Source organism: Pleurodeles waltl, chromosome 2_1 (genome assembly GCF_031143425.1).
Source record: "Pleurodeles waltl isolate 20211129_DDA chromosome 2_1, aPleWal1.hap1.20221129, whole genome shotgun sequence".
Lineage (NCBI taxonomy): Eukaryota > Metazoa > Chordata > Amphibia > Caudata > Salamandridae > Pleurodeles > Pleurodeles waltl.
In genome coordinates this window covers 871,073,021-871,145,109 of record NC_090438.1, presented here as the reverse complement: position 1 = coordinate 871,145,109, position 72,089 = coordinate 871,073,021, and positions in this window count along the sequence as shown.

The following is a 72,089-nucleotide window of genomic DNA, read 5'->3' as shown; positions in this document are numbered from 1 at the left end:
TGGCGCCCGAAGCGTCTAACGCCATAGTATAAATATGGCGTTAGTTGGCGTTAGTTTAGCGTCGAATTTGCGTCGAAAAAAACGACGCAAATTCGGCGCAACCAGAGTATAAATACGGCCCTTAGTAACTTTGCACCTAACCTTCAGCTAGTGAAGGTTAGACATACAGGTGACTTAAGTGCAGTGAAAATGTCTGTGAAATAGTTTGTGTACGATTTCTCGCAAGCTGCAGTAGCTGTCCTGTGTAAGGTTTGTCTGAGCTCCCTATGGGTTGCAAAAGAAATGCTGCAGCCCATATGGATCTCCTGGAACCCCAATGTCCCAGGTAACTAGGTACCATATACCAGGGACTTATAAGGGGGGTCCAGTGTGCCAATTAAAATTGGTAAATGAAGTCACTGGCATACAGTGACAAATTTAAAAGCAGAGAGAGCATAAGCACTGAGGTTCTGATTAGCAGAGCTTCAGTGACACAGTTAAGCACTACACAGGCATACACATTAGGTCACAAACTATGAGAACTCGGTTCCTGGTTAGCAGGATCCCAGTGAGACAGGCAAAACACACTGACATATAGGTTTTTGTCAATGAGCACTGGGGTCCTGGCTAGCAGAATCCCAGTGACACAGTAAAAACACACTGACACACACTCACAAACAGGCCAAAAGTGGGGGTAACCATGCTAGAAAGAGGCTACTTTCCTACACCTATTTCATTTGTCTTTTGTCTGCATGTGCTCCGCCCTGCACAGTTATTCCCTGATTGACTAAACAGTGGGGTTTGTCCTGTGTCTGAATTGAACTTTGATCATTTGAACAGCCTTAAAGCTTATAAAAACTGAGCAACATTTGTTTTCCATTCATCAAGTTATCTTACTTATGTTCTGTATTGTTTTTGTTGAGTGCCTAGTTCTCCTAACCCCTTCGCTGCCAGGCCTTTTCCCCCTCCTGTGCCAGGCCTTTTTTTCCTTATTTGGAATAGTTCTTGCATAGGCCCTCATAACTTTTTGTCCACATAAGCTACCCATGCCACGTTTGTGTCCTTTTTTTCCCAACATCCTAGGGATTCTAGAGGTACCCAGACTTTGTGGGTTCCCCTGAAGGAGGCCAAGAAATTAGTCAAAATACAGTGAAAAATTTGTTTTTTTCAAACAAATGGGAAAAAGGGGCTGCAGAAGAAGGCTAGTGCTTTTTTCCCTGAAAATGGCATCAACAAAGGGTTTGCGGTGCTAAAATCACCAGCTTCCCAGCTTTCAGGAACAGGCAGACTTGAATCAGAAAACCCAATTTTTCCACACAATTTTGGCATTTTACTGGGACATACCCCATTTTTATGATTTTTTGTGCTTTCAGCCTCCTTCCAGTCAGTGACAGAAATGGGCATGAAACCAATGCTGGATCGCAGATACCTAAACATTTCTGAAAAGTAGACAGAATTCTGAATTCAGCAAGGGGTAATTTGTGTAGATCCTATAAGGGTTTCTTACAGAAAATAACAACTGAAATAAAAAAATATTGAAATTGAGGTAAAAAAAACAGCAATTTATCTCCACGTTTTACTATGTAACTTTTTCCTGTAATGTCAGAATTTTTAAAGCAATACACCGTTACGTCTGCTGGACTCTTCTGGTTGCGGGGATATATAGGGCTTGTAGGTTCATCAAGAACCCTAGGTACCCAGTGCCAATAAATGAGCTGCACCCTGCAGTGGATTTTCATTCTAAACCCGGTATACAGCAATTAATTTGCTGAAATATAAAGAATGAAAAATAGCTATCAAGAAAACCTTTGTATTTCCAAAATGGGCACAAGATAAGGTTTTGAGGAGCAGTGGTTATTTGCACATATCTGAATTCCGGGGTGCGCATACTAGCATGTGAATTACAAGGCATTTCTCAAATAGATGTCTTTTTTACACACTTTCTTATATTTGGAAGGAAAAAATGTAGGGAAAGGCAAGGGGCAATAACATTTGTTTTGCGATTCTATGTTCCCCCAAGTCTCCCGATAAAAATGGTACCTCACTTGTCTGGGTAGGCCTCACGCCTGCAACAGGAAATGCCCCAAAACACAACATGGACACATCACATTTTTCTACAGAAAACAGAGGTTTTTTTTGCAAAGTGACTAGCTGTAGATTTTGGACTCTATCTCAGCGGGCACCTAGGGAAACCTACAAAAACTGTGCATTTTTTAAAACTAGAGACCTAGGGGAATACAAGATGGCGTGACTTGTGGGGTTCTCATCATGTTCTGTTACCCAGAATCCTTTGCAAACCTCAAAAAGTGGCTAAAAAAACACTTTTTCCTCACATTTCGGTGACAGAAAGTTCTGGAATCTGAGAGGAGACACAAATGTCCTCCCACCCAGCGTTTCCCCAAGTCTCCCGATAAAAATGATACCTTACTTGTGTGGGTAGGCCTAGCGCCCACGACAGGAAATGCCCCAAAACACAAGGTGGACACATCACATTTTTCTACAGAAAACAGAGGTGTTATTTGCAAAGTGCCTACCTGTAGATTTTGGCCTCTAGCTCAGCTGGCACTTAGGGAAACCTACCAAACCTGTGCATTTATGAAAACTAGAGACATAGGGGAATCCAAGATGGGGTGACTTCTGGGGCACTCACCAGGTTCTGTTACCCAGAATCCTTTGCAAACCTCAAAAGTTGGCTAAAATAACATGTTTTCCTCACATTTCGGTGACAGAAAGTTCTGGAATCTGAGAGGAGCCACAAATTTCCTTACACCCAGCATTCCCCCAAGTCTCCCAATAAAAATGATACCTCACTTGTGTGGGTAGGCCTAGCACCCGTGATAGGAAAGGCCCTCAAAACACAACGTGGACACATCACATATTTCTACAGAAAACAGAGGTGTTTTTTGCAAAGTGCCTACCCGTAGATTTTAGCCTCTAGCTCAGCCGGCACCTAGGGAAACCTACCAAACCTGTGCATTTTGGAAAACTAGAGACCTACGGGAATCCAAGATGGGGTGACTTGAGGAGCTCTCACCAGGTTCTGTTACCCAGAATCCTTTGCAAACCTCAAAATGTGGCTAAAAAAACACGTTTTCCTCACATTTTGGTGACAGAAAGTTCTGGAATCTGAGAGGAGCCACAAATTTCCTTACACCCAGCATTCCCCCAAGTCTCCCAATAAAATTGATACCTCACTTGTGTGGGTAGGCCTAGCACCCGTGACAGGAAATGCCCCCAAAACACAACGTGGACACATCACATATTTCTACAGAAAACAGAGGTGTTTTTTGCAAAGTGCCTACCTGTAGATTTTAGCCTCTAGCTCAGCCGGCACCTAGGGAAACCTACCAAACCTGTGCATTTTTTAAAACTAGAGACCTAGGGGAATCCAAGATGGGGTGACTTGTGGGGCTCTCACCAGGTTCTGTTACTCAGAATCCTTTGCAAACCTCAAAATTTGGCTAAAAAAACAAGTTTTCCTCACATTTTGGTGACAGAAAGTTCTGGAATCTGAGAGGAGCCACACATTTCCTTACACCCAGCATTGCCCCAAGTCTCCCAATAAAAATGATACCTCACTTGTGTGGGTAGGCCTAGCACCCGTGACAGGAAAGGCCCCCAAAACACAATGTGGACACATCACATATTTCTACAGAAAACAGAGGTGTTTTTTGAAAAGTGCCTACCTGTAGATTTTAGCCTCTAGCTCAGCCGGCACCTAGGGAAACCTACAAACCTGTGCATTTTTGAAAACTAGAGACCTAGGGGAATCCAAGATGGGGTGACTTGTGGAGCTCTCACCAGGTTCTGTTACCCAGAATCCTTTGCAAACCTCAAATTTTGGCTAAAAAAACACGTTTTCCTCACATTTCGGTGACAAAAAATTCTGGAATCTGAGAGGAGCCATAAATTTCCTTCCACCCAGCTTTCCCCCAAGTCTCCCAATAAAAATGATACCTTACTTGTGTAGGTAGGCATAGCACCCGTGTTAGGAAATGGCCCAAAACACAACGTGGACATATCACATTTTTCTACAGAAAACAGAGGTGTTTTTTGGAAAGTGCCTACCTTTAGATTTTGGCCTCTAGCACAGCTGGGCACATAGGGAAACCTACCAAACCTGTTCATTTTTTTAAAACTAGAGACCTAGGGGACTCCAAGATGGTGTGACTTGTGGGGCCCTCACCAGGTTCTGTTACCCAGAATCCTTTGCAAACCTCAAAATTTGGCTAAAAAAACAAGTTTTCCTCACATTTCGGTGACAGAAAGTTCTGGAATCTGAGAGAAGCCACAAATTTCCTTACACCCAGCATTCCCCCAAGTCTCCCAATAAAAATGATACCTCACTTGTGTGGGTAGGCCTAGCACCCGTGACAGGAAATGCCCCAAAACACAACGTGAACACATCACATTTTTCTACAGAAAACAGAGGTGTTCTTTGGAAAGTGTCTACCTGTAGATTTTGGCCTCTAGCTCAGCCGGCACCTAGGGAAACCTACCAAACCTGTGCATTTTTGAAAACTAGATACCTGGGGGAATACAAGATGGGGTGATTTGTGGGGCTCTCACCAGGTTCTGTTACCCAGAATCCTTTGCAAACCTCAAAATTTGGCTAAAAAAACATGTTTTCCTCACATTTCGGTGACAAAAAGTTCTGGAATCTGAGAGGAGCCATAAATTTCCTTGCACCCAGCTTTCCCATAAGTCTCCCAATAAAAATGATTCCTTACTTGTGTAGGTAGGCCTAGCACCCGTGTTAGGAAATGCCCCACAACACAACGTGGACACATCACATTTTTCTACAGAAAACAGAGGTGTTTTTTGGAATATGCCTATCTGTAGATTTTGGCCTCTAGCTCAGCCGGCACCTAGGGAAACCTACCAAAACTGTTCATTTTTTAAAACTAGAGACCTAGGGGACTCCAAGATGGTGTGACTTGTGCGGCTCTCACCAGGTTCTGTTACACTGAACCGTTTGCAAACCTCAAAATTTGGCTAAAAGAACACGTTTTCCTCACATTTCGGTGACAGAAAGTTCTGGAATCTGAGAGAAGCCACAAATTTCCTTACACCCAGCATTCCCCCAAGTCTCCCAATAAAAATGATACCTCACTTGTGTGGGTAGGCCTAGCACAAGTGACAGGAAATGGCCCAAAACACAACGTGAACACATCACATTTTTCTACAGAAAACAGAGGTGTTTTTTGGAAAGTGCCTACCTGTAGATTTTGGCCTCTAGCTCAGCCAGCACCTACGGAAACCTACCAACCCTGTGCATTTTTTAAAACTCCTAGGGGAATCCAAGATGGGGTGACTTGTTGGGCTCTCACCAGGTTCTGTTACCCAGAATCCTTTTCAAACCTCAAAATTTGGCTAAATAAACACGTTTTCCTCAATGTTTGGTGACAGAAAGTTCTGGAATCTGAGAGGAGCCACAAATTTCCTTACACCCAGCATTCCCCCAAGTCTCCCAATAAAAATGATACCTCACTTGTGTGGGTAGGCCTAGCACCCGTGACAGGGAATGCCCCAAAACACAACGCAGACATATCACATATTTCTACAGAAAACAGAGGTGTTTTTTGCAAAGTGCCGACCTGTAGATTTTAGCCTCTAGCTCAGCTGGCACCTAGGGAAACCTACCAAACCTGTGCATTTATGAAAACTAGAGACCTAGGGGAATCCAAGATGGGGTGACTTGTTGGGCTCTCACCAGGTTCTGTTACCCAGAATTCTTTTGCAAACCTCAAAATTTGGCTAAAAAAACATGTTTTCCTCACATTTTGGTGACAGAAAGTTCTGGAATCTGAGAGGAGCCACAAATTTCCTTCTAACCAGCGTTCCCTCAAGTCTCCCGACAAAAAAGGTACCTCACTTGTGTGGGTAGGCCTAGCACCCACGACAGGAAATGCCCCAAAACACAAGGTGGACATATCACATTTTTCTACAGAAAACAGAAGTGTTATTTGCAAAGTGCCTACCTGTAGATTTTGGCCTCTTGCTCAGCCGGCACTTAGGGAAACCTACCAAACCTGTGCATTTTTTAAAACTAGAGATCTCGGAAAAAACCAAGATGGGGTGACTTGTGGGGCTCTCACCAGGTTCTGTTACCCAGAATCCTTTGCAAACCTCAAAATTTAGCTAAAAAAACACGTTTTCCTCACATTTCGGTGACAGAAAGTTCTGGAATCTGAGAGGAGCCACAAATTTCCTTACACCCAGCGTTCCCCCAAGTCTCCCAATAAAATTGATACCTCACTTGTGTGGGTAGGCCTAGCACCCGCGACAGGAAATTCCCCAAAACACAACGTGGACACATCACATTTTTCTACAGAAAACAGAGGTGTTTTTTGCAAAGTGCCTACCTGTAGATTTTGGCCGCAAGCTTAGCCGGCACCTAGGGAAACCTACCAAACCTGTGCATTTTTTAAAACTAAAGACCTAGGGGAATCCAAGATGGGGTGACTTGTGGGGCTCTCACCAGGTTCAATTACCCAAAATCCTTTGCAAACCTCAAAATTTGGCTAATAAAACAAGTTTCCCTCAGATTTCGGTGACAGAAAGTTCTGGAATCTGAGATGAGACACAAATTTCCTTCCACGCAGCTTTCCCCCAAGTCTCCCGATAAAAATGATACCTCACTTGTGTGAGTAGGCCTAGCGCCCGCGACAGGAAATGCCCCAAAACACAACATGGACACATCACATTTTTCTACAGAAAACAGAGGTGGTATTTGCAAAGTGCCTACCTGTAGGTTTTAGCCTGTAGCTCAGCTGGCACCTAGGGAAACCTACCAAACCTGTGCATTTTTTAAAACTATAGAGCTAGGGGAATCCAAGATGGGGTGACTTGTGGGGCTCTCACCAGTTTCTCTTACCCAGAATCCTTTGCAAACCTCAAAATTTGGCTAAAAAAACACGTTTTCCTCACATTTCGGTGACAGAAAGTTCTGGAATCTGAGAGGAGCCACAAATTTCCTTACACCCAGTGTTCCCCCAAGTCTCCCAATAAAAATGATACCTCACTTGTGTGGGTAGGCCTAGCACCCGCGACAGGAAATGCCCCAAAACACAACGTGGACACATCACATTTTTCTACAGAAAACAGAGGTGTTTTTTGAAAAGTGCCTACCTGTAGATTTTAGCCGCTAGCTCAGCCGGTACTTAAGGAAACCTACCAAACTTGTGCATTTATTAAAACTAGATACCTAGGGGAATCCAAGATGGGGTGACTTGTGGGGCTCTCACCAGGTTCTATTACCCAAAATCCTTTGCAAACCTCAAATTTTGGCTAAAAAAACACGTTTTCCTCACATTTCGGTGACAGAAAGTTCTGGAATCTGAGAGGAGCCATAAATTTCCTTCCACCCAGCTTTCCCCCAAGTCTCCCAATAAAAATGATACCTTACTTGTGTAGGTAGGCATAGCACCCGTGTTAGGAAATGGCCCAAAACACAACGTGGACATATCACATTTTTCTACAGAAAACAGAGGTGTTTTTTGGAAAGTGCCTACCTTTAGATTTTGGCCTCTAGCACAGCTGGCACCTTGGGAAACCTACAAAACCTGGGCATTTTTTAAAACTAGAGACCTAGGTGAATCAAAGATGGGGTGACTTGTGGGGCTCCCACCAGGTTCCGCTACCCAGAATCCTTTGCAAACGTCAAAATTCGGCTAACAAAACACGTTTTCCTCACATTTCGGTGACAGAAGGTTCTGGAGTCTGAGAGGAGCCACAAATTTCCTTACACCCAGCGTTCCCCCAAGTCTCCCAATAAAAATGGTACCTCACTTGTGTGGGTAGGCCTAGCACCCGCGTCAGGAAATGCCCCAAAACACAACGTGGACACATCACATTTTTCTACAGAAAACAGAGGTGTTTTTTGCAAAGTGCCTACCTGTAGATGTTGGCCTCTAGCTCAGCCGGCATCTAGGGAAACCTACCAAACCTGTGCATTTCTAAAAACTAGAGACCTAGGGGAATCCAAGTTGCGGTGACTTGTGGGGCTCTCACCAGGTTCTGTTACCCAGAATCCTTTCCAAACCTAAAAATTTGGCTAAAAAAACACTTTTTTCCTCACATTTCGGTGAAAGAAAGTTCTGGAAACTGAGAGCAGCCCCAAATGTCCTTACACCCAGCATTCCCCCAATTCTCCCGATAAAAATCATACCTCACTTGTGTGGGTGGGCCAGGTGCCTGCAACAGAAAAAGGCCACAAACTTGTAGAGATTATGGGGATAGCACAGCGAGTTGATAAGCACATATTCTTCTTTTATACATCTTTAGGCTGACTCTGCTTTGGGGACCCACACGAGTGAGGTGTCATTTTACTTGGGAGACTGAGGGGAACGCTGGGGAGTAGGAATTTTGTGCTGGAGCACTGATCGTACAAAGAAAAGTCAGGAAAATATGCTTTTTTAAGCAAATTTTGAGGTTTGCAGAGGAGTCTGGGTAAGAAAATGTTGGGGGATCCATGCAAGCCACACCTCCCTGGACTCCTTGGGGTGTCTAGTTTAAAAAAAAATTCTGGGTTTGGTAGGTTTCCCTAGATGAAGACCACACAAGGACCAAAAACAGAGGTGCCCCCTCCCCCCCAAAAACAGGTAGTTTTGTAATATATAATTTTGATGTGTCCACATACGTCTGTGATGTGCCAAACTCTAAAATTGTGAAAAGAAACGCACTTAGGTTATGTGAAAAAGACCCCTCACCCACCAACCAAGTTGGTGGGATGCTTCATCATCGGGGTCCCACCTGAGACACTTAGCGCGTCACAAGTGTGCTGCGACACCTGATTACAGGGGAGCAGGTTTTTTTATTTTTACCACACATACTGGTTGGATTTGGCATGAGGGTGAGTGATGGTTCAGTAGATCAAATTTTATTAACAAAAGTGAAATGCACTGTTAATAACTGAAAGGCCAGAAAACTGAACCAATGACTCGCAGCTCGGGAGCTGTAAAGTCACGGCAAGGCACCAACTGCTTTACAGTCCATTCACACACCTTTCATACATGACATGCACAAGACCATTCACGCCGCCAGCCACGGGCCCCGCACATTACAACACTCGCATCGACAGACAGCGCCAGTCAGGGGCCCATCACTTTCATACACCCACATGCCTGATACAGCAATCACACCAGCTGATGAGTGTGTGGACTGGCGTTTGGCTGGCACCACTAGCTAAGCGCCACCCAACCTTTACCACCAGCCAAGCGCCACCCCACGCACACCGCCAGCCAAGCGCTACCCCACGCACACCGCCAGCCAAGTATCACCCCACGCACAGCCCCAGCCAAGCACCACCCCACGCTCACCGCCAGCCAAGCGCCACCCTACGCACACCGCCAGCCAAGCGCCATCACTTTTTTTGTTTATAAACAACAAAGAAACCACTGACTAATTATAAAATAAGTAGAAAACTACAAACACAAAAGCTCTAACTAAATACATGACAGTAAGGCCAACCGTGAAACTGAACACATGAAAATATAAAATAGGCAGTTTACGCTCACTGTATTTCCCAAATGTTTTTCCTGGTGTGGTAACTTCTAAAACAGCCAGGCCACACAGCCCAGGCTTTGAAGGGCAATCGGGGCAGTACATCCAGCTCTCCCTCCGGATTGCTCTCCGGGCACATACTCTACATTTCTTTGTGGGCAAGTCTTTTTTGGGAGTGGGAGGAATGTGATCTGGAAAGTGCTTATCTTTCAATCTAGCCACATCCTTCACCACTTCTACTCTAGGAACTCTTGCCTGTTCCACCACAATAAGGCTCTCTATCACTGACTCCTGAAATTTAACAAATGTCATGCTTGACTCAGGTGAACAATCCTTGAACACAATAAAAGCATTAAAAGTTGCCAAATGAAATAAATGTAGGGCCAACTTTTTATACCACACGTAAGATTTACGGAGAGCAGTGTAAGGTTCCAACCTCTGATCTACTCTATCAACACCACCCATGTGCCTATTGTAGTCCAAAATGCATGCAGGTTTGCGCACTTCCGCAACCTGACCCCAAACAGTCACAGGGGAAGTACTCTCATCATGATTGGTAGATAGCATGTACACATCCCTCCTGTCTGAAAATTTCGGAGCTAGCAGCTCATTATTCCGCAAGGCACTGCACTGTCCCCTCTCAAGTTTTTTACAGACAAGCTCCCCTGGATAGCCTTTCCGGTTAGAACAGATTGTGCCACAAGCAACAGTGTCCACTCTAAACAACTCCTTGAACAACTGCACTCCAGTGTAGAAATTATATACGTACAATGGTGACCTTTGTTAAACAGTCGTCTACCAGGTTCCCACACAATTTTTTCGCTAACTCCAAAAGTGACCGGACAACCAGGAGGGTCAATACTGGAATCCCTACCAGTGTAGACCTGGACATCATACACATATCCTATACTACTCTCTGACAGCATATACAATTTAATTCCATACCATGCCCTCTTACTTGGGATGTACTGCTTAAAAACTAAACACCCCTTGAAAAGAACCAAAGACTCGTCCACACTTATCTCTTTGCCTGGAACATAGACCTCTGATAAAACCGATCTACAAAATGATCAAGGACAGGCCTAATCTTAAAAAGACGCTCACAATCATGGTGATCTCGTGTCAAGGCTAAAGCATTGTCTACAAAATGCAGCATACGAAGAAGAAGCAAATAGTGATTACGTTTCATAGTTGCAGGAAATATAGCCGTTGCCATCAAGGGACTAGTAGACCAATAAGAAGCCAGTGACGGCTTCCCGATCAACCCCATCAAACAAGGCAAACCTAAAAACTTTTTCATCTCTTCCAGATATGCGGGAACCCACTGAGTAGCTCTAGACTGAGGCCTAAGTCTGGCAGCGTTGTCCCTCAAATATTGCTCTGCATACAAATTAGTTTGCTCCACAATATCTTCCAAAAATACATCGTCCATAAACAAGTGAAAGAAATGGACAGGCAAAAAGTTTTCCAAATTGAGACTACACCCTGGGAGACCAGTAAATGCAGGTAACTGTGGCTGCTCCATGTTTGGGGCAATCCAGGTGTCAGGTCTTCTAATGGGAAACCCTTCAGCCCCAGGCTGCTGCACTCTTGGCACATCAATATCCTCCTCTAAAACAGGCCCTTCATCTGCACTGAGAGTAGCTTCCTCATCAGAAGAATACTCTCGTACAGAAAACTCATTTCCAGAATCTCTCACTTCCTCCTCTGCCTCAGATGCAGAGTCAGACTCATAATCATGGTCTGAAGACGACTCAAAGAGCATGCCAACAACCTGCTGAGCGGTCACTCTGTGGCTAGCCATGATCCTCACTAACAACAAATGGATTGCCAACAACAACTAGCACTAAAATAATTAATAAACAAAGTGTAGCTTTATCACAAAGAGTTATGTACTAAAAAACTATACCACTCACTTGCCTGAAAAAGCTACTCACCAGCAACTACTCTGCACAGCACCAGCAATCACCAATGATATCCCACTAAAAAGAAAAAAGCAAAAAGCAAATTAGACATATGACAACACAAATATCATTGTGCTCAAATCTAAGGACAATTTCACACACAATACTGCATTTAGTACACCACCTACAAACATGTCATTCATGCATGTCAACAATAATCCTTTGGAGTAAATTGTTTTCACTTACCTAAAACATGCAACTATGCAAACTGCAGGACAACTACTGCCAAAACCACAAGGATCCACAGCAAAGGAAGCAAAAGCTTTGAACTAGAACATAAAGAAGAAATAAACTGTTATGATCAAAAATACAAATACTTTGCCAGTTGACAAACACCCCGCCACCAAGAACATAGAAATGGTCCCTGGTGCCTAAGTGGCTTCTGCCCCACTAGGAGGCAGATGGGCATAAAAAGAAATAGGCTGATCTGCTCCCAAGTGGGGCAGAAATGGCCAACAGCTCTGTACCCTGTTTGGGGGGAGGGGGCGGCCCTTGCCAAAGGGGGGAATGGGGGTGCCCCAGTACAAAAAAAACAAAGGGAACCAAAAAAAAAAAGAAATCTGACATCTTGGTGCCTTCTGCCCCCCTTGGGGGCAGATGGGCCTAAAAAAAAATAGGCTGATCTGCCTCCAAGGTGGGCAGAAATGGCCATCACTAACGTGCCCCTTTTAGGGGGCGACCCTTGCCAAAGGTGTCGCCCCCACACACAAAACACACACACAGGATACCTGGTGCCTAAGTGGATTCTGCCCCCCTTGGGGGCAGATGGGCGTAAAAAAATTTGGCCTATCTGCCCCCAAAGGGGGCAGAAATGGCCAACAGCTCTGTGTCCCCTTTAGGGGGCGACCCATGCCAAAGGGGGCAAAAGAGGGCACCCCCAGCACTAAACAAAAAAAGGGGAACAAAAAAAAATCCCTGCCGCATTGGTGGTTTCTGCACTCCTTGGGGGCAGAGAGGCCTACAAAAATAGGCCCATCTGCCCCCAAGGTGGGCAGAGATGGCCAATACGAAATTTCCCCCCTTTGGGAGGGAGACCCTTGCCCAAGGGGCGCCCCCAAACACACAAAACACACACACATCACACAATCCCTGGCACCTACTGGGTATCGAACACCCCCCCCGGGGCCAGATCAGCCAGAAACATGGGCGATCTTGCCCGGGGGGGGGGGGGAACATATAAAAATTATTGCCCCCGGGGCAGCGACACTTTTATAAGGGGTCGCTGCCTAAAAACAAAGAAAATAAATTCCCTGGTGTCTAGTGGTTTTTGGACCGGCAAAAAAATCGACCGATCTGCCCCCGGGGGGCCGAAATAGGATAAAAAAATCGCCCCCAATGGGAGCGACTCCTAAAAAACATAACAAATATAAATTCCCTGGTGTCTAGTGGTTTTCGCCCCCCCGGGGGCAGATCGGACGAAAAATCAGCCGATCTGCCCAGGGGGAGCCAAATAGGAACAAAAAAAATAGCCCCCAATGGGAGCCACCCTTGCCCAAGGGGTCGCTCCCATAAAACATAACCAAAATAAATTCCCTGGTGTCTAGTGGTTTTTGGCCACCAGGGGGGGTGAAATAGGGAAAAAAAATAGCCCCCAATGGGAGCGACCCTTGCCCAAAGGGTCGCTCCCCTAAATCCCATTATAAAGAATCCCTGGTGCCTAGTGGGGATTTCTGCTCCACTATCGTGGGCCCCGCCAATGATCCTGGAGCAGGAATCCACCGAAAACCGGCACAGGGGGAAAGGAAAAACCCTTTCCTTTCCCCGTGTCTGTTTTTCCCCCAAGCCCCCAAAAAGGGAAGGACTCACCTGTTTGGAGTCCTCTTCCCTCGACACGCTGGAAGCAAATGGCTTCCAGCGCGTCCTCCGCAATACTTGATGACGTCGGCGCGCTGTGAGTGCGCTGACGTCATCAGATTGCAGAGGGGGGGTCAGGGGTGGAAGGGGAAGGGATTCCCCTTCCCTCCACGACCAGGGGGTGTGGGTGGGGGGCCCACGGGGAGCGCTCACGCTACCCCGTGGATCGGGTGCAGGACGAGGTGATCTCGTCCAAGACACTGGTTCCCCGATGCCTTGGACGAGATCACCTCGTCCGCGGCACAGTAGGGGTTAATGTTGTTCCACCTGAATTTAGTTTGATGCCTTGTTCAGCCCTTAGTGCTACTGTAGCTTTACAACTTTGTTTTCAGAATTGTCTACATTACTCTGAACTTAAGTTTGTAATAAACGCCTTAACTTTATTTCTGGCTAGACTTTTCTGTGTATGGCCACATTGGTCGTACTGTGGAATTTATTTGGTTTGTATTGAAAATTTGTTGTTTGGTTCTACCGCATTGTATGCAGGGTCCAAAGATCCATTGACTTTGATAAGCAATGAGTGTTGTGAAGGATGAAAATGCTCCTGCAGGGGATAAACAGCAAGAAAATTCAATGGTTGTGTGCCCCACCTCCACATCCACAAACATTACCTAGCAGTATGGAAACCGGGCTTGATGGTAAGTGAACAGCCCTGAGTGCATACAAATGAAAATACGGGGAATTCAACAAGAAGGTTAAGTAGAGAAAGGCCAATCCAACAGTATTCGGAAATTCACTTATGTTACCCTTAATATCATGTCTGTTATCTAACACACCACTGAACTGAAAAACACTCATGCCTGTTCAAGTACTAGGAGGGATCACTCTGCTGATCTCACTCCACTGACAAAAGGGTGGTGGTGGAGTTGATGAGTTTGAAGTGTAAAAGGCAGATTCAGCATTTGATACAGGCTGGCAAATCGAGTATAGTACATTGGATAATAGTGACATTTGTTATTTTTTATTATTACAATATAAGTGAGCATTTGATACAGGCTGGCAAATTGAGAATAGTACATTGGATAATAGTGACATTTGTTATTTTTATTATTACAATATAAGTGAGCTATGGCAGAAAGGGTGCATCTTACCAGAAGAGAGTACTGCATTGGGTAGAGTTCTGCGGAGTGTTCCAGTGACTCAGGGCCAGATGTATAAACCATTTTTGCACATCGCAAACAGCGAATTTCGCTGTTTGTGACGTGCAAAAAGCACATTGCGGTGCCCCATCCCTGTTTTGCAAGTCAGTAACCTGGTTACCAACTCGCAAAACGGGACTGCGAGTTGCAATTAGGTAGGGGTGTTCCCCTTCCTAATTGCGAGTCACAGCGCGATGCTGTATTGTTTTGTGACCGCGAACGCGATTGCAAAGCAATCGCAGTTACCACCACTGTCACACTGGTGGTAACCCATTCACAAAAGGGAAGGGGTCCCCATGGGACCCCTTCCCCTGTGTGAGTGGCATGAAAAAAAATATTTCAGAGCAGGCAGTGGTCCTATGGACCACTGCCTGCTCTGAAATAATGAAACTGAAACGTTTCATTTTTTAGTTTTGTAAAAGCAGTCACAGACATGGTGGTCTGCTGTCTCCAGCAGGCCACCATCCCAATGAGTGCCGCCACTCGCAAGGGGGTCACAAATTGCTACCCATCTCAATAATATTAATGAGGAGGGCCTTTGCTACATTCTGGATTGCGACTCGCAAATTGCGAGTCGGTCTGACTCGCAATTTGCATGTCGCAATACAGGTTTTTGCTACATCTGGCCCTTAGACTTTTATTTTGTAAGTACTTCTAAAAGTTGAGGAACGACTGCATGTGAAGAGCTGACACGTTCTTCTCTAGAATATGCATTTTTGCAGGGTGTGCTCAGAAACGTTTTCTGTATGTTGGTTTCTAGAAAAAATACCTTTTTGTAGAAATGGCTCCCTGTCAACCTCCCCTAGCTGCACGTTCACTGAAAGCAGGATGTCGGGACTCAAAAATAGTAGAATAGAAAAGGAACAGTGAGTGCACACCTCTCATGACCCAGCATGGTGAAAACACAACTAAAACATTAGACAAATACTGCATGTGGCGTGCTTAATAAAGAACGTCAACAGGAGCCGATATCTCCCTGAGTCTGTATACAATGCAATAGGCTTTCGGTTTATGCTGAATACATAGGTAGCTCCAACCCTTTGGCAATAATACACCATGATGACATCTTGATAGTCTAAGTAAGAACCACACCTGTTTATATATCAGTAACTAGTAATGCTCATGTAATAGTGAGAGAATGAGTATTGCAGGCCTGATAAACCGATGGACTACATCAGTGGGGTCCACAAACGTCTAAGGGTTAAGAACCGCTGAATTACACTGTCAGCTTTCTTGGATTCTTCACTAATTGCTTTTCTTCAATTGTTTTTCTAATTCTAGCAGTAAAATATTATTTTGATTGTCATCCAATCTTGTTGTTCAAATGTGGATAGAATATAATTTCCTTCTCGTTACTTCCCCTCCAGTATTCATTAGAAGACTGGCAGCGCTTAATCATTCAACAAGGGCTTTCAATATAGAACCCTTGGGCTATTTCTGACACCCTACCACTCAGTGCTATGTAGAGGTCGTGGAATTCTCCCCTGACCAGTCAACAGAACTCCTTGTCTCTTCCACAATACTGTATTGTTCGTCAGCTGTGTTTGAACTTTATTAATATCCATAGACACGTTGCCGTCAGTACGTACGAATGTTTGTGTGATACAAGACCCCGAGCCTATTTACTTACAGAGTACCTCTTATGAGTATGTCCAAAAATAAAAGAAACAATTGAAATCCCCATTATTCCTTCATAAAGCCAAAAATGAGGAGTCAGGTTGATTGTGCGGGAGACATGGCTTATTCAATGATGCATGCGAAAATCATACATTTGTGTCTCAAATTACCCTGCTTTCTAGCCCCAGTGTTGACAGCAGGACAGTAATACACAGTGCACGATTAATCATTAGACTGCCTGAAGTGATTATTGTTAGACAGGTCCTCAGTATAGCATTGTGACAAATATTAACCCTTTGCTGTGGGGCCTCCCGTGCTGAGCCATTTTTTGGCTATTTGGGCTAGTTCGCCCTTAGGCCCCTAAAACTTTCTGTTCACATAAGCTATCCATGCCAAATGTGTGTCGTTTTTTTTCAACATTCTTGGGATTGTAAAGGTACCAAGAGTTTGCGGGTTCACCTGTAGCAGAGCAAGAAATTCGTTTTTTAATGGGAAAAAAGTGCTGCAGAAGAAAGCATCTGTTTTTTCCTCTGCAAATGGCATCAACAAAGTGTTTTCAATGCTAAAAACCACATTTTTTAACAAAGGTTTGGCATTTTACTGGGACATACCCCACTTTTACTTTATTTTTTAACTTTCAGCCTCCTTCAAGTTAGTGACAGAAATAGGTATGAAACCAATGCCGGATCCCGGACAGCTAAACATTTCTGAAAAGTAGACAAAATTCTAAATTCAGCAAGGGGTCATTTGTGTAGATCCTTCAAGGTTTTCCTACAGCTAAAATAAAACAAATATTGAAATTAAGGTGAAAAAGAGCCATTTTCTTCTATAACTTTTTCCAGCTATGACAGATTTTTAAAAACAATATACTGTTACGTTTGCTGGTCTCTACTGGTTGCGTGGATATACAAGGCTTGTAGGTTCATAAAAAAACCCTAGGTACTCAGAGCCAATAAATGAGCTGCACCTTGAAATGGGTTTTCATTGTATACCGGGTATACAGCAATTCATTTGGCGATATACAAAGAGTCAAAAATAGGTATCAAGGAAACCTTTGCATTTCCAAAATGGGCACACAATAAGGTGTTGAGAAGCAGTTGTTATTTGCACATCTCTGAATTCCGGGGTCCTCATACCGGCATGTGAATTACAGGGCATTCTCTCAAATAGTCTTCTTTTTTACACAATGTCTTACGTTTGGAAGGAAAAAATGTAGAGAAAGACAAGGGGCAATAGCACTTATTCTTCTATTCTGTATTCCATCAAGTCTCCTGCTAAAAATGGAACTTCATTTGTGTGGGTAGGCTTAATGCCCGTGCCAGGAAATGCAACACTGACACATCACATTTTTACATTGAAATCTGACGTATTTCTAGGAAAGTGCCTAGCTGTGGATTTTGGCCTTCAGCTCAGCCGACATATAGGGAATCCTACCAAACCTGTGCATTTTTTAAAACTAGACACCTAGGCAAATTCAGAATGGGGTGACTTGTGGGGATCACACCTGCGTTTTTGGTCCTGTACTCGGCAGCCATCTCGGAAATCATTTCTGAAAATTAAACTCCTGAGGGAGTCCAGGGAGGTGTGACTTATGTGGATCCCCCAGTGTTTTCTTCCCCAGAATCCTCATCAAATCTCAAATTTAGCCAAAAAAATCACATTTTCCCCACATTTCTGAGGGAGATCAATGCACCGGTGGAAATTTCCTACCACCCATGTTCCCTTCAGTCTTCCGATAAAAATGAAACCTCACTTGTGTAGGTTGGCCAAGTGCCTGTGACAGGGAAGAGCCAAAAAACATGTTGAAATTGAGGGGGAACCAAAGCGGGTCTAAAAGAGCAGTTTAAAAAAAAAACGTTTTTGTTGGACTTTTTGCCTTACGCAGGGTCATCCCCAGTCTTTTTGACTCCTTCCTCCTGGTTTTTCTGACCTCTCGCTGTTGGCTCTAGGACTCTGAGCACTTTATCACTGCTGACCAGTGCTAAAGTGCAGGTGCTCTCCCATCTAAAGTTGGTATGATTGCCTTATACCTAATTGGCATATTTAATTTACTTGTAAGTCCCTTGTACAGTGGTATCTCTATACCCAGGGCCTGTAAATTAAATACCACTAGTGGGCCTGCAGCGCTGCTTGTGCCACCCACTGAAGTAGACTTTCAAACCTGTCTCAGGCTTGCTAGCGCAGTGCCTGTGTGCGCCGTTTTCTGCCACAGGGACCTGGCATCTAAACTTACCTGCCAGGCCCAGAACTCTCCTTTTACTACATGTAAGTCACCCCTAAGGTACTCCCTAGCTAGCCCTATGGGCAGGGTGCCTTGTATGTAGAAAGACAGGACATGTGCCATATTGCATGGCCTGTCCTAGTAGTGACAAACAGCCTAACTTGGTGTCTCACTGCTGTGAGTGCTGCCTTCTCATAAGATTGCATTAGAAATGCCCTGCCTTATGTGTAAGGGGTTTTTTCTGATTTCTGAGGGGTAGCGTAGGCATGTTTGGTATGGTTGTGATGGTGATAATAAATGCTGCTTACTGGTGTGGGTGTATTTTTTATTACTATCACAGAAATGCCAGTTCTGGAAAGTGCGCATTTATCTGTGCTTATGACTCTAGTGTTTTGCAGCTTGACTCCAATCCACGTCTGAGCAGAGTGACAGTTGGGGCTTTGTGCATACTTTTCAGACAGCCTGTACACAGGGAGGGTGGAGGTGTCACAGAGGTGCATCTGTATACTGAATAGTCTTCCTGGGCTGAGAGAAGGGAGAGGCGGGGCACACCTGCATTTGTAAAGACTGTGCCCTGGCCTCACACAATAGGGTCGTTAACCCCCCACTGATGTTTGGAGCCTGTGCTGAAAGGAGAGAGGGGGCACTCCCAGAACCAGTTGTAACTGGCTGGAACCTCCTCTCCCTACCATTATAAAACACTTAAAGAACTGACTATAAGTACAGGGGAATTTTCCCCACAATTTGGAGACTCTTGGAATCATCTTGGAACTGGACACCAAAGGCTGAAAGGACTCACCAGGAACCGCCATGGACTGCTGCTGCTGACCTGTGACCTGCCTGGTCACTGTGAAGGACTTGCCACTTGCTGCCTTTCCCTTGTGCTGGCCTGTAGCTGGGACCTCCACCTGAGGACCTTGTCTTAAGATTGTGCTCCCCAGGGGCAGGGTGCTGTGGCCCCTGACCCCTGCTTCCATTTCTTCACGAGGGATGCTTCTCCGTGGTTGCTGTTGCCATAGCGCTGTTTGCAGCGCGCTTATGGACCTTGGGAGCTCGTAGGCTCCTTGCTGCATTGTGGCCCTTTAAATAAGATCACCGCAGCGTCCCAGGAAGCTGGAAGAACACTCGCGCACCACATCGGGTGCAAGCGAGTGTCTGCTCGGGCCCCAGGAGGGGTCCGATCTTCTTGTGACTTCATGGCAGGACCAGGGGAAGGCGCGGGGAGTGCCCCCTTCCCCCTGGCTTCTGCGTTAGGAGCAGGACACTCCTTTTCTGCTGTTAGGTAAAACGGGCATTATTGTGGGCCCCCCCTTGGTGGAAGGGCCAGTGGAGGCCCGGGGGGGCCCCCAGAGATCACGGGTCCCGGGAGGGGCCTGTCATTAAACCGGAGGGGGTGCGTGGTGCCCCCCTCCTGCCCTAAGTTGTTTTTGCTGGCTTTGGCCCCCCTTGTGAGGGCCGGTTGAGGCCCTGGGGGGGCCCCAAGTAATCACGGTCCCCAGAGGGGCCTGTCTATAAAAGAGAGGAGGTGCATGTTGCCCTCCTCTGACCCCAGAGTATAAGGGAGGCCCCCGTTTTGCACATAGGAGCGCCGGGGGCCCCATTGTTCGCCTTCTAGGCACTGGAGGTGCCTTCATCCAACCAGGTACTGTTTAAAGGACCAATATAGTTGCAAACCAAAGTTCTTTCTACAGACTTTTGTTTGATTCATATATTACCTACCTGCGTTTGATGTTTTTACATATGTGTATGCAAATGTTCCTTTTATGGACATGCTTGCTAATATGTTTTTCTAACTTGCCATATGTTTTCTAATGTTCCTACTATGGGCATTTTATGATATTCTTATGACAAGTGCTGTGATGTAATAACCTGTTTTCCTGACTACTGCTTATGTTGCAGAATACTGAGTAACCTGTGTGTAATGTGTGACTACTGCTAGGTTGCAGAGTAACTAATGTGTAACGTTCTGACAACTGCTAAGGTAGCAGGATAGTACTGATATGTGATGTTTGGTCTGATAATTGCGTTGTGTACAATACAGTATATTTTCATATAATCTGGTGTTGTGTTTCCTTTGTGGAGGGGATATTGCGTCACATGTGTTGTGTATGTTGTGCAAACGCTTTACACATTGCCTCCGGGTTAAGCCTAACTGCTCGTGCCAAGCTACCAAGGGGGTGAGCAGGGGTTATCTTGGACGTGTAACTCCCTTGCCCTGACTAGAGTGGGTAAGTTCTGCCTAGCTGAGGTGCATACCCTAGCCAACCAGAAACCCCATTGCTAACAGTTTTTAGGCTGACAAGTGGGGCCGAATTTATATCGGTATAGATGCGATAATGCTGGGTGGTAAGAATTTTGTAGATTCCTGCAGATCCTGGGAGGTTCCATCACAAAAATGTGGGGGAAATGTGTGATTTCAAGCAAAGTTGGAGGTTTGCAGGGCATTGAGGGTAAGAAAATGGTGTGGGGTGCATGTGAAGCACACCACCTTGGACTCACCCAGATGTTTAGTTTTCAGATGTGTCTAAGTGTATTAGATTTTTCTGGAGGGCAGTGTCCCAAAGGCCGAAAAATGTAGCCCTCACCTTTCCAACTGGGACAATTTTTCGAGTTAGCTAAGCTATCATGGCCCAAATGTAAAATGAAACCCCAAAATATTCAAATGTCCTCTTGCTTGCCATTGGATAAGATCTTTTAGTGTGCAGGGGAAGAGCTGAAAGACTGTTACCCCCTTCGGTTGGGAAGGGGGCATAACCATGCCCATACTGGTTGGTAGCCACCACACACATTTTGTTTTTTAATTCCCTGGCATCTAGTATGCCTACTGCCACCCCCGGGGAGTGGATCAGGGGTAATTGCCCCATCTGCCCACCGGTTGGCAGAACAACATTGTCCCCATTTGTTTGGGGTGGGGGTATGGCCATACCCCCACCCTCTTTTAAAAAAAAATAATATCTTCCCTGGTGTCTTGTGGACTTTCTCTCCCCAAGGGGAGCAGAAATGGCCAACAGTAATCTGCCCCCATGGAGAGAGACCTTTGCCCAAGGGGCTGCCCCCCAAACAAAACATACACACTAATCCTGGGTGCCTGAGTGGTTTCTGCCCCCATTGGAGGTAGATGGGCATAATAGAAATGGCTTAAAATAATTTGCCCCTAGGTGGAACGGCCCTTGCCCAAGGGGCTGCTCCCTTTATGTAAAATAGTACAGAAAAAAATCCCTGGTGTCTAGTGGTTTCTGCCCCCCTTGGGGGCAGATTGGCCTAATAAAAATAGGCCCACTGCCACCACAGTGGGCAGAAATGGCCTAAAATAAAATTGCCTACCCAGGAGAGCGGCCCTTGCCTAAGGGGCAGCTCCCCCTGCAAAAAACAAACAAAAAAATGATTCCTGGTGTCTAGTGTTTTCTGGCCCCAAGAGGGGTCGATCTGCCTAATTAAAATAGGCCGATATGCCCCCAAGGTGGGCAGAAATGGCCTAGAAATAAATTTCTCCCCTTAGGAAGTGACTCTTGCCCAAGGGGTCACTCACCTTGTTTGTTTACAAAAAGTAAACAAACTTCCTTGCGTCTAGTGAGCATTCCTGCAGCACGATCGCTATGCGAACGCCATAGCCGTGGACGTAACCGTGACGTCCAAGGCACCCAAGCGGTTAATGGTGTATAACATCAACAAAGATGTCCTAACAGGAACCAAGACTATAAAAATGTGCTAAAAAATGATGGTCAACGAACTAGCATTGGGATTTATATCATCCCATTATTGAAAGGCCTATTACAAAGAGGAACATGAAAATAAGTAAAAAGTGATTTTAACTAGTGTAACTCCACATGCCTTTCTGGCAATTGGGAATTGAGTTTATAAATTACTCATAGTGACCAAATTTTTTAACATAGAGGAATAATGGCAGGTTTTCAATCAGATAAAGATATATTAAGTAAAAACCATTTGAGAATAGCACTCGAGTGAGAAATGGCATGCATTTGCCGTTATGCATATGTGTCTGGCTACCCCAACAGCCTTTCATCATGTTGTTTCACTTGATTTGGTACCTTTGTCCATTTTTCAGAAGCCAGGTATCTGACAATATGTTGTCAAGAAGATGAAAGAGTATCCTTCTGCCGACTTCAGCTATCGCATCACTGCAACTGAACAAAACACTAGGGGTCTGATTTAAGAAAAATGGTGCTGCACCCAGTCCAGCACCACTTTCCTTGCACCCCCAGTACCCCTGTACTGCTACCAAATGTGTGCCATATTTAAAATACGGCACACTAAGAATTCCTGATGCTACTGATGTACTTTTCAGGAGTAGCACCAACATTTTGGTGCTACTCCTGCAGAGTACATAGGGGCCCATTGTATTCAATGACAAGCCCCCTTTTAATGCCTGCTCTGAGCAAGCGTTAAAAGTGCTGAAAAAAATGTGGGAAGGAAATCTCTCAGATTTCCTTCCGCCATTTTTTCAGCCCCTCTAAGGGGGGAATGTCCACCCTTACATACATTATGCCTGGGGCAGGCATACTGTGGCTCAGGGGTTTCCAAACTGGCACAATGCATGCATTGCACCACTTTGTAAATATGGCACATAAAAAAACACTTTAGCGCCACCTTAGCATTAAACAAATGACGCTACTGTGGAGCTAGGTTGGGGCTAGGGCCTCTTAAATCAGGATGTAGAGATCTCATTTACAAGGTCTTTGTGTCACCATTGCATCATTTCTTTTTATGCACTGTGATGCAAGCAGTGCTCTACACTGCTCCATATTTACAAACTAATGGATTGGGCTCAATGCGTCAGTTTGTAAAGCCTTAAGGCACACTATAACTGAGCCAGGTATAATGAATGCAAGGTAGGCGTTCTCAAGGGAAAAGCCACACGCAACTGAGTCATTGAAATTTGCATTTCACTGAGTCATTCTGCGACTTGACTGTGTCCAAATGTATCGCCTGCTTAGAGCAAGCGCAAAACTGACGCAGGGCTTTTCTCATTGGTGGCCTGCTGGCATTGCTGGAGTAGTGTAATTTTTTGATGCTAGTCCACCAATGCCTGAGTTTATCGCCACAGATGCATGAACATTTCTTACGTATATTTGAAAACGTGCTCCATGGAGCTCTGTGTTGTAAATACAGTGCATCCATGACAGCTATAGGGAATCGCAGGTCAGTGCAAGAAATCTGATGCATTGGAGCCATTGCATCAGATTCTTGTAAATTAGACCATAGGCGTTTAGAAGGATGATTGTTGAAGTTGAGAAATTTCAATCAAAAGTAATTCAAATATTGTTTCTAGTTTAAAAGTTGATCTACTTAATTTAAAATTCATTAAAAGAATGAGAACTAAAATCATTTAAAATACCATACATACTTGAATCCAGCGAGGGCCTGGGGTTCTGGGAGAGCAAATAATCAGGGAAGGATATCAAAGGTGGACAATCTAAAGAGGAATGCATAGAACAAGGGGAATGTTATTGGTTCCTAAACCCCTCACCAACCTCACTTATAAGAGGTGCATGGCCTAGCCAGAATTGAGGACTCAATCACGTATTTGGAACACAAGCCATATAAATTATTTATAATGATAATGTCCCTTGAGAAATGGGTGGTGAGAATGATGGAAAAATCAAAGATTTAGATGACAAATACACATTGCTAACACCACGAAATGGAAAATTAATGTTGTTATAAGGGAAAATATGATCCTAGATATCAAAACATAAAAACTGGAAATCAAAGCAAGACAGCACCATTTGAAAGTCCCAAGTCTGCCACATGAGATTCTGGGCAATAACCTGCTATTATTTATCAGCTATGGAATCCTAGATCTTTTAGATCTTGATGGGTAGGGTATTCCTGTGTATGTGGGGATAAGTTATAGCATTCAAATGCCTTGAGTCAACCCCATCCACCCCATCTTAGTTGGACATTGCTGCCACCACTGTCACTGCCCACCAGATAAGGAATAACCCTATATTTCTCTCCCATTATATTTGTCTTCACTGCGGTGCAGGACATCTTTAGAACTAAGAGAATCAATAGCATCAGTAGCAGAAGGGGCAGTGCCCTTGCTCAGCATATGAGTCTGGTACAGGTGGGAGGACGGGTGTAGCCACCGTAGCCAGCCGCTGCTGAGTATTGAGCTCTGCGGGTTCACAGAAGCGGCCCAGTTAGGTGTGGGTGCGGCTTGTGAACTCAGTGAGACCCGCTCGTACCCGCATCTAGAGTGATTCCCTGAGATTTCTGCCCTCTTCGAACAAGCCGGGAAACCTTGTCAGTAAGGTTGCAGAATCTATTCACCACATCATATTAAGTGCTAGTGCCAAAGTAGCACGTCAAAACAGCACGTGAGTAGTGAATCTTTGACCATTAGGGAAATGAGGACTAACTTGAACAAATCCTACAATTGGTTGCTGCCCTTTTCAATATCAGTAAGCAAGCTAGTATAATGTGTTCTGGCAAGCTTCCTATTGATCCTGAGGGTGGGAGGATTTGACCCCTAAGAAGAGCAAGGCATTACCCCCAAGCAAACTCGCCAGTCGTACGTTTAAGTACTTCTGGCATTGGACGGATGCAGCCCACGGAACAGAGGGAACCCAAGTCGGAATCATCTCCAATGTCATTAGCAAAAAAAAAGTGGAGTACAAAATCACAGACTTTTTCAATACTGGGCAGTTACATTTGCAGGAAAATAAAGTATCGACCGATCTAGCAAATGCAGTAACAGATGTGGTAACCGGGCTTAATTCTGACAAAGATCTCTGCCCGGGAGATCATTCTTCCACTCTGCAAGAGCCTGAGAGGCTCGTCTCCAGTAAGGAGAGCTCAAAGGTAGAAATTGATAGACCAGATTGTTCAGGGTCGATTCTAGACTTGGATATTAGCATCTGGGATGATCAACCCTCAAGCACTCAGACAGGGAAGGAGTCAGATTTGCCGGACATGGATGGTATTTCTGACCATCCCCTGATAGAACTGGTTGACTTGGACTTCCTTGACAGTGATATTAGTAGGATACAAGGGAAAACCCTTCCTCCTCATGAATCCAGTCAAAAGCATTAAGAGAACATGTTACGTACCATCATTTCCCTTAGTACTTTTCAGGATAGTACCCGCAATTCCCAGCCCCAATCGGATGTTCCAGCCAACACGTGGGGCTCACTTCTGTCGACATTGGACGTCATGACAACCGCAATAAAGCATCAGGCAGGTAAGTAAGACATTCAAGTCCCTGCGGGTCCCCATGGAAACAGCAAAAGGACTTTCCAACATCTATTACCTTTGTAAGTGGGAAAAAAAGTTTAACTATCGATTACACCCTCATAAATTCCTCTGCTAAGGCTCTAGTAAGGAATTTAATTGTAGAGTGGAGAGTGATCATTTTCCACAAACATTGGAATTAGCACAGAAACCTGAGTTGCTACAGCCCTCAAATGATCTGATAAGTCCTCCAGAGTTGTTTAATCTTAAGATATTGAAATGGCGTGAGAAAGGGATAGCAATAGAGATGGATGAGGTGTACCGGATGGCTGGTGCCCTGGGAGAAAGAAAAACACTTGTGGATATGCAACTAAAGGAGCCTACCCTCAACGTGGATTGAAACAAAGACTGGGCCGTGCTATGTCGAATCTTGTTAGCAAAATTCCCAGCCACCTCTAACTCAACTTTTCAGGTATCATCCCACATATCCAACAGGGTCCGCGTTAGTCAACAAAGCTTTGCACAACCAGAAATTACACATTGTGCGTCAAACCAGGGAAATGGTAAAAGCGACCCAATGGGGAGAAGGCGAAGAAAATCACATTTTATGGTCATTGAAAAAAAAGATTAATTTTGATTTTTGGTCCGCAAAAAGAAGTTATGAGGAAGAACCGTGGTCCAAATTATTATAGGAAAGCCGATTGCCAAATAGCAAGCTCTTTTGGGGGTTAGTGAACGACCTGGCAGTGGGTAAAAGCAGACATCACAACTGTGGGATAACCTAACAAGCCTGGGTGAGCCATGTTAGTAGTTTGTATGGGCTGACAACAGAGCTGTCAAAAGGCAGAGCCAGGTTTCCTCCCCTAGTGATGGGGTCCGAACCATGGACAAGTAATAATCCTTTTCTAAATTTTCAAGTCGAGGGTAGGATCTTAGACATCGCTGAAAAGGATGATCAAAAGCAAGTTTGGGAGCTGGCAAATTAGTCAGTCTGGTCAAGAATCTGAAGTCCGAAGGGGCAGCAGGACCAAATGGACTTCCGAATGCAATCTTCAAAGCCGACCCAGCATATTGGGTGCAATATCTTCTGCCACTCTTCAGCTCTATCCTCCACAACAAACAGATCCCAGAATCTTGGCAAGGCAGTATATTACATGCCGTCTATAAAAGTGGAAATCCCACCCTGCCTTCAAATTATAGGCTGTTAGCCCTCACTGATATAGAAGCCAAGCTATATGGCTCATGTTTGCTGCAGCATCTTCAAGCTTGGGCTGATGAAAACAAGCTACTCCAGAGGTTTCAAACAGGCTTTAGGGAAGGTATGGGAATGTCATCAAATTTAATTGCACTTTCCCTTATAGTGGAAAAAGCCAGTCGCATGAAGCGGGGCCTTTATGCATGTATTATCGACCTCAAATTGGCCTTTGACCGGGTTCCCAGGGAAAGGTTGTGGGCTAAGCTGGCTAAATGGGGTATCCCCAACAACCTACTGAGGGCCATTATAGATATCTACACTGATACCTGGGTACAGATTAAAACCAGAGATGGTTCAAAATTAACAAATAGAATACCTACAAAATCTGGCCTAAAGAAAGGTTGTGTTCTGGCACCAATTCTCTTTAATCTATACCTGGCAGACCTTGCTGACATGTTAGCACCAGTGAATAGTCTTCCCCCACTATTGGGTTCAGAAAAAATTGGGTGTTTACAATATGCAGATGACATTGTCCTGCTGAGCCATACCCCCTAAGGTTTGCAACAAATTTAATCAGCGCTTAACATCTTTATGGCTGAGCAAGGCCTAGAAATAAATCTGGATAAAACTAAACTGATAAGGTTCCTTGGGTCAAATTATAATCAATGTCAGACAAATATCTAGGAGTCCATTTTGAACCATGTCTGAAATGGAAGCTCCTATTACAGTCGATCAAGGCAAAGGGCAACTCACCAACATATAGCTTTAACCTGCTCAAAAAGAAGCTGGATTGCTCAAACTGATCCTATTTATTAAAAATTAGATCTGCACAGCTGCTTCCAGCCATCTCCTATGGGTCTGAAATATTGAAGGGCAGCGAGATCTGTGCTCTGAATAGCAGTCAGGTTAATGCATATAAGGCCATTTTTAACATTCCGTGGCACAGGTCAGACTGGAGATGGGCTTAAAAAATCAAAGTTCCCAGCATCAGGGTGCCTTCCTTAAAGCATCATGGAAGTTACATGTGGCAGAGAAATCTTCATTGCTCTATTCCTGCTGGCAAGAAGTGCAGGCGCAACAACTTGGTAAAAAAAACAACAACATGGGTATGCTACCTAAGCCAGGTCATTAAAAGCCTGGCAACGAAAGAAGTCTAGAAACGTAATATTGGGAAGGCCGAATTTAACAGATTAGTTAACATTACTGTTTGTTGTCGCTCGCTCATAACAGACAAAGCCATCCTGGCCAAAAGACGGCATGCCTGGGCACACTTGGGGTCCTACTTGACATTGTCACCGCAGGGGTATTTGGCTGAGCACTTTTCTTTTCACACCAAACATCAATTCCTGCTATGTTATATGTTTTTTTTTCGACACTATAGAAGATTGGCCTTCCTGGAAAGGCCAATATATTGACCAAAACTGCCGCTTATGCTGCTATAGTCAAGAATCTTTGCCACATGTCTTTTGCATTTGTCCCGCTTCTGGTCTGGAAAGAAGAAAATTGTTAAAATATGATTTTATAGTAATAACTTCCACTCATGCAGACTGACTGTAATAATCTGGCTCAAGGGTGAGTCAATCTCATTTTGCTGTAGGGGGTAAACTTTTTACAACTGCTCTGTAAGAAATTGAACAAGGCAGACTTAGGTAAATTGCTGCATGTTAGTCCTTAAATATTCAATTTAAAGGTTTATTGGAGTTAGAAATGATTTTTAGCTGTTTTGCTTTTTTGTTTTTTTAACTTGTTTTATTGGTAAGTGTTAATTTTATTACTTGTAGCACGTTTGTTTTATATTGCAATGGTTTTTATTAATCGAGCAATAAAGTTCCACTACACTACACTACATTGGTGGCTAGTTCAACCAATGGGAAAGTAAAATCTGATATTTGAGGTGTTGTGCATCACTGAAAATAATGAATTCTGAGGCCACTGAAGGCCGAGGAAGAGCTCTTCTTTGAAGCTATAAATGTATATTTTTTCCCACATGGCAAAAGAAATGATGAGGAAGAGTGAATGCCGTCCAGAAGTGCTGTTTGGAGAGGGGTGTTTAGGTTGGCTTGCCTCTGCCAAAAAAGGTCAAAGGGATCTGTCGGGTGAAGGTATAATTATGTTGAGTCTTGAAGAGAGCAAAGGCACCCTTTGCAATGATACCTGACACAGCTTCATGGAAACAAAATTCATGTGTGAATACCTAGGATGATACTGACCTTCAAGCTGTGGGTGACAAGTTGCATATTTTTATAACACAGTTCTGTAGAAGATACAAAGTATTGCAGTTTCTTTAGGGCACATGTCTAATGTTTTTTTTTTTTTTCGCTGCCCAAACGTGAACCTTTATCATTACAAGAGAATGTGTACTTTCAAGAGTTGCACATTAAAGTTGGTGAGTTCTGAAAAAGTGAGGGTCTAAATCCTGGCTGGTAGTGCACCATTTAGTGCTGAAATATTTAAATTATATATTTTACAAAGATCAGTTTAATTGCCTTCTCCATAGCTCCCAAAAGAACAGAACATTTTTGAGGACTGATCAAGCTTAACCACATGAAACACCCTAATTGATCATTGCCACATCACAATGAGGATTGCTGGGGCCCATGCACTAATAACTTTGTGTACATGCCTGAGATGGATGAAGAGTTAAGTTTGTTTTGATAACATTCTAATTTCTGACTTTCAGATCATTGCAGATGTCGGCAGGGGGCGTTGGCCCTGATTTCCTGAAGTAATGCCCCAAGAGCGCCCTTGATGCAAAGCAATATAAAGCAGCACAAAGAGCTTTTTATACAAAGAAAAGGCTCACTCCAGTGCAGAGTATCTTTTACACTGGACAGTTTAAGACAGTGTGAAGCTCTACATTCCATTGCATCACTTTGCAAATAAGTGAAGCCTTAGCAAAACAGGGTTCAGGTTTCCTTCTTGTAGCTTGGATATCCGCCGCATTCAACACTGTAAACCATCATGACCTCCTTCGTATTTTTAATCTACTCATGGGATGAGTAGGAACAGTCCTCAACCGGTTTTCCTCTTACCTATCCAACCATTCCCAAATTGTGAAAATGGGCAACTCATTCTTGAGACCAGTCAGTGTTCACTATTCTGTCCCCCAAAGTTCAATCCTCTCCAACACTCTTCAACCTATGCCTAGAACCACTATGTGTGATGGTCAGGAACTCAGGTATTCTCTTCCACCTCTATGCTGACGATATGCAATATATACAAGGAAATCTCATCCCCAGAGGACATTGCCCTGCTTTCAAGTACACTCTCAATGATTCAAAACTGGATGTCTAACCATCATATAAAACTCAACCCAACTAAAATAGAATTTCCTTTGATCTCGCCTCAGAAAGCAAAAATGCATGTACAAGAATGCCAACCTCCCCACCTTCGTTGGCTGCCCTGCCATTGTCACAAATACCAGATCACTCAGAATTACCTTGGACAATCGTCTTAATCTCCATAGCCACATAGCATCCATGGCCAAATGTGCACAGCATCAACTTAGCCAGCTTTGGGGCATCAGACAAAGGATTCTGGTACAAGAGCTCAAAACATTGGTTCAGTCTCTCGTTCTCTCCAGAGTAGACTATGGAATTGCCCTTCTATTAGGCATTCCAAATGTTTATCTAGGCCCACTGAGAGCAACTACATGCTACAGCACTCTTCTTCATAGGTCTCAAGAAACTTGACCACATTTCCCCTGTCCTGCTAACCCTCCAATGGCTTCCCATTGAAGCGTGGGCCCAACTCAAAATCGCATGCGTCACCCACATAGCACTGCACTCCTCCTCACCCTCCTATCTAAACGAGAAACTGAAAATCTCCACAAATGCCCAGTCCCTGCTCCAGGAACCCCCACCTTAAGGTAAGAACAATAAATGAGTCAGTCCTTCTCTGTCAGCACTACTTGAACCTGGAACTCTCTGCCTCCCTCATTCCATCTAACCACCTGCCCAGTAACCTTCAAAAAGGACCTCATGCTCATCCTATTTGATAGACATCTTGGTTAATTCACCCGCGACCAAACTTATTTACTTTTTTCCAATGCATCCTGATCTGCCTTGTTTAGCTGTTCATGTCCTCTGCCTATTGTTATAACAGTCTCCTGTGGTAATTCCTGGATACTTACAATAATGTAAACAACTGAGTTCAATTATTATTAATGTAACCTGATGTAACTCAGTATTCTGTGTTTTGTAAAGCACTCTGATGCCTTTGGGCCATGGCCTTGCATTCGAAAATTGCCTAAATAAATAAATAAATAATGTCAACTATGTTGAAAGTGATACACACTCATAGTACCTACTTGGGCCCCAATTATGAACTGAGCAGAGCAAAACTCCAGTCCTCTCAATCATAAGGGGGTGCCACATTCTGAATGGTAAAATTACTTTGCAAAGGGGCTGCATTGCAGCATAGGCTCATTCCTCTACCTCCCAACAAAACTCGTTAATGAGGGGAAACTTCATGCTACACAATGCCAGCTAACCTTTTCCCCTGCCATCCTACCCCCGTTTCTATCACTCCCTCCATCTCCAGCCTTACAATAGATACCCACACATATTTAACAACTAACAGAGGGGGTGGTAAATGTGTTTGTTAAACCACATTAAAAAATATCTTACTAAATTCCAGCTGATTATTTTGTTTCCGTAGAGTTATTCCTCATTCGGTGCTGTGTTTTAATACATAGTAGGAGTAAGTACATGCAAAGGTAGGGGTTAAAAACGGTTACTGCAGTCACCTGCTATCACTGCACATATGTGTTCATATCTTCTAAGTGAGGCTTTAATAATCAATGATTAAACAAGTCTTTTTATCTTTACATTTGCTCCTTTCTTTCTTTTTTGTGCATGTTGAGAAAGATCCTCATTTTGCTCACACAACGACCAAAGAAGTCGGCTGAATGTTCTTTTGCACAAGATAATTACTTAACCAAATTTGAACCTGTCTTTGACCAATAAGGCAGGATGGATGCTATTAAAAGTGTAGTTGTCTTTTGATTCTTCCCTGCTTTTTCTAAAGTTAACTTTGTATTGTCAGAACGTGAACTGCATTTTTCTCACATTTGTGCTTGATGTTGGTCCTTGATCACAAAATGTGCAAGGAAACCATTTTCGCCACTATCAATTTACAACTTTGATTGCTTTAAATATATATTTAGAATTGATTTTTGCTTTCATACGAGAAACTATTATGGCCAAGCCTCCTCTAAAATAAATTATTTTAAAGTTTTCCATTCGCTGTGAACAGATGCAGCATAATAGGCTTCTCCTTAATCAAGTAAATCATACCACCGCAACAGTACATTGCTTTGTTTCAGAATTTTAACATTGTAAATTAGAACAATATTTTAAATGTGAATTTAATTTGCATTTCAAAGTAGAAAATTGAAGATGTATTAAGAGGATCAGCATATTTGTCACACTAAGAAAATGCACTTTGTTTTGCTCTGAATTTTGCGTGTTTATCATTTGCATTTTTTAGATTTGGAAATTGTTTGGAAATACATTTACAGTATAGATTTGATTTTCTGTATGTTGTGATATTGCCATATTAACCATGGCAGAAACAATAGTACACAAATTTGTATACACCATGAATCAACTGAAGTGAGGGAACGAAATAGTAATTAAAGACCAAGGTAATATTTTCTAAGATTTCGCAAAAAGCAGAACATCAAGAGCAGTTTCTGAGCTGCACTGAGTGAAAGGGAGAGAGCAGAACTGTGCCAATTTTCAAAGAAATGGTCCAGTTCAGTTCTCTCCTAGCGCTAGAACACGTGTGGCTGCCTGGTGCCAATACAGGCACCCTAGTGCCACGATGTAAGGGTACCTCTGTTGTGGTCAGAATAGTGTTTGTGCAGGAGGTGGTACCTTCCTGCATAAAAAATATTCTTAGGCCCGTATTTATAATTTTTTTTAGCGCCGCATTTTGTATTTGCAATGGTATTTTGCAAGTTTGTGCCGTTTTTGCGTCAAAAAACAACGCAAATGCGGCGCAAAAAAAGTATAAATACGGGCCTTAGAGCCTTATTCCTCTTTGTATGTGTGCTGCAGAATGCAGCACACATGCAAAAAGGCAGTAACAAGGAGAAATTAAGATATTTCTCTGTGTTACACCAGCCTCGGGTAGGTTCACATTTTGGCACATACCCATGTTTACTGACATTAGTAAATATGGATTTGCATCAAAATACACAGGTGGAGGCATGGGAATTACTGAACCCCACCCATGTAACGCCTCCCGACACAAGACAACACAAAGTAGCAATTATTCTTTTACAAAACCATGTAAATCGGGCTTTGTGTGGCTTATGTAAATCCCAAAATAAATTTTATGTTGGGCCTGTGCCAAATAAGTGATGCAACTGCAACCCAAAGTCTTATTAAATCCGAGCTAGGATGTGCTTTATGCTCTTGTGCTTGTTAATTTCCTAAACCATTCAAAAGCTTCCAGGGAAATGGCCGACTGCCAATGATCAGACCTCAGTGAGCACCTCCATTGTACCCCCAGCTGATCACAAATCCAACAGTTTTTTGCTCACCTGCTCCATACCACTGTGTGAGAGCTGTTCCTGCACTATAAATCCCTTGTGTTGAGAGGGACTGCAGCTGACTGGCAACCGTTGGATCTACAGCTACTGGAAGCCTGCAATGGAGCAGTACATTGAACCCTTCCCTTCCCTTTCCCCTTCCCCTTCCCCTTCATGTTTTACTGCAATAAATTTGCGTGTTGAACAGTGGACTGCCTGGAGCACACTGGGGGTCCTCTCAGTGGGACGAAATGACAGATGTGTTTCCACTTAAACTCTCTCCTTGCTCTCTACATCACATCTGAGATCTTGCTGTCCTATCATGTGGCTGACGTGTCGCTATCTATAGGGAGCTACTCCTGGGGCAAATAGTGTTGTCCTCAACTCAGACCTACAGGAGTAGTCTGCAGGAAGTGCATTCAATGTGTGCCATTGAATGGAAACTCTAATTTAGATCACACACCTGTATGCTTTGTGGTGTCCCCAAGAGCTGTTAGAGGATACCTGGATAGATGGCAACTTTGGAATTGCAGTGAAGTGCATCAGTGATCCTTCTACCCCTTAATTCCTTGTGAGGATGACACAAGGGCACCTGAATGAGATGGTAGGTCTGTGCTATGGGCTGAGATTATTTCCTGTTCCCACAGAAGATAATGTGGTGTTGCAGGATCAATTGCCTAAACAGTGTGGGGGGCTGCGGCCTTTGCTGTTGCAGGACCAACTGGTGGCATACATGAAATTGGAGCTCTTTCAGGGCATGGAGAGCCTGTGCCACTAAGGACACACTGGATTATGTTGAGGATCTGTGATTCATGTAATACCACTTTGGGTCCTACTGGCTACTGTTCTTCTTTGGGGTTATTCACCCCACATGGTTACACATCTTCAAGTTGGTCCCAGTGCTTTGAATGTAATGCACAGGAATATAACTACTTTCTGTGGAAAAATTAATGTGACAGCAGCGCCTAGCACCTGAGCTGTGGGAGTGCTGTTCTTTCCCTTCATGCAATTTTGTAACTCTTCTGATTTTGGTGTGTCAACCTGAATGCTTTTACGGGGCAGAATGTTCTCACTAAGTAGGTGCATGGGAGCCTTTATCCATTGCTCTTTATATCTATTTGCTCAATCCCTCAATCCCTGTTAATGGCACTCTCCCATTATGGGCAGATAAAGACCAAAGATCCAAAACATTAGTCACTGAAGCTGATTCATATCTCAAAAATATATAGCATTGGACTTATTTTCTCCAAAAATAGTAACACTAAAAAAACATGAAAAAAGTATTGAATCACCTAAAAGTATTTGTATCACCTGGAAACCTAGATTTCCAGGTGATAAACAATCAAAGCCCCGGTTTGTACCTCATTGGTGTAAAACTCTTCTTGTCTCAAAAATGCAGAAATTTGCAAAAAACCTTTTAAATGTTGAATAGTGTTTCAGGAAAACCCGTGCCATTGTGATTGTAGTAAATGCAATACAGACGTCTTTGGATAAATGTACAGCATCACTTTCCTCACTGTGTGTGTGGCAAGAATTGCATTTTGTACTACACAGTTGCTTGTTTATCTCAATTAAGGTAAGAAATGATTAACACTGTTATTTGTGAGGGAGGATCATTTTGATCTTTATTCCTTATTGACTGACATTGATCAGAAAACCACAAGCATGGGTCTGCCATTAGCCAAGACCTTTTGAATTTACTAGCATCATATGAATTAAACTATACTTACTGAAAGGGCTTTCAGCCACCTTCTTTGGTCCATTGGTCTGTTGTTGTGTCATTCACATTTAGCTCCAGCTCCTTATAGCTTAAAGCATGGGGCAAATAATCAATCTACTTAAGTCACTGGTTAACTTCACTTGACTTTCACAATGAGCACTCCAAATACAAGGTTGTTTCCTGCAGTACCAGTGTTTTTGTTTTTAATTCATAATTACTTTATGTTTGCCTTTGTGTTTAGAGCCTACAGTGAAAGCAGGGCTTTTCTACCAGATGACAGCACATATCCTGCCAATAACGTTGTAAAGTCCTTTTGGAATATCCTTTTCTTTATCCATCTGGTGGTTTTTCAGAGGACAACAGATTTTATCATTTTGAAATTGTTCCATATTAAGTTATCCTCAATACTATACATTGTGAATTCATAAGCAGTCAATGATTCAGAAATTTTTACCCAGAAAAATCAACCTTGGTTGTGCTTAAATTGCAGGATTTGCAACACTTTTTTAGATTCCTTTCTTTCTCTCTTTCTTTCTCTCTTTCTTCCTTTCTTTCTTTCTTTCTCTTTTTCTTTATTTTTAGATTCCTTTCTTTCTTTCTTTCTCTTTCTTTCTTTCTTTCTTTCTTTCTTTCTTTCTTTCTTTCTTTCCGTTCTATTTCTTTCATTGTTTCCTTTCCAGCCTTCATTCTTTCCTGCTTTATTTCCTTTCCACCCCCCAGTTTGAAGCCCTATAATGTGTGGACAGGACAAGCCTGTTCAGGTGTGTGAGGCAATGCCATGCTCCACCCCTGTCAAGCCAGCTAATGGTCCATTAACCATTAATGCCCATCAAGTCAAGCCTAATCTCTCATTATATGTGACTGTTTAGAAAAAGTGCATCAAGCCCAGTTGTCACACACCCCAGATGTGTACTATAGACAGGAAGCAGACACACAGGGCTAAAATCAACCTTGGTTGTGCTTAAATTGCAGGATTTGTGACACTTTTTTAGATTCCTTTCTTTCTCTAATTCTTTCTTTCTTTCTTTCTTTCTTTCTTTCTTTCTTTCTTTCTTTCTTTCTTTCTTTCTTTCTTCCTTTCTTTCTTTCTTTCTTTCTTTCTTTCTTTCTTTCTTTCTTTCTTTTGTTCCGTTCTATTTCTTTCATTGTTTCCTTTCCTGCCTTCATTCTTTCCTGACTTATTTCCTTTCCACCCCCCAGTTTGAAGCCCTATTATGTGTGGACAGGACAAGCCTGTTCAGGTGTGTGAGGCAGTGCCATGCTCCACCCCCCTGTCAAGCCAGCTAATGGTCCATTAACCATTAATGACCATCAAGGCAAGCCTAATCTCTCATTATATGTGACTGTTTAGAGAAAATGCATCAAGGCCAGTTGTCACACACCCCAGACGTGTACTGGATACAGGAAACAGACACACAGGGCTAAAAGCAGACAATGTCAACTTACCAAAAGTGGCCTTTTTTTAAACTGTAATGGTAAAATTGACTTTACAATTAAAGAGTATGTATTATTACAAATCCCTAAGTGCTAGAGAGGCCTGGGTGCAAAAGTCCACTCCACTGGCAGAGTATTCAGAATTCAGGCACTTTGCTCCACACAGAGTAAGGAGCAGCTCCCAAATTTCACGATCCGGCATGAAGCTGAATATTCTTGTGTTCACACGTGCAAGGTTCATTTTTGGCACTTCTGAGTGAGTGGCCAGTAGCCAGTGCGCAGAAGATTTCGTGCCCACTTGTGTGGCTGCCAGCCACGGCGGAGCAAATATAGTGCCACCTGTGAATGCACCTCAAGTGGATTTTCTACTCCAGAAGCAGCTAAAGAAAACCTTTTTTTTAACTTTTTCTTCCAGCAGGAAGGAAGTGACCCCGAGACTCCTACTTCCTGTGCCTGTCCAGCGGGCTTCTCCCAGTGCTTTTTCCATCTCCTAGTCACTTTTCACTTCTATTTTGGGGTGGAAGGATAACTTACTTTGTCTCCTGGATTTATAACTTTAGATTTGAGGACTTTGTTTTTCTGATATCACACAAGTAAGTTCAAAATAATGGTGCTGTTTGTTTGCTTGGGCATGTATCAGTATTTCTTTGTGCTTTAATCTGATTTTTAAATTTCATTGTGGTGGGTGGTCTTGACTTTAAGTAGGAGCCGAGTTTTTTTTCGCATTTCAAAGCTTTTTCATCTCTTGTAAAGGAAAATTGCTGCACAGCTCAGTACCTTTTCTCAGTCAGTCAAAATAACTTTATTTCAGCTACAAGAGACACAAAAGCACAGCAACAATAAATAATTACACAGGTTTAAATAAAATATATACAGTACATGTGATTTGATAAAATAATAAAATTAAATTAAATTAAATGCACTCCCAGAGTGAGTTAATACATTCTTACTTAAACCATTATACAGATAAAAATTTCTCTCTGACAATCCAACTTGCCCCAAGGAATTTGGCAACAGCAATCACTATCATCAGCCGAGTGTCTGATCTGAGAATTCGGAGTGCTGAGTCGGACCTGCAAACTCCCAGCAGTGTATAAGCCAGGGCTAGCCATTTCCTGCGTGAGGCAGTGTATGCAGGGCAGACAAATAGGACGTGAGGGAGGTTTTCAATGGGTGCTTTGCAAGCTGGGCAGATGGTTGTTTCATCATGTGACCTGCGACTAGTAAGTAGTCTTAATGGCAAGGTGCCAATGCGGAACTGGAAGTACAACTTCCTTTCTCTTGGCACCATGATTATGTCCCAGAAAGCCTCATATTTGCACGTCTCTTTTAGGTTGGCGAAGTCACATGATAGTGTAGAGTGAAGTGCAACCCTCATGTCTTCAGAGTCTATCATGTGCCAATACAATTTTTTAAGGTCACTTTTTGAAGGGAAGGAGGTAGTAGTTGGAGAATCCCAGAGTTCTCTAAGCCCCAGCGAGTAAAGTAGCCCCTTGATGTGTCTGAACCAGGGGATACTATGAGAGTGGTAAGCTTCTAAGATGACCTGCAGGGCTATACTAAAGGAGGCAAGCTCTTGAGTGGTCCAAAGACTCTGCCAATACAAAAGGGGACGAAGGCGGGCTTTGTGGCCAATGTGTTTCATGCCTAGGTCTTTAAAAAGGGGGAACAGTGGAGTACTTGGTGGGAGGGACACTAGGGGGGTCATTCCAACCCTGGCGGTTGGTGTTAAAGTGGCGGCTAACCCGCCAACAGGCTGGCGGTTAAAAAAATGGAATTCTGACCCTGGCGGAAACCGCCAACAGAGACCGCCACTTTAACACTCCGACCGCCACAGCGGGACAAACAAACAGCGCGGCGGTCACCGCCAACAGACAGGCGGGCGACAATGTACCGCCCACCCTATCACAACCCACCAATCCGCCACCTTTGTCGGGGCGGTAGCCCCGCCGATAAAAACAAAGCGGAAACAGACATTTCAAACGGAAAACGCTCACCTCCATACACCCCACGAGGAATCTGGACAGCATGGAACCCGAATTACACATCCTACCAGCTATTGTATTCCTGCTCCTCTACCAGGAGCATGAACGCCGGCGCAGAAGACAACGGTGAGTACTGCACCTACGACACAGGGGAGGGGGTAGGGGAAAATATTACGGGGACACACATACGCGACACACCCACCCCCACCCCCACCCACTACAACACACACATCAATGCATAGCAATACATCACTGTTACAACCCCCAAATCCCCCGAAAGAATGCAAAGACAAAAGGAAATGATCATAAACAGTCGAAAATATTGTATTATTGCCTTATAAAAATATCACACATTTAAAACTAATATATAAATAAATATTAAAAGTCCGATAATTCTAGCTGTCATTGTCCGTGGACCACTGGGCCCAAATCACATGGGCAAGGCCCACACAAGATACCTGACACCAACGGAGAGAACACTGCAGGGGAAGGGGGGGCACCTCAGCCACATGAGTTCACGACGCCAGATCCACGAGGGGCCTCCATGGCCACTGTCCCATCCTGGGGAGTGCAAAGCCACAGTCTCTCAAGTCCAGACAGTGGGTGGGTTGCCCACTGTTCCATCCTGGGGAGTGCAAAGCCACAGTCTCTCAAGTCTCTACAGTGGGTGGGATGCCCACTGTTCCATCCTGGGGAGTGCAAAGCCACAGTCTCACAAGTCTCTACAGTGGGTGGCTTGCCCACTGTTACATCCTGGGGAGTGCAAAGCCACAGTCTCTCAAGTCTCTACAGTGAGTGAGTTGCCCACTGTTACATCCTGGGGAGTGCAAAGCCACAGTCTCTCAAATCTCTACAGTGAGTGGGTTGCCCACTGTTACATCCTGGGGAGTGCAAAGCCACAGTCTCTCAAGTGGATGACAGTGCCCACTGGTTCTGGAGGGGGACTGGTGCCCAGAGTGCTTCGTGCTGCCCTGCCTGACACAGATGCAGCACTGCCCCTTCCGTCAATGGGCCAGCGGTGCTTGAGACGGCGGTGCCCTGTTCAGCGGTGCTTGATTGAAAGGGCCCAGTTCAGCGGTGCTTGATTGAAAGGGCCCAGTTCAGCGGTGTTTGAGACGGCGGTGCCCTGTTCAGCGGTGCTTGAGACGGCGGTGCCCAGTTCAGCGGTGCTTGATTGAAAGGGCCCAGTACAGCGGTGCTTGAGACGGCGGTGCCCTCTTCAGCGGTGCTTGAGACGGCGGTGCCCAGTTCAGCGGTGCTTGATTGAAAGGGCACAGTTCAGCGGTGCTTGAGACGGCGGTGCCCTGTTCAGCAGTGCTTGAGACGGCGGTGCCCTGTTCAGCGGTGCTTGAGACGGCGGTGCCCTGTTCAGCGGTGCTTGTTTGAAAGGGCCTAGTTCAGCGGTGCTTGATTGAAAGGGCCCAGTTCAGCGGTGCTTGTTTGAAAGGGCCCAGTTCAGCGGTGCTTGTTTGAAAGGGCCCTGTTCAGCGGTGCTTGAGACGGGGGTGCCCAGTTCAGCGGTGCTTGATTGAAAAGGCCCAGTTCAGCGGTGCTTGAGACGGCGGTGCCCTGTTCAGCGGTGCTTGAGACGGCGGTGCCCAGTTCAGCGGTGCTTCATTGAAAGGGCCCAGTTCAGCGGTGCTTGAGGCGGCGGTGCCCTGTTCAGCGGTGCTTGAGACGGCGGTGCCCTGTTCAGTGGTGCTTGAGACGGCGGTGCCCAGTTCAGCGGTGCTTGATTGAAAGGGCCCAGTTCAGCGGTGCTTGAGACGGCGGTGCCTTGTTCAGCGGTGCTTGAGACGGCGGTGCCCTGTTCAGAGGTGCTTGAGACGGCGGTGCCCTGTTCAGCGGTGCTTGAGACGGAGGTGCCCTGTTCAGCGATGCTTGAGACGGCGGTGCCCAGTTCAGCGGTGCTTGATTGAAAGGGCCCAGTTCAGCGGTGCTTGAGACGGCGATGCCCTGTTCAGCAATGCTTGAGACGGCAGTGCCCTTTTCAGTGGTGCTTGAGACGGCGGTGCCCAGTTCAGCGGTGCTTGAGACGGCTGTGCCCTGTTCAGCGGTGCTTGTTTGAAAGGGCCCTGTTCAGCGGTGCTTGAGACGGCAGTGCCCAGTTCAGCGGTGCTTGATTGAAAGGGTCCAGTTCAGCGGTGCTTGATTGAAAGGGCCTTCCTAGGCACCGTCCGCTGGGCAATGCGAGGAGATGGAGGAATCTTCCCGTGTACAGACCGCTGGTGGACCTGTTGACAATGGAGGAACGACATGTCATTCTGACATACAGGCTTGACCGAGCCCCTATACATGAACTGTGTGCCCAGCTGGAGGCAGACCTGATGTCACCCAATCCGCCAACCCACAGGGATCCCCCCTCTAGTGCAGGTGCTGTCAGTACTCCATTTCTTAGCAAGTGGGTCATTTCAAACAACAGTGGCCATATCATCAGGGATGTCTCAACCTATGTTTTCCAAGGAGTTGTCCAGAGTGTTGTCTGCCCTGCTCAAACACATGCGGAGCTACATCGTTTTCCCTGAGGTGGGGTATTTGCCTACAGTGAAGGGTGACTTCTATGCCCTTGGACATATCCCCAACATCATAGGTGCCATTGATGGGACCCATGTGGCTTTGGTACCCCCCAGAGAAAGTGAACAGGTGTACAGGAACAGGAAAAGTTATCATTCGATGAATGTACAGATGGTCTGTTTGGCAGACCAGTACATCTCACATGTTAATGCCAAGTTCCCTGGCTCTGTGCATGACGCCTACATCCTGCGCAATAGCAGCATCCCGTATGTGATGGGCCAATTCCAGAGGTACCGGGTGTGGCTATTAGTGGACTCTGGTTACCCCAACCTGTCATGGCTATTGACCCCAGTGAATCCCAGGACCAGGGCAGAGGAACGCTACAATGAGGCCCATGGGCGGACTAGGAGGGTGATCGAACGCACCTTTGGCCTCCTGAAGGCCAGGTTCAGGTGCCTCCATATGACAGGTGGATCCCTAATGTACTCACCAAAGAAGGTGTGCCAGATCATCGGTCCAGATGGTGGTGTTGTAGCAGCTTTGGAGCCAGTGGAGAGTGAAGAAGAGGAAGCCGAAGAGGACGACATAGACAACAGGAACACAGTAATAGAGCAATACTTTCAGTGACACACAGGTAAGAGTAGACACCGGCATATTACATTTACTTAAAGACTCCTACCTCTCTACTGTCTGACTTTTTCCCCCAGTGTATGGTAACTGTGTTGTGACTTTCCCTTCTGTTTTCAGAGCTGTGGGCCCCACTGCGTGACATCTGCTTAGTTTCCCCATGGACTACAGCTGTGTGACAGGGGTTTGTTGGCATCACAATGTGAAGAAAAATTTTGCCACTCTCATGTCTAATACATTTGTTAAAATCACAGACAGACTCCAGATTGTTTATGTGCAATAAGTGTGTTTATTCAAGTGCTCTAATTTGGATGGGAGGTTGCAAATCGGTGAGGGGTGATGGTGGAGGATTGTCCATGGCAGAGTCCAGACTATCAGGTTCACAGGTGCATTGTCCAAATGCCTGTGGGAAGTGGAGCAGGGGCAGTTTAAGGTTGGACAGGGTGACAATGTGGGACAGTGGGATGACAATCAGGGCGGTATCCTTTGCTGGCGGGGGTCTTGACATGTTACTCTGTCTTTTTCCTGGATCTCAGGGCCCGCTTGTGGGGTGGTTCTCCTTCTGCAGGGGGTGGGGTTCTGGTGGCCTGTTGGTCTTCTGTCGGGGCCTCCTGTCCACTTGTGCCGGCGGAGGTGGTAGCCAGTTCTTGGTCCATGCTAGTGACAGGGGCCCTTTGAGGTGCCACAGTGTTCCGCAATGTGGTGATTAACTCATTCAGGGCCACTACGATGATTGACGTGTCCTGGGGACAGAGGTATGGGCCCGCTGGGTGGGTGCTGTGCTGGTGTTCCCAGAGGGGGGAAGGTCTGCTGTGGCCTGTGACTGAGGGGAACCGACTGTCCCGAGGTCCCCGATGGACCGGGCTGGTCATCAAGATCCAGGGAGACAGAGCTGCTGTCATCACTGTGGGCCTCTTCTGGGGGTGGAGTGGACATTTGTGGACCCTCCTGCGCGGTGACCTGGCGTTCGGGGCCTGCAGGGGTATAAAAGTATGGTTATTGCTTCTGTGTGTGCTAATGGCGTGCAATGGGTGGGTGCCCGTGTACCCCAGTGCTGGCATTCCTTTGTGGGGGCTGTTGTGACGGTGTTTTGGGGGGGTGATGGGTATGTGCATTGGGCATGCTTTGGTGACGGGTGTCCATGCTTTGGGGCCGCATGCAGGGCTAAGTTTTGGGATGGGTGGGTTGTGATGGTGAGACATTTGCAAGGGGTAGTTGTGAAGGGGGTGAGGGTGGGGGTATGAGTTGGCATGCAGGTGGGGTGGGGGGGATGAAGTAGTGAAGATTGGACTTACCAGAGTCCATTCCTCCAGATACTCCAGCGAGGCCCTCAGTATGCAGGATGGTCAAGACTTGCTCCTCCCATGTTGTAAATTCGGGGGGAGGATGTGGGGGTCCGCCGCCAGTCCGCTGTACCGCAATCTTGTGCCTTGATACCATGGAACGCACCTTCCCCCGTAGGTCGTTCCACCTCTTCCTGATGTCATCCCGATTTCTTGGGTGCTGTCCCACAGCGTTGACCCTGTCCACTATTCTGCTCCATAGCTCCATCTTCCTGGCAATGGTGGTGTGCTGCACCTGTGTCCCGAACAGCTGGGGCTCTACTCGTACGATTTCCTCCACCATGACCCTGAGTTCACCATCTGAGAACCTGGGGTGTCTTTGAGGTGCCATGGGGTGGTGTGGATGATGTGTGGGGTGGAGTGTGTAGTGATAGGTGGGGTGCTATTTAGTGGTGTGTTGTGTGAGGTGCGTGGAAGTTCTGTGGGTATTGGTATTGTGTGCCTGTGGATGCTTGGTAGTTGACTGTGGTGTCTCTCTCTGGTCTTCGTTTGGAATTTTTGGCCGTAGGGGTTTGTGGGTGATGTGGGTGTGTGTTTTAGATTGTATTGGGTGTGTGGGAGTGGTGTGTGTATGTGTATCAGGTGTGTGTATTTCGAATTGTCCAATGTGGTAGTGTTTTGTAGGAGTATGTGTATTTCGACTGCGGCGGTGTGTACCGCCAATAGAATACCGCGGTTGAAAGACCGCCGCGTGGATTCGTGGGTCGCAATGGCATGGGCGTATTTCTGTTGGCGTGACGGTGGAGGTTTGGTCATTGCCAGTTTATCGCTGACCTTTGGTGTGGCGGACTTTTGTGGATGGTGGTATTTTGGCGGTTTGCCTAGTATGGGTCAGAATGACCGTGGCGGTTTACCGCGACCGCGGCTGTGTTATGGCGGTCTTCTGTCTGGCGGTAAGTGCCTTTTACCGCCGAGGTTGGAATGACCACCTAGATTTCTTAAGAAATTATTTTCAGAAATCTTTATTTCTTGGGCTTTGGCATAGCCCCAAAGTTCAGCCCCGTAAAGGGCTGAGCTCACTGCCTTGGTTTCATATATCTGGATTGCAGGGCATATTAGTTTAGTATGTGAGAGGTTAAAATCCTTTATTAAAACCCCTGTTGTTTGCTTTAATTTTAATGCTTGCTTTGTAATATGTGATTTCCAAGACATTTTTTCAGTTAACATTATGCCCAGGTAACTAAAGGTGCCAACCTTTTCAAGTTGGGTTCCTTTGAGAATAAACTTTCCACTAAAGAATCTGTGGGGGTTAAGCATCATCAGTTTCATTTTAGAAGCATTGATTTCAAGTCCCCGTGTAGAGCAAAATTCCTCAAAACACATGATGAGTTTACGTAATCCACTTGGGGTCTTGGATATCAGGAGTGTGTCGTCTGCAAAGAGCAAAACTGGAATTTTCTGTGTGCCTAGTGATGGTGCGTCAGCCTCCAGTCTGAGTAAAGAGGGGACGATATCACTAATGTACAGGGAAAACAGGGTGGGGGCAAGGACACACACACTTACCGCACAGCCCTTGACACCTGAATTCTGTAATTTAGCTGCCCCCTGCTGTCCCACCTGACACGTGCATAATTACCCTCATGGAGCAGTGTTAGTAGTAGAAGAATGTGCTCAGGGATTGCCATTAGGGAAAGAACTTCCCACAACTTGTTACGGGGTACTCGGTCGAATGCGGATTTCAAGTCCACAAAAGCAACATACAGGTTCCCTTTGCCAATAAAAACGGTTTTCCAATATAAAAGCAGAAACCTGAGGGCTTGCTCAATGGTAGATATATTTTTTTATGAAAACCTGCCTGGAGGGGACTAAGAATGTCGCGTTCCGTCATCCAGTCTTGAATCTTGCCCAGAAGTCAGTGACAGAACACTTTCTGCACACAATCTATTAAGCTAATTGGTCTATAGTTACCAGGGAGGCTTCTGTCGCCCTTTCTAAAAATCAGGACAACAATGGCCCCCTTCCAAGACTCAGGGATTGGCACCCCAGATGCTATTGAATTCGCTATGATGGTGATATATCTTGACCAGATTGCTATATTGGTTAAGAATAGGTCTGCAGGAACACCATCTGAACCAGGTGCCATACCACGCTTTGGAGTACCTAAAGAATATGCTATGTCCGCTTGGGAGAATAGTTGCAGCACTGGAGGGGTGGGTGTTAAGGTAATATTTGAGCAAGTGTCCTTATGTACAGAGGTTGAGCTGTCATGGTCGTAAGAGTACAACCCACTAAACTGGTCTACCCAGTCCTTTGGTGCAATATAAGTTGTAATGTTCAATTCGCTGTTTGTTGGGCTGCGCACTGCCAGGGACCAAAATGTACTACAGTTCCTCTCTTGCGCAGCATCGCTAAGTGCTGCCCACCACTTGTCATCTTGTTCACTCTTAGCTTTGTCGATAGTTGATTTGTAAGACTTTTTGGCTGAGCGAATTGCATTTACATCCTTAGATTTGATAGCTTGGATTAAATGCTTGCTTGAGGAACGGCACTCTTTGTTAAACCAGCGATGCCTACCCTTAAGTCTCTTACTATCATAGGCTATGTCTACCGAGAAGAGGGCCACAATACCCTTGAAGCATGAGGTGTGAGTTAAGCTTATTTCCTCGTTGGGGATTGCAGAACCCGCCTCTAAGCCCATCAATGTGGTCGATGAGTGTAGGTCGGGCCAGAACCTTGTTCCACTTTAGGTGGCATTTGTCATTAACCAGACTAATTCCCTTTGGTGCTTTTACTAAGGTGTTGATCATCGACAGGTGGTTGCACAAAGCTGACATATGGACTGAAAAAAGGATTATGGTCACTTTCAGATCTCTCAATAACCATCATGTCAATGACTACAGGACCATAATCTTATATTGACTAGACAATAATGAATTCTACTAGTATGGTTGACTTTGTTATAAGTATGACAACCTTTTGCGTCTGATTTGGTCCTGCAATTAAGTGCCCTGAGTCTGAATTCCATAGTCAATTATTTTACTTGGACAGCAACCTGTGACCACCTTTTAATGGGTGGGATATTCAGGGCAGGTATGAAGCATACCCGATCCTCCTCGTGGGTGGACCCAAGATCATCCCAGTCAAGAGGTTCAAATGTGACATTGAAGTCGCCTGCCACAATGATTTTATGATGCCGGGGACAGTTTTGCAAAAATGCCTCCAGAATACAGAGGGTTTTGGAAACCTAACCCCCCCAAACCCTCTGGTATAGATGTTAAAAATAATCACAACTCTATCAGCCCCGAATGATAGGCGAAGACCTAGCAGGTCGGGGGAATCAATGGATAGCTGTGATATGCTGCAGTTTAGTGATGTTCTAGTCCAAATGGCTAGACCTCCGGAGGGCCTGCCCCGACACTGGGGAGAGCAGGGATATAAAAGTTTGAATAGCCAGTTTGAAAGAGTGGGTCAGTCGACCATGTCTCCTGAAGAAGACATATGTGGTGTTCCTCAATAAAGGAGGTAGAGGACGGGAGGGGGAGGATAGATCTCAAACCTGCCACATCGCATGAAACAAGTCGTACCCCGGTGGTTGGAAGGACCGTCCTGTCCACTGACATATTTGAAAGTTTAGTTACCAGAGGTTGGTTTGACAGGTGGGATTGTTTGAGAGGAGAGGGATCGTTATCACTATTGCCCAGCGAGTCCTTTGTCTAGTGATGATATCCATGTGGGGCACTGACCTGGTCCTAGGTGAGGTATTCTCATGCTTTGCTATCTCTTCCTGGATTAATAAGTGATGTTCATGGGGGAGGGAATGTACAATGGTATCACAGCTATACAATGGGTCACGGATGGTCTGGTGGAATCTGTCAGGAGAAGAAACGTGAGTGCTTATGGTGGCAATATTGGGGACTACAGCCAGACCAGGGACAGTTGTTTCATGTAAGTCAGAGGGTAGTTCAACATGTATTTCAGATGGTACTTCAAGTCAATCATTCTCACTGAGAGCAAATAGATTACCTGTTGGGCAGCGGATGTGGCGAGCCCTATAGTGCACGGGTGAACTAGGGTATTTGAACTGGATACAGGATTGCCCTGGAGCACTTGTCCTTGCATCTAGGGCCACCAGTTTGTCCACCGTGCTCCTATCTCTAAATATCAAATGTAGAATGTCAAAGTGTGTGCCTAGGTCAGGCCTTCCAAATGCATCAATTATTTCCTCACGTATTAACGAGTAACAGTCTCTTACGTGGCAAATCCAGTGAATTGCCTTATTTCTAATAGAATCTCCCCCTTCTCTTTTTGCCAGTGGGTGTAGCTTGGGAACATTGACCATTAGAACAGTGTTTTTAGATTGGAATCGGTCAATAGCGGGTTGTGCAATGTATTTAGGGACAGTGTTGCTTGTGGATTTTGTGATTTCATAGCAGGCATTGAATGCCTTTCCGGCGCCTAAGCTGTTGTGTGGGGGCTGATCGGAATTCTTGATCTTAGCACCAGCTAGCATTGGTCAGCACAACTGGTTACTGGCATTGTGGGCAATTTTGTCATGATACCTAATTGATTTGGCGTCGGGCTGCGGTTCTGATTTATGGAGATCGTGGCGTCTAAAGAAATTAGCTGCTTGACTATTGCAATTAAGGAATTAACCATAGACTTAACTTCTGACACCTCCCTCTTTAAATCTTGTATGCATAACATGTGCTGTGCTTTTGACTAGGCTGAGTGCTCATTTACATCTACTGACCCACCCACCCTTATGCTTGGGTCGGGGTCTTCATGTGTGTCTGAGATATTTATTAAAGGAGTAAAGCAGTTGATACACTGTATAGGGTCGCTGGGATCAGTTGGAGGCTTATCCGCTGATAATGGGGGAGCATGGGTGATGACATTCCTACCCTCCTCCTGCCCTGTGGAGGCTGTGACCTGTTGGCCATGTTTTACGAATAGCTCAGCAATTTACTTGTGACCATCCCCCTTCCTGACTGGGGAGCACTCGCCCCCAGTTCTGTTGGGGCCATTGTCCAGGGAGGAAGTTAAAATTCCTTCGCATTCATCAAGAAGGTTGTCAATTCTGTCCATAACACAGTTATTAGCTGCATGCTTGTGTCTTTTCCGCTTAGTTTTTAACACCGCCCCTGCCCCACCCTCTGTTGCTTTCCTTTTACCCATTAAAACTATAATTGATGGATAAGTGTTCTATGGAGAGTTAGTTCAATGATACACCTATATGAAGATACAATAGTATCAAGAGTCAACGGTGCCTGGTTAGAAATAAATGTTAGGGGGGTGGCCCAGCCCAGCCTCCTCCGGTCTATGATGGGTGTGGACGGGCCCGCCCTTGGCCCGGGCTTTGCCCACACACATCCCTTGCCGCGAAGTGCCCCCACGCGCTTTATAGTGCTCGTTGGTCTGGTCAAGTGGATGCAGGTGCTGGTAAGATGGCTGCCTACTGGGGCCCCAAAGCAGTCAGGGATATGTAATCCCTTCAGAGTTCCGGGTGCGTCCCGTGCTGCGGAATGCCCCCATGCGCTTTATAGAGCTTGTTGGTCTGATCAAGAGGATACAGGTGCTGGTGAGGTGGCAGCCTCCTGGGGCCACAAAGCTGTCTGGGATATGTAGTCCCTTCAGAGTTCCTGGACCGCCCCGCGCCGCGAAGTGCCCCCACGCGCTTTATATCGATCATTGGTCTGGTCAAGTGGATGCAGGTGGTAGTAAGATGGCCGCCTCCTGGGGCTACAAAGCAGTCTGGTATATGTAGTCTCTTCAGTGTTCCTGGTGCGTCCTATACCGCGAAGTGCCCCCACGCGTTATATAGCGCTTGTTGGCCTAGTCAAGTGGATGCAGGTTCTGGTAAGATAGCCGCCTCCTGGGGCCACAACGCAGTCTGGGTTATATAGTCACTTCAGAATTCCTGGTGCATCCTTTTCACTATGTTTGTTACATTTGCAATATTCATCTATATTACTATGTGGCCCAGACTTCAAATGGGCCATCTAGCCAGTAGATCCAGTACTAGTCATCAGTGAATTAATAAATGTTTCTGTGGTATACGGTTTTAAAACTTCATTTAGGGCAGAGATGTCATTGGATTTAAGAACAAAATGTTTGCTATTTTTTGCATTTCAGTTGTTCTTCAAAAAATTTGTATATGGGGTAATATTCGATGGCATAGGAGGATCTATGTTGTAAAATCTTTATAGCACTGTTAATGTTCATGTTTTCATTGCTGAATTAATGTTGGTGTTTTCTTCAGTGTTACCACCATACCTCCTTTTTTTCAGGTCACTATTGTGTGTGTATCATCAGCCACCATTTGTCTTTGTTCTCTATGCCATGTGGTCAGGTGCCATTTTGGATAGTCTATATCCATAGGGCTGAATGTGTTCCTTGTCCCCCATGACTCCTTGCTTGCTGTTGTTAATTGAACATTTGGCTGGCAGACATTTTGTGCATGCAGCCTGTATGTTTTACCATAGGCTTGCATGTGTTCTTTGTTCACCATGCCTCCTAGCTCGCTATTGCTGTTTGGTGTTCGCAGTCATTTTGTGCATCCAGCCAGTGTGTTTTTGCCATAGGCTTACATGTGTTCTTTGTTCTCCATGCCATTGTGCTTTATGTTGTTGTTTGAACATTTGGCTGCCAGCCATTTTGTGCATGCAGTCAGTGTATTTTTACCATAGGCTTGCATGTTTTCTTTGTTCCCCATACTTCCTTGTTCACTAATGTTGTTTGTACCTGTTAACGCGTCAGAGCTTAATAAGTAAACTTACAAGGAGACGTGAATCGGTCGATGGATCTTTTGACTCGCTTCGAGGTTTTCCCGCTATATATCCCTTACAAATACAGATCAATATCAAATTACAATCAATAACATTTGGAAACAATATGAGGCAGTAATTGTCACACACCATGACTTAGCAGTCATGAATAACCACACCTTTGTGCAAAAGTCAGAATGTTTATTTCCCTAAACTAATAATGCTAATGTTATGTAACTTAAGCTCAGAATGAAATGATAAACATACAGAAACAAACTTGGCTGACCAAAGTTGCGAAAGAACTGCAATCTAATAAAAGCTTTAGCTACTATGCATTCTAAAGTTTCAGTGTAAATTAATAGCAAGAATAATTGTGCAAATGATACTACATACATATAGATTCAGCAAAGAAAAGACATCAACTGTTATTACATGTAGCGGTCTTCATCAGTGAGAACCCTAACTAACATCAGATTAGAATAGCATGTTTGGGCTTCATGCAAAATAATTTAGTCACACACATTTGGAAAAACATCTAACTATGGCTCTATCAAAATAGAGGTTCGTACCAAGGAACAAAAGCAAATAGACATGGCAATCAATAACGTTATCAGTATACCTCTCCTCAGTTGGATCAGCAAGCTATGTCGTCATCAGGACATCAGTCTGGTCAGCACAGCATCAGGATTCAGCATCAAAGTTCAGAAAAAGCAAAGTCTCTTTAAGCAATAAAGTTAAGCACATCTCTTTTCAGGATGGTCAAGAAAATAATGTCCTATCTTCTCTCTGTGCAGTCTGGCCAAGTTAGATTTCCTCAAAACTACTTCCCATGTCCCTATTGGTTAAAGAACCGCCGGTTCACACTTAGTCCAATAAAACTGAAACCTCAAATCTATAATTCTACTAGTATATGGTTCACATGTTGATGATTGGTTCCTTGTCTCCTGTTCCTATTGCAAGGCTTGTGAGGTATCAATACTGTTGCAACTTATACTCCAGTCAGTGCATCCATTGTTTTCTCCTGAGAAGGTCAGTCTTACACACATTGCATTAAACATTGTTTCACTAACAAGTACATCATCTAGCAAACAGTTCTCATAAGAAAGACTTTTATATACAAGCACTTGGTCAGCACAGAGGAAAATCACAATTTAATTCTTTAAGCATATATTTTATAAATCGATTAAGAAATGCAGCTTGACATGAGGCTGCGCAACTAGGCCAGGACCTTGCTAAGTTAAGGCTTAGAGCTATTACATAATACATAACCCTAAATATGAGACATTACTATATTAATCAAACATAAGCTCAACATTTCATGTCAGTAAATCATTAATAAGTACACTTTGTGAACTTTGGTGGCCACTCTGGTGGGCGCACCTTCAAATGCGTGCATTATTTTCCTCTAAGTTCATAAATTTTCTAGGCAAATTCAACACTCAGAACACATGAGTATTCATTATTAAAGATCAGCGTTAACATACCTGTGACTGACAACCATTTTGTACATCAAGTCAGTGTGTTTTTGTCATAGGCTTATAAGTGTTCTTTGTTCTCCATGCCTCATTGCTCTTTGTTGTTGATCCACCATGTCGCTGGCAGCCATTTTGAGCATCCAGCCAGTGTGTTTTTGCCATAGGCTTGCATGTGTTCTTTGTCCCCCCTTCCTCCTTTCTCATTGTTGTTGTTTGTCCATGTGGCTCGCAGCTATTTTGTGCATATAGCCATTGTGTTTCTGCAATGGGCTTGCATGTGTTCTTTGTTTCCCCATGTCTCCTTGTTCGCAATTGTCATTTGACCATGTGGCTGGCATCCACTTTGTGCATCCAGCCAGTGTGTTTTTTGCATGTGTTCTTTGTTCTCCATGCCTACTTGCTCGCTGTTGTTGTTTGACCATATGGCTGGTGGCCATTTTGTGCATCCGGCCAGTGTGTTTTTGCAATAGGCTTGCATGGCTTCTTTGTTCTCCTCTCTCACTATTTTTGTTTGACCATGTGGCTGGAAGCCATTTTGTGCATCCAGCCAGTGTGGTTTTGCCATAGTCTTGCATGTGTTCTTTGTTCTCAATGCCTACTTGCTTGCTTTTGTTGTTTGACTATTTTGCTAGCAGCTTTTTTGTGCATCCAGCCAGTGTGTTTTTGCCATAGGCTTGCATGTGTGTTCTGTGTTCCCCATTCCTCTTAGCTCGCTATTGTTGTTTGTACATGCAGCTGGCAGACATTTTGTGCATCCAGTCAGTGTATTTTTGCTATGGGCTTGCATGTGTTCTTTGTTCTCGATTCCTTCTTGCTCATTGTTGTTTTTTGACCATGTGGCTGGCAGTCATTTTGTGCATTCAGCCAGTATGTTTGTGCCATTGGCTTGCATGTGTTCTTTGCTCTCAATGCCTCCTTGCTTGATCATGTGTCTAGTGCCCATTTTGTGCATCCAGCCAGTGTGTTTTTGCCATAGGCTTGAATGTGCTCTTTATTCTCCATGCCTCCTTGCTCGCAATTGTTCTTTGACCATGAATCTGGCAGCCAGTTTATGCATCCAGCCAGTGTGTTTTTGCCATAGGTTTGCATGTGCTATTTGTTCTTCATGCCTTCTTGCTCGCTAGTGTTGTTAGACAATGTGGCTGGCGGTCAGTTTATGCATCTGGCCAGTGTGCCTTTGCCATTGGCTTGCATGGATGTATGTGTGATACCAGTTAATAATCCGCTTTGGGATCAATGTAGCAGTTGTATACTAAGAATATGATTTTGATGAACCTTGCTTATATAATTATTACATGCTTTTTTTGCATTTTTTATTTTTCACCTCCAGTCCTTTCCTCACAATAGGTTCATTTCTTCCCAATCTCCCATACAAACATCAGCAATTACTTTTCATTTGTTTAATTCAGGTTTTTATTTTAATTTTAGTTTCATTTTTAATTTTTATTTTTATTTTTTATTTTTTTAAATTTTATTTCTTTATCATTCTAATTTCTTATTTTTATTTTATTTTTTGTATTTTTATTTAAGATGGTTTTTTTTTACTATTTATTTATTTAATTCAGCATTTTGCCTTTACCCATCTGACCATCCATCCATCAACCAGAGTCACACAGCTGTGCTACAGCAATTAAGGCCAGATTTACAAGACCCTAATTCTTCTTAGTGCCACAGAAGCATAATTAGTTTTTACGCTAATGTGGCGTTTAAGAGGCCATTCTCCTTCATCATATTTACAAAGTGGAAACATGCTTGCATTGCACCACTTTGTGACCCCTTATGCATATTATGCTTGTACCAGGCAAAATGTATGCAAGGGGGGCATTCTGGCAGTGGGAGCTCCTTAAAAATGATGCAGTGAAATTTTACTGCACCAATTTTAGAGTCATTTTTAACGCCTGCTCAGATCAGGCGTAAAAATGATGCATCCATTACATTTAATGGGCCTCCCTTTACTTTGTAGGATTAACGCCATTAGTTATGGTGCTATTCCTACAAATTACCAACATAGCATCATAAATTATGATGCTATTGTCCTATTGTGTGCTATGATGCACCGTATTGTAAATACGTCACTACTATGGTTTAGTTAGGTGCCGATAGAGAGGGTGCAAGAAAAGTGGTGCATTAGAGCTAGTTTGCCACTTTCTTGCAAATCTGTCCCTCAGTTTCTTTAGGTCTATAATTCTATTTCCTCTTGGACAACCTGGCTGCAGTGCACTACAGATGCATCAGCAGTATCGTTCATTTTTTGAATGATTATTCCATTTATCCTGGACCACCTTGCCTCCATAGGTTTTTCAAGGATTCTTCCATTTACCCATGCACCTCTCTGACTATCACATGTATAGCCTTTAAAATAGATGAAGATAAAGCAAATCGCTATTTCTTTTTTTATTTTTATTGCCTGATTTGTAATGAATTGTAATGGTATGGTGGTGGTATGGTATGACCTTACAATGTTTGGAAAAGTGTACATTTATTACATAAATTGCCAACCACACTCAGATTGCATTTGTCTATCCTATTACAACCTGCAACAATGCCACAATTTACTAACTACATGTTTTTATTGCTTGGTTGCTTTAAGGTGCACAAGGGAAGAAGAGACACTACCTGCAGTATTGACAAAGAGAAGGCGTGTGCAGTAATTTCAGACCTCCAATCTCTTCCACTTGTTCAGCTTAGTGCCACTGCCACTGAGAGCTTTAAGATAGCCCCCAAAAAAATGGATCCCAAGAAAGTGGTCAGTGAGAAGAAGCAGCTTTCCACCATTGGTCTACCGACCTCAGCCTTTTTCTGGAAACATGTGCCTGCCACACGAGCCTCCGGAAAGAAACCTGGGAGCAGTATTCCAGCACCAACCTACGTACAAGAACATGTCTGTCAGTGAGGCAGCCACTGAATTAATGACAATGCAGATGAGCAGTGATGTTAAATTGAAATAGTCCCTTTTGCAAAACAGTACACAATTGTTTCAGGAAATGGAGCAAAGTTGACAGCAGGTGCAGCGAGCCAGAATAGATCTTCCTAAATTTGGAACAGAACAGGAGGTCAAGCTCCTGTTGAGCAAGAATCTCCTTTTTGAGAATCATTGGATCCCAGATCTCCAGGAAAATGAAGGGTACTACTCCACCATCTTCTCCAGGCACCACTTCTTATGATGATGAAAGGAGTATGGAGTGGGCATCAGCAGAGTCTGGAAGATGCCAGGAGAGCAAGAAAAAGGGAAGTTCCTGAAAGACATAGGTGGTCACTACAACCCTGGCGTACGGTGTTAAAGCGGCGGTAAGACCGCCAAGAGGCCGGCGGTAAAAAATGTGCAAGTACGACCGTGACGGAAACCGCCAACAAAGACAGCCACTTTAACAGTCCGACTGCTACGGCGGTACAAACAAACAGCGCGGTGGTCGCCGCCACCAGACAGGCGGGAGACAATGTACCACCCACACTATTACAACCCACCAATCCACCACCTTTTCCGGGGCAGATTCACTGTGGATAAAAACACGGGGGAAACAGGAATTCCGAAAGGGAAAACGCTCACCTCTATACACCCCACGAGGAACGAGGACACCATGGACCCGGAACTCCAAATTCTACCTGTGATAGTCTTCCTGCTCCTCTACCAGGAGCACGAACGCCGGCGGCGAAGACCACGGTGAGTACTGCACCTACGACACAAGGAAGGGGGAGGGAAAAAACAGTTACACACACAAGCAACACCCCCACCCTCACCCACTACAACACACACACTATTGCATATTAATACATCACAGTTACACCCCCCAACCCCACCGGAAGAATGCAAAGACAATAGAAAATGAGCATAACCATTGTAATATATTAAAAGCAAGTAGGCAAAAATATATATATACACCATTTACAAAATATATACCAAGCATAGTAGTCCACGTAGTGCTCCATTAAGTCCGTGGACACTGGGCCCACACGGTATGGGCGAGGCCCACACAAGATCCCCGACCATGACGGGGAGAACACTGCAGGGGCATCAGAGAGCAACTAAACAGGCACCTCAGGGGGAGGCAAAGGGGCGCACCTCAGCCAGTTGTGTTCACGACACCACGAGGGGGCCACATGCCCACTGTTCAATCCTGGGGAGTGCAAAGCCACAGTCTCTCAAGTCTCTACAGTGGGTGGGTTGCCCACTGTTCCATCCTGGGGAGTGCAAACCACAGTCTCTCAAGTCTCTACAGTGGGTGGGTTGCCCACTGTGCAATCCTGGGGAGTGCAAAGCCACAGTCTCTCAAGTGGATAACAGTCTCCACTGGTTCTGGAGGGGGCATGGTGCCCATAGTGCTTCATCCTGCTAAGGACAGAGGTAGTGGATGGATCTCTCCACTGGTTCTGGAGGGCACATGGTGCCCAGAGTGCTTCATTCTGCCTGTGATGGACTCAGTAGCGTCAGTGTCCTTGGCGCAAATGGGCCAGCGGTGCTTGAGGCTGCGGTGCCCTGTTCAGCTGTGCTTGAGACAGCGGTGCCCTGTTCAGCGGTGCTTGAGATGGCGGTGCCCTGTTCAGCTGTGCTTGAGACGGCGGTGCCCTGTTCAGCTGTGCTTGAGATGGCGGTGCCCTGTTCAGCGGTGCTTGAGACGGTGGTGCCCTGTCCAGCGGTGCTTGAGACGGCAGTGCCCTGTTCAGCGGTGCTTGAGGCGGCGGTGGCCTGGTCAGCGGTGCTTGAGACGGCGGTCTCCATTGCAGGTACTCAGCTGCTGGCGATCCTTCATGGCCCAGCAGGGCTTGTGCTGGCGGTCCTTCATGGCCCAGCGGGGCTTGTGCTGGCGGTCCTTCATGGCCCAGCGGGGCTTTTGCTGGCGGTCCTTCATGGCCCAGCGGGGCTTGTGCTGGTGGTCCTTCATGGCCCAGCGGGGCTTTTGCTGGCAGTCCTTCATGGGCCAGCGGGGCTGGTGCTGGCGGTCCTTCATGGCCCAGCAGGGCTTTTGCTGGTGGTCCTTTATGGCCCAGCGGGGCTTGTGCTGGCGGTGGCCTCCTGGGCAGCTGGGCTGGTGCTGGCGGTGGCCTCCTTGCAGCGGGGATGATGTCGGTCTTCTCCACTGTGCTGCTCTTCCCAGACTTGCCAGGTTTCTTGTGGCCCTTCCCCACCTTGGAAGGTGTCACAGCTGAATTCACACTCCCACCGGGACCCCTGGGAGCGGCTTTGGTGGCTGGAGTCTTCCCCCTCTCCCGCCGGGCACTGGCCAACTTCTGATGCTTCACAGGTGGGGACTGTCTGTGCTGTGGCTCCGTGCCACACTGGCTGCCCTGGTAGCCGGTGCACTTCAGATTCCGGTGACTACAGGCACCACTGGTCCCGGAGATGTTGTGGCTGAGGTGCTAGTTCTGGACCTAGGAGACAACGGGGTGGGGGAGGTGTGGGAAAGAGGTCAAGGTTGGACAGGAAAAGTTTTTTTGACACACTGGGACGGGTAGCTGGAGGGGGTTTGGGATTGGAGGAAGAGGAGGTGGTTGTAGGAGGTGTTCGTTTGCTGACTTTGGGTGAAGGTGCATGCGCTGGAGGCTGTCGTGAGGTGAATGGCTGTTGGGTGGGTGTGTGCCTGCGTTTGTGTATCTTCGGAGGGGGTGTCACAGACACACTGGGAGAGGACACAGGGGACGTGTGAATGGTAGTGGGGTGGTGACTGCACGTGAGCGGGGTGTGGTGGTGGGTCTGCTGGAGAGGGACATAGTGACTGTAGAGGTAGTGCATGCAGGTGTGAGTGTAGACGAGACAGGGATGGAGGAGGGAGATGAGGAGGAAGGGGACACAGTGGAGGCAGTGGATGTTGGTGTGTCTGCATGTGTGTGATGCTTGCATGAGTGCCTGTGGGATGTGTGGTGCTTATGTTTGCCTGAGCTTCCTTTGTGTGTTGACATGTGTGCATGCTGGTCTTTAGGTGTGCTTGGGATAGGCTGAGGTACAGGGGATTGAGTCGGGGTGGAGGAAGTTGAAGGGGGGAGGCCAGAAACAGGGGCAATGGCTGCCATCAGTGCTGAGGCCAGAGTCTGAAAAGCTCGCTGAAGGGCCGCCTGACCAGAATGAATGCCCTCCAGGAATGCATTTGTTTGTTGCAACTGCCTTTCTACACCCTGGATGGCATTCAAAATGGTAGACTGCCCAACAGTGAGGGACCTGAGGAGGTCAATGGCCTCCTCATTGAGGGCAGCAGGGGTGACTGGAGCAGGGCCTGAGGTGCCTGGGGCGAAGGTGATGCCCACCCTCCCGGGTCAGCGGGCACAGGGCGAAGGCTGAGGGGCTGCTGGGAGGGCGGTGCTGGAAGGGGGGTGGCGGCTGTACCTGTAGATGGGGGTGGCACAGATGTTGCCACCACCACAAGGGAGCTCCCATCAGAGGACGAGTCCGTGGCACTGGTCTCAGCTCCTGTCCCCGCCGTGGAGCTCCCCTCGCCCTCCGTCCCACTGGTGAAGTTTGATTCTGTAGTGTGGCCCTCCATGGCCATGTGGGATGTAGCCCCCTGGTGCTCCCGTGCCACTGCTCCTCCGCCTGATGATGCTAATGCACACAAGAACAGGGAGACCACAAAAAGGGGGGGGACGACAGACGAAAGACATGTTGAGTGCATGCAGTACCGCTACTGTTGGCGGACGCAATAGACACAGAAGCCCCCTGCACTACGCCGCGCTCTTGGGCTCCACTGTTCCATTCCTGGTAAATGCCCTACAAGGCTATGGACGACATCTGCACACATAGATGACACAGGGGCATGACTAGGTGTAGTTGTCACTCTACAGAGGTGGGCTGGGGTGCCACATGGCCTGCCCTACGGAGGGACCTTGCCTACGGAACTCGCCCTGGCCTAGGGAAACCCACAGCCCACCTCCCCCACCCAGACACCTCCACTGCGCGCAAAATCAGCAGAATGCGAGTGTACTCACCCGCTTGTGTCTGCTGTGATGCCCTCAAGCGCCCATCCAACTCCGGGTACGCCACCGCCAGGATCCTGAACATCAGGGGGGTCATGGTGCGACAGGCACCCCTCCCATGTTGGGAGGCCATCCCCAGCTGAGCCTCTGCTGTCTTCTTGCTCCAGCGGCGAATGTCCTCCCATCTTTTCCGGCAGTGGGTGCTCCGTATGTGGTAGACCTCCAGGGTCCAGACATCCTTGGCGATGGAACGCCAAATGTGTTTTTTCTGGTGGGCGCTGACCTACATGATTTGTACAGGGGGAAGTGAAACTTATTACCAACTGCACCTTCAAAGTGATTGGCCCCCATCCCTACCCTTGCCAAGTAGCACATGCACATGCACTCACCGTCATTTCATGCACGCCGCACTCTCCCTCCTTCCTTCTTACATCCACCCCTCTCCACACAGGCATAGCCCATACATCATGCTCCCAGTGTACTTACCTGTTTGTCTGGAGGACCGTAGTGTAGCGTGTACTGGGGGAGGACCCCATCCACGAGTTTCTCCAACTCCTCCGATGTGAAGGCAGGGGCCCTTTCCCCAGAGACTTGAGCCATTGTCTCTTCCAGACCTAGGTCACAGCAGCACTTGCAGTGTAGGTCCTCTCCTGTCGAAGATCAGGTATCGGGTGATTGAACAGATAGAAAATGGCGGTCACGTCCACGGCGGTGCATACCGTCACCGCCGGCGTACATCGTCATTGGCTCCTGGGACCCATAGGGTCCAATGTTAACCAATGCAGCATTGTGCTGCGGTCTTCAACCGCCTACCACGACGGTGTACAACGCCAGCGCAGTTACCTCACATCCCATTGTCCCACTTTACAGGTCAGGCAGCCGCCATTTCAGGGGCCCACATGGCTTCATTTTCAACGGCGTCACACATACCTAGGCCTAAACTCAACACACATACAGGCCACTTTTTGAGTATGAATGGTGTTCTGTCTAAGCTATGGGTACATACCTCTGAGTTGTTTGACTTTGTGCTCGCTGTTGTCCTTCATAGGCACCGTACGCTGGGACATGTGAGGAGATGGTGGCATCCTCCGGTGTACCGACCGTTGGTGGACCTGTCGACAATGGAGGAAAGACATGTCATAATCACATACAGGCTTGACCGTGCCACAATCCAGGAACTGTGTACCCAGTTGGAGCCAGACCTGATGTCAGCTATAAGCCATCCCACAGGAATCCCCCGTCAAGTGCAGGTGCTGTCAGTGCTCCATTTCCTTGCAAGTGGGTCATTTCAAACAACAGCGGCCATAGCATCAGGGATGTCCCAGCCTATGTTTTCCAACGTGTTGTCCAGAGTGTTGTCTGCCATGCTGAAACACATGCGGAGCTACATCATTTTCCCTCAGGTGGAGGATTTGCCTACAGTGAAAGGTGATTTCTATGCCCTGGGACATATCCCCAACATCATAGGTGCCATTGATGGGACACTTGTGGATTTGGTCCCCCCCCCACAGGAGTGAACAGGTGTACAGAAACCGGAAGAGTTATCATTCCATGAATGTACAGATGGTATGTTTGGCAGACCAGTACATCTCCGATGTGAATGCCATGTTCGCTGGCTCAGTGCATAATGCTTACATCCTGTGGAATAGCAGCATCCCTTATGTGATGGGTCAATTCCAGAGGCACCATGTATGGCTATTAGGTGAGCACCTGGAAGCTAGTCACTGGGAATGGTTGTCTGGGTCTGGGGATATCGCTCCAGGTTAGTGTGTGTCTAACAGTTGTCCCTCACCATTTGCAGATGACTCTGGTTACCCCAACCTGTTATGGCTACTGACCCCAGTGAGGAATCCCAGGACAAGGGCAGAGGAACGCTACAATCAGGCCCCTGGGCGAACTAGGAGGGTGATCGAGCGGACCTTCGGCCTCCTGAAGGCCAGGTTCAGGTGCCTCCATATGACAGGTGGATCCCTATTCTACTCACCAAAGAAGGTGTGCCAGATCATCGTGGCCTGCTGTATGCTTCACAACTTGGCTTTGTGATGACAGGTGCCTTTTCTGCAGGAGGATGGCCCAGATGGCAGTGTTGTTGCAGCTGTGGAGCCTGTGGACAGTGAAGATGAGGAATCAGAGGAAGAAGACATGGACAACAGGGACTCAGTGATCCAGCAATATGTCCAGTGACACACAGGTAAGAATACAAACCTGCCTACTACATGTACTTAAACACTACTACCTCTCTACTGTCTGTCGTTTTCACCCAGTGTATGGTCACTGAGTTCTCACTTTCCCTTACAATTTCACAGATGTGGGTCCCACTGTGTGACATCTGCTTTGTTTCCTCATGGACTAGTGCTGTGTGACATAGGTATGTTGACATTACCAATGAAAAAGCTTTTTGCCACAGTTATTGCTAATACAGTATTCCAAAATCACAGACAGACTCCGGATTTGTTTGTGATTTAAGGTTGTTTATTTAAGTGCTCAATATTGGAGGGGGTTGTAAAATGGTGAGGGGTGATGGCGGAGGAATGTCCATGGCAGAGTCCAGTCTATTAGTCTCACAGGTGCATTGCCCAAATGGGCATAGGAAGTGGAGCTAGGGCAGTTTGAGGATGGACAAGGTGACAAAGTGGGACAGTAGGATGACAATCAGGGTGGTCTAATTTCTTGGCTGGGGTCTTGGAATCGTTCTCTGTCTTTGTCCTGGATCTCAGGGACCGTTTGTGAGGTGGTTCTCCCTCTGCAGGGGGTGGTGTGCTGGTGTTGTGGTCCTGTGGCAGTGCCTCCTGTCCACTAGCACCGGCGGATGTGGTGGGCAGTTCATCATCCAGGCTAGTGTCAGAGGCCCCTTGTAGTGCCACAGTGTCCCTCCTGGTGTTGAGTACTTCCTTCAGCACCCCTACGATGGTGCCCAGGGTGGAGTTGATGGTTCTCAGTTCCTCCCTGAAGCCCATATACTGTTCCTCCTGCAGGCGCTGGGTCTCCTGAAACTTGGCCAGTACCGTTGCCATCATCTCCTGGGAGTGGTGGTAGGCTCCCAAGATGGAGGAGAGGGCCTTGTGGAGAGTGGGTTCCCTGGGCCTGTCCGCCCCCTGTCACACAGCAGCCCTCCCAGTTCCCATGTGTTCCTGGGCCTCCATCCCCTGGACCATGTGCCCACTACCACTGCCCCCAGGTCCCTGTTGTTGTTGGGGTGGTGGGTTAGCCTGGGTTCCCTGTAGTGGTGGACACACTGCTGATTGACGTGTCCTGGGGATGGAGGTATGGGCCCGCTGGGTGGGTGCTCTGCTGGTGTTTCTAGAGGGGGGAAGCTCTGTAGTGGCCTGTGACTGGGTGTGGGGAACCGACTGTCCCAAGGTCCCCGATGGGCCGGGCTGGTCATCTAGATGGAGGTGCTGTCATCACTGTGGGCCTCTTCTGTTGGTTGTGTGGACTTGTGTGGACCCTCCTGTCAGGTGATGTTGGGTAGGGGTCCTGCAGGGGTATAAAGGCATGATTATTGCATCTGTGTGTGTCAAGGTGTGCAATGGGTGGGTGACCGTGTACCCCAGTGCTAGCATTCCTGTGTGGGACCTTGTGTGATGATGGTTTAGGGTGGTGTATGGGTATGTGCAGTGGGCATGCTTTGGTGATGGGTGTCCATGCTTTGGTGTTGCATGCAGGGCTTGGTGTTGGGATGGGTGGTTTGTGATAGTGGGACATTTGTTAGGAGTAGGAGTAATGGGGGTGAGTGTGAGGGTGGGGGTATGTGCTGGCATGCAGGTAGGGTGGGGGATGTAATAGTAAAGCTTTGACTTACCAGAGTCCATTCCTCCACCTACTCCTGTGAGGCCCTCAGGATGCAGAATCGCCAAGACCTGCTCCTCCCATGTTGTTAGTTGTGGGGGAGGAGGTGGTGGTCCGCCGTCAGTCCGCCGAACCACCAGGTGGTGTCTTGAGACCACGGAACACACCTTCCCTGTGGGTCATTCCACCTCTTCCTGATGTCCTCCCGATTTCTTGGGTGTTGTCCCACTGCGTTGACCCTGTCCACTATTCTTCGCCATAGCTCCATCTTCCTTGCAATGGAGGTGTGCTGCACCTGTGATCCGAACAGCTGTGGCTCTACCCGGACGATTTCCTCCACCATGACCCTGAGCTCCTCCTCAGAGAACCTGGGGTGTCTTTGCCATGCCATGGGGTGGTGTAGGTGATGTGTGGGGTGGTGTGTGGGGTGATAAGTGTGCTGATATGTAGTGGGGTGTTGTGTGAGGTGCGTGGAAGTTATGTGGGTGATGGAGTTGTGTGCCTCTGGATGCTACTGTTGATGATGGTGGTGTCTCTCTCTGGCTTTCATTCGTGATTTGTGGTCGTAAGGGTTTGTGGGTGATGTGGGTGTGTGTTTTATATTGTATTGAGTGTGTGGGAGTGGTGTGTGTATGTATATCTGGTATGTGTATTTCGAATTGTCCAATGTGGCTGTGTTTTGTGAGTGTGTGTGTATTTTGAGTGTGGCGGTGTGTACCGCCAATGGAATACCGCGGTCGAAAGACCGCCGCGTGGATTCGTGGGTTGTGATAGTGTGGGCGTATTCCTGTTGGCGTGATGGTGGAGGTTTTGTTATCGCCAGTTTATCACTGACCTTTGGTGTGGCGGACTTGTGTGGGTGTCTGAATTTTGGCGGATTACGAACTGTGGGTCATAATAGCTGTGGCGGAATTCCGCGGCCGCGGCAGTGTGGTGGCGGTCTTCTGCACGGCGGTAAGTGGCTTTTACCGCCAATGTCATAATGAGGGCCATAGTGCCAGATTTTTTAAAAGTGGCACTGCACCCAGTGCAGCACCACTTTCCTTAGTCCCCTTAGTGTGCCACTACCACCACAATGTTTACACCATATTTAACAGCGCAAAATGGTGCAGGGTAAGGGCAAATAGCATCAGAATTGTTGATGCTATTGATGTACTGTTCAGGCTTAGCACCACATTTTTGGTGCTAACCCTGAACAGTACATAGGGGCTCATTACAAATAATAGTACGCCCCATTTTAACACTTGCTCTGAGCTGGCATTAAAAATGCCCCAAAACTAATGCAAAGAAATCTTTTAGATTTATTTGCACCATTGTTTGGGCCCCCTTATGGCAAGGGGTTACAAAGTGGCACAATGCATGCATTGGGACACTTTATAAATGTGGTGCAGTGATTTTGGCCTCACTGGGCCACATTAGAGTAAAAATAAATGATGCTAATGTGATGCAAGGAAGTGCTAGGGGTTCCTAAATATGCCTCATAGAATCATGAAAGGGTATGATTCCGAGGATGGCGATGATGAGTCAGTCATTATGGAAACTGGCACAAAAGAGTCCAACATTACTTTTAAACCTGTCCCGAAGGAAGTTGCTCAGGCAGTGATGCCAGCTCCCAGATTTGTAAGGTCCCATTTGAGACCTGCACCAACCCTTACCTCAGTAGAAGAATGCTCTGCAGAGAGGCAATCAACAGACCCACCATTTTTATTTAGGTAAGCCTGGTTTACATTATGGCACTGGAGGTCAGGTGACCCAAATGAAAAAACATCATTCAATCTGGTGGGAGGAGCACCTTAAAATTAATGCTGAATGAGGTTGTGGTGTTTAAGGTGAGGAAAGCCGGGAAATATCAGCTACAACTGGTCAAATCAAATCACGCTGGAATGTGAGGAAGAGGAGGGGGACTTCCTCACACAAAGTAGCCAGAATCACCTACCTCGGCAACCTCACAATGTCAGAAGAAGACTCAGAGTCAGATAGAGACACAACAGCAAACAATGACTGCCCCATGACTCACATTGACTCTATCACTACCTACTTCTCAAAAGCGCCTGCGTTAGTGGCCTCAGAAACAAAGAAAATCTAGGCTGCTATTATGGGCATGTTTAGGCAGGAGAGGCCCTACAACTGCAACCACCAATAGCATGTTTGTACAATGGGAAGCTGGCAAAAATGTTTGCACTAGACCTCCTCCCTTTCTCTTTGGTGGAAGGAGTGGGATTCTTAGAAATTGTGGTAGCCATCTGCCTGAATTGAAAGTTCCAAGTCACACCAATTCTGCCAGAGTTGCTATCCCATAGCTGCATCACGAGGTTCTGAAATTGGCTGGACAAGCTTTGCAGCAAAGTGTTTTCCACACTATCTACCTGAAGACAGACATGTGGACCCGTTGTCAGTATAATGATAACATGTGCATTACTGCACACTGGATCTCTTTTACGGGGGTAACGCAAAAGCTATCTGCAGGTGTTGGCTCTGAAGAAAGTTTTCAGAGGCTAACAGCAAGGTATCTGAATGGCTGTGACCCAGAGGTCTCCGAATTTGATTTGTTGCCACGGACCATGGCAGTACCATAGTCAAGGCCATGGCAGACAGTTGATCTTCCAGGGTCCTATGTTTGGTTCACTGCATCAACTTAGTTGTGCAAGACTTTCTCCATAAAGAAGACATTGGCCCTCATTATGAACACAGCGGGAAAGACTGCACCGCCGGAAGTGGAAGTAACTACTGCCAACAGGCTGGCAGTCTAGAAAGCCAAATAAAGAAGCACATGAAAAACATGCAGCCTGAAAAACACTCACCACCAGCAGAGAAGTGTCGACAATGACTGAAGAGGCCACCCACAGGCCGGCGGAAAGGCCCCACCTGCCCAACAAATAATGAAGCACTAGACTGCTGGTCTGGGGATGGAAACCACTGCCACTCAAAGCCTGGCGGAAACGAACCAAATAAAAGGAAACACTCACCGGAGGCACACAGAACACGCCGAAGCAGACATTGAGAGAGAATTGGAAATCATGCCAGTGCTGATCCTTGCCATATACCTCCATGACCGTGACCGCCAATGAAGACGACAATGGTAAGTACCGCAACCTCCTAAACAAGGGAAGAACGGGCACAGTTACATACCCACCCACCCCGCAACGCACCCACAACCCCTCACAACATCACAAGCCATTCATTCCTGATCAAGAAATACTTACCCAACACTGGGCACACAAACTTTAGTACAGCTTCTGTAACAACAGATTGTCCAAATGAGTCAGTTGGCCAGTCCAAATCAAAAAGGCTGATGGGCCCAAATGGCCTGAACTTGACCCCCACATGTTCAAAAGATACTCCACCATAAAGGGACATTAATGGGGCAGCCAGGCACCTCAAGGAACAGGGGCAGGTGGTGGTGGGGTCTTACATCTGGGAGGGGGGTTTGGGCTTCAGTTTGGGAGGTAGAGGGGTTTGGTTTTAGCCTTGGAAGGTGGAGGAGCAGGATTGGACCGGGGGTGGCAGATAAACCAGGGCCAGCATGGGGCCTCTTGCTCACTGGGGAAGGGGCACAGGAATGGGAAGGGCAGACAGGGGCGGACTTGGACGTGGAAAGAGTGGACAGAGCAAGGAGGTGTGCACATTTAGGGACAGGACGGGGGGGCCAGTGGATTCAAAAAAGTCTACACGGGACATGAAAAGTTTTTTTTGTTTTTTAGGGGCAGTCGGGGTGGACCTGGAGGAAGGTGTGGGAGTGGAAGTAGAGGGAGTGGTTCTAAGAGGTGTAGGTGTGCGTGACATGGATGCAGGTGCCTGTACAGTATGCTGGGATGTGGTGGATGTGTGTTGGGTGGGTGTCTGGGGAGTCTGAGTGTAATGGGAGGAGGTGGGGTGGATACAGTGGTACAAGACAGGCCGCCAGTGTAAATGGATGTTGTCTGGGTGCCTGCAAGTTTAGTGAGTGTGACGCAAGTGTTACTCAAAGTCATTGTGGTGAGTGCAGGTGTGGTGTCTGGGGTGCATGTCTGGATGTCTGATGTTGTGGTGACTGCAAAAATGGGGCTAGCAACAGTGAATGAGGGTGCAGAGCTTGTGAGTGTGCATGTAGAGGTGACAGACAGGGAGGCAGAAGAGGTGGACACAGTGGGGGAAGTGGATGTTCTTGTGTGTCTTTGTATGTTGACTGTGTGCATTCCTGTGGTGGGAAGTGTGGTGCTTGTGTTTCTCTGTATTGTTGTGTGTGTTGAGGTGTGTGCATGGATGTCTGAATGTGTGCTTGGGATGGGTGAAGCGAGTGGGGTGCTTGAAGGGGTAGAGGTGGCTTGAGGGGGGACGGAAAGAAGAGGGACACTGGCTGCCGTCAAAGAGGAGGCCAGAGCCTGAAAAGATCCTGTAGGCCAAACATGGCACCGTGAATGCCTTATAGGTATGTATTGCACTGCTGCATCTGGGATACTAGCCCCTGGATTGCATTCACAATGGTTGTCTGCCCTACAGAGACGGTCCACAGGAGATCAATAGCCTCCTCAGTGAGGGCAGCAGGGCTGACTGGGGCCGGGGATGAGGTGCCTGGGGTGAAGGAGACACCCACCCTTCTGGGTGAGCGGGCACGGGCAACTGGGTGGGGCGCAACTGGGAAGGCAGTTATGGAATGGGGGTGGCGGAAGATGTCAAAGATTGGGTGGGCCCACTAGGGTCTGCCACCACAAGGGAGCTCCCATCGGAGCAGGTATCAGAGTCACTACTTCCAGTGGTAGTTGCCTCCCCCATGGCATTCCCCTCGCCCTCCAACACACTGGTCCCCTTGGCGACGGTAGACTCTGCCTCCTTGGAACCGTGGGCCGCTGCATCCCCACTCGCCGGTGCTACTGCTCCCTCACCGGATGATGCTCATGTACACAGACATCACAAGAGTACAGTGGTGGGGAGACAAAACAGGAGAAAAAATATTAACACCTGAATGGAAGTACATATTTGGTTCACTCATACCACCACTCAGGTAATACACCAACATGCAGCACCTACACCTATAGTCATGCCTATGCTCCTGACAAGTGGTCACAACCCTAGTATACAACCATCTCCCACATTACAGAAGGACCTGAGGAACTGCAGAGCTACCCCTTATCATCTAATTGCCCATGGTGGCCGTATTGCTATAAGACACAATTAAGAGTCCCTGCCACTAGACAGCATACATACTATGGCACCCTCAGACATCCATCAAGGAGGCATAAATTGGTCTTGGTACTCACAACGTTGTGTCTGCTGTGCAGCCTTCAAGCGCCCATCCAAGTCTGGATATGTCACTGCCAGGATGCGGCGAATTAGGGGGGGTCAGGGCCCAATGGGCACCCCTTCCTCATTGGGAAGACTTCCACAGCTGGGCCTCCTAGGTCTTCCTGGCCCAGCACCGCAGGTCCTCCCACGGCTTCCTGCAGTGGGTGCTCCGCTGGTTGGAGACCCCAGGGTCCGCACCTCCCTGGTGATGGCCTGACAGAGTCCCCTCTTCTTATGGGCGCTGACCTGTAGGGGACACACAGAAAAGAAAAACAGAGGTCAGACAATGCCCATTTGATACCACTGGCTATATGTCCCCTATGGGACCACCTCACTCACGCTGATTGTCAAACATTCAACATGTGTGCAGTGACAAATCATGCACACATGCATACAGCCATCCACCACTATTACACACACCCATGCACCCCACCTGCCTACTCACCTGCACATCTGGTCGCCCATATAACTTGGCATACATGGGTAGGACCACGTCCACCAGCTAGTCCAGCTCCTCTGTGGTAAAGGCCGGGGCCCTTTCCCCTGTGACTCGTGCCATTTGAGAAACCAGAGTCAGGACACAGCAGCACACTCAGTGGAGTACTTCCATGCACGGAATCCAGGAGTCAAGTGAACCTGAGGTGACAAAATGGCATACGCTCCACCGCAGTGTGCACCATCACCACTGGCGGCGATCAAGATAGGCCAATATTCCCCATTGACATCCATGTTAACCAATGAATGGGTGCACAGCAATGAACACTGCCTTACGCCATTATAACAACTGCTAGCGGTACGAGGTCACTTCCACTGCTACAAAGCTGGATGACAGGGGGCTGCCATTTTGCAAGTACTACACAGATATTTTTTGGTCATGGGCCCCACGCAGGCCCTATTGACCCCAGCCCTCATTTGCATGCCCAAATTACAATTTACTCACCAAAACAGTCCAGACGTATCAGTTAAGACATGTCACTCCAGTTGTACATCCTACACTGCTTATGTGTAACCTACATGTCGGACACCAGTGTTTGATACACTACAGGTTGCGCAAATGAATTTTTGTCCCTCGCATGTGTTCTCCACTTCTCCTAGGTACAGATCTATGTGATGAAAGAGGGCCCCATTTGGGTACAGACCTCTTGTTGATTTGGAGACCATGGTGGAACGCCACATCATTATCAATTACAGACTCACTCGTGCTACTATCCATGAACTTTGTGCATTACTGGATCCTGTACTGAGACCAGCAAATCAGAATCAGCATGCCATCCATACTGAAGTGCAGGTGCTCACTGTACTCCATTTCCTGGCCACATGCTCATTTCAGGTGACAGTGGGCATTGGTGGAGGGTTTTCACAGACAATGTTTTGCCTTCTCCTCTCCCAATTTCTGGATGCATTTGTTCAACTCCTGCTGACATATGTAAAGTATTCCCAAAGTGCTGAACTACCTGCCATCAAGTCAGAATTTTGTGGCACCCACATAGCTCTCATCCCCCTAAGAGTAAGTGAACAGGTGTACAGAAACAGGAAAAACTTCCACTCCATGAACATACAATTGGTGTGTACTGCAGACCAGTACATTTCACACGTAAATGCCATGTTCTCTGGATCAGTCCATGATTCATTTGTGCTGAGGAACAGCAGTGTGCCATACAATATGGAACATCTACAAGGGGACAGAAGATGGATCATAGGTGAGTGTGTTTGACACTTTTTCTCTACATAGCTGACAGTCTAGCTGTCTGCAACTGAGGGTAGTTAGTTACAGTCCTGTTTCGCCCACTTTTGCAGGTGATTTTGGCTACCCCAACATGCATCAGCTCCTGACACCAGTGAGGAATCCTAGAACAGATGCTGAGAGAAATTATAATGAGGCCCATGGATATACTAGGAAGGTGATAGCAAACATTGTAGGTCTCCTGTAGGATAGACTCCGTTGCCTCCATCTCTCTGGGGGATCCCTGTGCTATGGCCCTGAGAGGTGTGTAGAATAGTAGTGGCCTGCTGCATGCTGCACAGTGTGGCTGTGAGGAAATCTATCCCCCTACTAGAGGAGGAGGGTGGTGTATATCCAGACCAGCTTCCTCTGAGAGGGGATGAGAGTGATGGGGGATGATGAAGAGGGGGAAGATGTTCACTCTAGGAACCAACTGATCCAACTATACTTCCAATGACTATGAGGGACTGATCACTGATGATGTTGTCTGCACTGCATAATGTCAGTCCGACTTATTCACTATGGGGTGTGGGGTCTGTAGCTATTGACATTTTTACATTAATTGCAGGGTGCCATGTGACATGATAACCAACATGGTGTGCATTTCAGTTCACTCCACACAATGCTGTGCGTGGGGTGCTATTCATGCAATACATATATGATTTTTATATTTACTGGCAAATGAATCACACTTACAAATGAATCAACATAATGACAGGGGAAATTGAAATTGGTGCACATGTGTTTTAATAGTTGTCAAGGATGAATTAGTGCTCTTTACAGTGATAGGGAGTGGGCTGATGGTGGATGTCCATACTGGCTACATGGTCTCAATGATTGGTGGTAGTAGGTATAGGTCCATCTGTACCTTGCAAGTTGTTGGTTTGCTATTGGCCAGTGAGGATGATGGCACAGTGGCACACTTGGGAGACAGTTCGTGTCAAAGTCACTTCTTTAAGGGTGCCTTGGTCTTGGCAGGTATTCCGGTGCCATATCTAGGTCTGAGGGCCCGTTTCAGTGTATGGTGCTGTGCTGTACGGGTAGGGATGCTGGTCTCCTGTGTGTCCTCAGACAGTTACGCCAGTCCACTAGCTGCTGCTGATGTTGATGGCAGGTCTGTGTCCCGGGCAGTGGGAGGGGCTTCCTGGTTTGTGGGGGTCTCAGGCTGGGTTGGAACGTGGTGCTGCAGCACCCCTGCAATAGTGGCCATGGTAGCATTGAGTTGTTTCCACTGCTCCATGGTGTCTTGATGTTGAGATATCTACAGCCTTTGATTCTGCTCCAGGGTGGTTAGGATCTAGCCCATCCTGTCTTGTGTATGGTGGTATGCTCCCAGGACCTCTGAGATCACCTCCTGGGCTGCAGCATCCATCCTTTGGCCTCCCCCCTGGCCACTGATGCCCTCCGACTGGGCCTATCCCCCATGCCTGTGTCCCCTGCACAGGTCTGGCGGTACCACTTGTACTGGGGCCATCATCATCCTGTCTGTTGTTAGGTGGAGACTGTACCTGTATTTCACCAGCCTGTGGCCTGGATACACTGGTATGGGGTTGATTGGCATGTGCGGATTTTGTTGCCTGGGCGGTAGGGGTGTCAGTGGTATCATGGGTGGGACTGCTGGAGGGTGTCGGTCCAGGACTGTGTGACAGACCAGGGTACTCCTCAGTGTCCACAGTTCCCTCTCCAGTGTCCTGAGTGGTGCCTCTGTCTCCATGTGGGGCGCTGGCACTCCTTGTCCTTTCTGTCAGGGTGGCATGGGTGGTGGTGCCTGTGGGAGGGAATGGACATGTATTTTACATTGACTAATTCAGATGAGGGTGCACAGCTCTGGCCTATTTTGTGCAGTTTATTCCCCTGTTGGGCCACGCAGGGACCTTTTGTGGGGTTACCATTGCATTTTGCATGGGATGTGATGGTGCATTGTGTGTGGTGTAGTGTCATTGTGATACCTTGCAGGGGTGGGTGACTGTGCACAGGGGGAGGGATGTGGGCCTGTTGGTGTGTTTGTGGGCATGCAAGGTGATTGGATGTGGTGATTGAGGGCAGGGTGGGGTGTGATCCTGGTGGTAGTTGGAGGGGTGAGGTGGTGCATGCATTCAAAGTGTGATGGATATGGGGTAATTGTTGATGACTTACCCAAGTCCAATCCTCAGGTGAGTCCAGTGAGGCCCTCAGGGTGCAAGATGGCCAGTATCTATTCCTCCCAGTTGGTGTATTTGGGGGGTGTAGGTGGGGGTCCTTCACCAGTCTTCTGGACAGCAATGCGGTGCCTGGATGCCATTGACCTCACCTTCCCGCGCAGGTCATTCCATCTCTTGTGGATGTTGTCCCTCGTCCGTGGATGGTTTCCCACTGCGTTGACCTTGTTCACTATGGTCTGCTGTAACTCCAGCTTCTTGGCGATGGGTGTGTGCTGGACCTGTGCCCTGAAGATTTGTGGCTCCACCTTGAGTATCTCATCCACAATGGTTCTCCCTTTCTGTGAAGCGTGGGAGCTTATAGGGTGCCATGGTGTGTGTTGTGGATGGTGTGTTGTGCCGATATTGGTGAGGGTGCTGTTTTGTGGTTGGGTGTGTGAGTTGTGTGTTGTGGCGTTCAGTGTCTGCATGCACTATTGTCAGTCTGGCTTATTCTAATGGCGTTGCAGAGGATTGTGGGCTATGGCTGTGCATGTTTTATAGTGTTGTGGATATGTGTCATGTGTGTGGGTTTCAAACTTGCCAATGTGTGCATTTCTTGCTGTTGGGTTGATTGCTGTCCGTGGCGGTCTGTACCGCCAATGGTCGTTCGGCATCCACTAACCGCCGCTGTGATTTGTGCATCATTATTTGGAGGGCAGGGGATTTGTGTGCTTGGTGGTGGGGGAGTGTGATGTGCACCCTTTCCGCAGACAAGGCCCTGGCGGTGGCTGGTGGAAACAGACATTTTAGTGGTTTCTGTTTTTGGCATCTTTATATGGAGGGTTTCTGTTCACTGCCAATGGCGGTCTTCTGTTTACCGTCACCACAGTGGCCGACGGTGTTTACCGCCATGTTCATAATGAACCCCATAGTCAGCAACATACTGACCTCCTGCAGACAAATGTGCTCTCATTTCACCCTTTTTTTTAAGCCTGGAAGCAGTAGCGAATTATTCAACATGTTAATAGAATATGCTAATAGAATAGCAGTTAAAGCTGTAATACAGGACGTCCCTACACATTGGAACTCAAACATTTATATGTTGGGTCATCGGTTTGAGCAGCCCAAATGGATCAATGACTATGTCATAAAAAGAGGAGGTGATCCAATTGAGAAAGCTATGACCATGGATGCGGACACATGGGGCCTAGTCAAAGGCCTGCCACAGATGCTGCCCCCTTTTGAGGTTTTCACACAGGAAGTAGGAAGGTAGCAAGGAGGACAG